Raw genomic sequence first — 71835 nt, forward strand, 5'->3', positions numbered from 1 at the left:
GATAAGCTAAGCAGCTTAAAAAGGAAAATGTTATGTTAGGTTTTGAAATATTGTATAATAGTGAGGTATGATCTAGTTCTCTCTCTCTCTCTGTCTGTCTCTCAGTTCAATGTCTCAAAGTGTGCTGAAATAAATGCACGGGACAAATAAACAACTGAAGATAAATAAAGAAATCATGAAATCCATCCAGAAACCAAAATATATTCTAAAATTTTGACTCATCAAAGTACCATCTTTGGCAGATATGACAGCTGAACAGACTCGTGGCATTCTTCCTGCATCCGAAACCAAATATTCTTCAGAAAGTTCTTCCCAATTCTGCTGCAGAAGTTCCCATATGTATGTGGCCAGGGGCGTAAGAATGAGTTTACTATTGGGGGGGACACATATCAGAAACCTGACAGATGCACGAATACTCTGAGCAAAGCATAAAAAAAAATGCTATTTGATCTTTAACTTTTATCTTTTTCAAATGTTTCTTGGAAAAATAGTGTTGTGTACACCTATATTATTGCATGTATAATTTACATATGTATATGTTTTATAATCGTAAGACTTAGGCAAACTGGCTTGAGCACAAATAATTGTTACCAATTATGTAATTGTTACCGGTGCATAGATAAATGTTACCAGAACATAGATAAATGTTACCAATACATAGATAATTGTTACAAATGCACACATAAATGTTGCCAGTGCACACACAAATGTTACCAATACATAGATAATTGTTACTAATGCCTAGATAATTGTTAGTAATGTATTGATATTTGTTACCAGTGCATTGTCACCAGTGCACAGATAAATGTTACCAGTGCATAAACAAATGTTGCTAGTGCACTAGCATGTTAAAAAAAAAAAGTTTCATTACAAATGTATGTGAGCTTGGGGGCCCCCTGGTGGTCAGGGGGCCCTAGGCAGCAACATATGTTGCCTATGCTTCAGGCGGCTCTGTTCATGGCAACGTTCCGACAGTCCGTTTACCTCATTTGAAAGTTTCTCACTCCTGCCGCTGTCTCCGCCTCCCAAAGCTCAGAGCCTTTCAGAGGGATGTGGGGGGAGCGCAATGACATGACTCTTTGTTGCTCCTTCAAAATAAAAGCACGCGAGTTAAAGATTTCAAAATCAAGTATTTTTCTCCTCCGAGGTGTAATATTTGGGTGGGACAAACGTGCCTGTCTCCAATATTGGGGGGGACACGTCCCCTCCGTCCCCCCGGTTCCTACGCCTATGTATGTGGCACTCGTTGCTTTCACTCTTCTGTCCAGTTCATCCCAAACCAGCTCACTGGAGACTGAGCTGGCTGCTCCATGTTTTCAGGCTGACCATCTTTTCGTTTTTTCCCGAGGTAGTGCTGGTTCAGGGTTGTCTCTGTGCAAGACACCAACCCTGGATTCATCAAAACAGGCCCAGCCCATCATGCGTCCTCCTCCATGTTTGACAGTTGATGTCACACACTGAGGAACTGATTTTTCAGTGCATAGGACTAACAGTATTCCATTGTCAGGCTTTTATGGCCCAGGCAAGCCTCTTTTTCTTATTTTGATGTCTTAGCAATGGATTTCTTGATGCAGCTCAGTCTGTCAAATCTGCAATTCAATGTTTTCTCTTTACTGGTGAAACTGAGACTTGCTTACTACGACCGCTGTTAAACTGTACTTAAACTGTGATCCTGTGAGCTGCCTGTCACACAAGCTGTTGACTCAGAAACTTGTCTTCTGATTCCATTATGACTTTGGGCCTATGAGATCTCTTCCTGTCAGTTTCCCCCAGTTTCTGAGTACATTTTGATGGTGAAGGAGATTGTACTCACTGACACTGACTTTTTTTTTTTTGCAACTTCTCTGTAGAATTGCAGTTTCCCTTTAGAAAGACTTAAATGTTATGATGGTCTCTCTCTTCCATTGTTATTTGCATTTTTCTTGCCATTTCTATAGCAACACACTACCTTCTACAGTGCAGTACTGTGCAAATGATGCTCATGAGGGTGTGCTACCACAGTGTGTTCCAGCACTACTTATATGCAGACAGAGTGGGTTTTAAGTAATCAAGAAAAGTTAAGAAACCTGTAGGAATTGATAGCCCCAACTGTCAAGACTTGAACTGGACAGGCAACTGAGTTTGACACGGGGGCACATAAGAATAATAAGAAATCCCTTTATTATATCATATCAAATCCTTATCTTTATAAGTAACATATGCTAATACACATAAAAATCAAATTCACATGCAATCAGTAACATTTTTTTGTTCAAAAAGGAGGGGGACGAAGTAACTGCTTATTAATTCCTACCCCTAACTTGCTCATCCTTTATAACTGTCTTATATCTTAAGTTTATAAATATTACTGCTGCATACCTGTTTTTGTCTATAGAATTTGAGATTTCTTTAATTAATTCTGGTAATGCCAAAGACATTGATCTGCCTTTTCTGAATCCATATTGGCTGTCATCTACTCAGTCTGTAAAGACTTTTTTCAGTATCTTGGAGACAGGCCTCTAATTTGTAAAATGGTGTCTGTCACCTGTTTTATTCACCATCAGGCATTATGCATCTCTTTTAAATTGTAAATGCTTAGTTTCCTATAATTATAGTAGTAGACAATAAAAACAGGTAGGTGATCACTTATGTCGTTATTTAATAGCCCACTCACTGTGTTATCGTCCATGTTTTTTTTGTTTTTTTTAATATATTGTGCACAATATGAAGTAGTTCGACTGGGTCTGGTGATTTTTGGATATAAGCCCATACTGTACATGCACTTGATAACTCGACTGGCATTCTGTGTCTCTACTTATATTAGTTTAACGATGGGGAAATTCAGTATAGCAACGGCGAAGGTATAACGAAGATCATTTTGCTCAAATCGCTTTTTTTTCTATTAAACAGGAGGAAAAATGCTATGCTTGCCTGCATAGCCTCATCTGTCCTCCTCCATCATTCTGGTCATTGATTGGTTAATTTCTGCAAAAGCACAAAACTACTGTGAACTGAATAATTAAATTGAGCTTGCACAACAGTAACATTGGTGATGTGGGTTTTTATGTTTCTCAGCCATGCCACATTAAAAGTGACTTTGAAGTGACTCAACTGTTGTGCAAAAATGTGAAAAATAATTTGTTCAAAAAGTGTAAGAGATGTAAAATGATCTGTTAAACATAGTACAGATTTGGTGATTAGTACAAATGTGATTCATTTAAAAATGTGAAAGTAGTTTTTTTGTTTCTTAAATATTACATGGGGCTGTTATGTTATCCTGACTTCATTATTTTAGACTTCCAGTAATCATGGGAGGATATCCCCATCGATGATGGGTCTTGTTTTACTTTCCAACCAGTCATGGCAGATGGCCGCCTCTTACTGAGCCTGGTTCTGTTGGAGGTTTCTTCCTGTTACCAAGTGCTTTCTTATAAGGGGTTGTCTGATTGTTGGGGTTTTCTCTGTCTTAAGCACTTTGAGGCAACTGTTGTTGTGATTATACTTAGATAACTGACAACTACTTAAAAGCTTGTATAGTAAAAAGTAAAATAAATAATGTAATAATACTGATTCATTTGTGTCACTTTTTACCCTTCAAGTGTCCCTTTGTGACCTGTGAGGCCAGACCTTCTGTGAGCCCTGACCTCCTGTTCACTGAAGAGTTCACTCCAGTCAGAGTCAGCAGGATGGAGGAGGAGGAGGCCCGTCGGTTCCTGGGGACATTTGTAGAGGAGTTCTCAGCTCCTCTGGAGGAAGGCACTTCACTTCCTGTTAGCCCTCTTAGTCGCAAAGTCTCCCTGGAGGAGCTGCATGGAGAGAGCCTGGAGCTGGGCCTGAGGCTGTTGGCAGCCAGGTATGACTGGGAGGGAGAAGTAGAGAAAAATTGAATAGACGTTGGTTAGGATGCACAAACTCACTTTTCAAAGTCCAATACCGATGACTTGGCTGTAGGTTTCTGCCAATAGGTCTTAATGCATGATCAATCATCCAGGTAAGGAAATCCCAGAAAGTTGATTCTCTTCTTCTGGGCAACTTGTTTTTCTCCAAGTAAATACAAATACAAATTTCTCTGCCAGGTAAGCAGGTGGAATACGTGTGCTGGGTATCAGATGCAGAGTATCAGATGAGCAATAATTTTAAAAAAATGAGGTTATTACACTGAGAAATGTGTTTTTAAGTAAACAGTGGGGAGAAGGGGTTGAATTCTCATTTGTTTTTGAATCAGTGACATTTTAATTGTAATTGATTTTTAAAAATGTCTCAATCAAATCCTAGCCAGGGGATGCATCCGTGCTAGTAATTATGACCAAGAGACATATAATTCATATATGTCTATATGTAAAACATATATAATGGTATGGCTTACACCAGCTCAGACATTGCCCGGATTAACAGGGTCCTTGTCAGGTGTTGTCTGATGACAAATGGGCTACTGGAACAAGGATACCGCACAAGTGGACATAAGGAGGAGGGAATCGGGAACTGTTGGAATGCTCCTATGCATGTAACCCTAGTGAAAGGGGTTACATGAAGAGGAGGTGGGACCTATGGATTCTTTGACCCCCAACATCTAGACTAATACTGAAACAACTAGTAGCTCAGTGTTCCAACATCCGCAAGAAGCAGCTGCTATAGCAGTTAGAGATTGACGAGGTATAACACAAATGCTACGGCAAGGGGGAGACAGGACGTCAGGTCAGGAGGAGAGATCATCATCCCCACACTCCAAGATTGGTATGTTGAATTCCAGAGCAGCTGAACTGAAAGAGAAGATCATGGCTGAGCAGAAAACCTGCACCCTCCGTGGCCGATTACCTAGAAAATGTGTAGTACCCTTTGAAAGTCTACTAGAAGATATGAATCCAGCGGATGGCAACAGTGATCCTTGAGATGCTTTGAGACTAGAAGCTAAATCAAGTGAAGAAAGGAGTGCCTAAGAAGTACAACAAGATGTCCTAAGGCACGCCAAGCAAAGACACACAGCCTTGACTAACCGCTTAAAGAGGCTATACCAGAGCTATAGAAGCCAGGCTGCAGACACACCCAGGCTGGAGCTGGAGCAGTGCTGGAAGAGCATATGGGAGAATGTTGCAAGACACAACATAATCAATGGCTAGTGGATCTAACTGCAGACCACAGCAACCTCTCTAAACAGAACCCAGAAACCATCGCATTGGCAGACATCCAAAAAAAAGTATCAATATTAAAGAGCTGAACAGCATCAGGCCCCAGATAAGCGGGAAAGGATGGATGGATGGATGGATGGATGGATGGATGGATGGATGGATGGATGGATGGATGGATGGATGGATGTTAATGTAATTTAGCTTGAAATGCAACAAAATAAATGAGAGTAATCATTCTATAATGATTCTCAATGAGAGAAATGCAATGATGTCATAAACAGGAAGTCTTTCTCTACAGTGGTGCACCACTTTTTCCTAGAAGTGACACTGCATTGCAGCTCTTTCAGAAACTTTTCTCATAAATACATTTACAGAACAGCCAGGTGTGTCTGAAATACCACTAGCCCTTACTTTGACAAATAAGTAAAAACCTCAAATAAAATTCCCCTCGTGTTTTATTAAACACCAATTTTTAATGTGTGGAAAACAGTTTCCACACATTAACTTGCTGCTGAGTTTCCTTAGTTTGTCCATGTACAAGTCTATCCAGCCATCTCATGTGTGGGCGTGTATGTGTGTGTATGAGTGAATGAGTGACTATGTGCTTTTGTGCATTGTGGTAACATTCCACACATTTCTGACAGCTCTGCTCTTGCCCTGCTTGTTCAGGATGCTTTTCTAACTTAGCTGTTTGAATCAAGTGAAAGCACAAAATGAGCTATGGATATATTTCAATAACATTTTACCTTAATCATTAAATTAGTGGACTTCAGAGCCTTAATTATTATTTTAAATGCAAAGGACACGCACCTTGAACCAGACTGATTAATTCACAGATTTTTTTACATTTATTGTATAATTCTCCTTCCAGAAGCAGACATGAAGTAAAAATTCTTATTTATTCCTGTTTTATACAAACTGTATGGGAAGTGTTTCCTTACTGCAGTTTACACAAACTAAACTTGAAAATGTGGGTAGGAGGTGGAATATTATTGTATAGGCTCTTTGGGCATACACAGCAGGGGAAAGAGGTGCAATCCCACAGTGTTCGGTTCAATATTGTACCTTCAGAAATCTTACTTGCAGACCACCAATTTGTGGCAAGATCTGAAAACTGCTGTTCACAAACGCTCTCCATCTAATCTGACTGAGCTTGAGCTGTTTTTCAAAGAAGAATGGGCAAAAATTTCAATCACTAGATGTGCAAAGCTGGTGGAGACATACCCTAAAAGACTTGCAGCTGTAATTGCAGCAAAAGGTGGTTCCACAAAGTATTGACTCAGGGGGGCTGGATACTTTTGCACACTGCACTTTTCAGTTTTTTATTTGTAAAAGATGTTTTGAATCATGTATAATTTTCTTTCCACTTTGTGTTGGTCTTTCACTTTAAATTCCAGTGAAATATATTTATGTTTGTGGTTGTAATGTGACAAAATATGGAAAAGTTCAAGGGGTATGAATACTTTTGCAAGCCACTGTAAGTTGCCTATATATAGGGTGCAAAACTTAAATCCAGAATAGAATTTTAAATTCTTCTTCTCACATACAAGGTCTTGAATAATCAGGCCCCATCTTATCTTGAAGACCTTATAGTACCATATCACCCCAATAGAGCACTTCACTCTCAGACTGCTGGCTTACTTGTGGTTCCCAGGATACTTAAGAGTAGAATGGGAGGCAGAGCCTTCAGCTTTCAGGCCCCTCTTCTGTGGAACCAGCTCCCAGTTTGGATTCAGGAGACAGACACCCTCTCTATTTTTAAGATTAGGCTTAAAACTTTCCTTTTTGATCAAGCTTATAGTTAGGGCTGGATCAGGTGACCCTGAACCACCTCTTAGTTATGTTGCTATAGGCCTAGGCTGCTGGGGGGTTCCTATGATGCACTGAGTGTTTCTTTTCATTCACCTCTTTTTACTCCACTCTGCATTTAAACATTTGTTATTATTAATCTCTTCCACAGCATTTCTTTTGTCTTGTCTCTCTCCTTAGCCCCAACTGGTCACAGCAGATGACTGCCCCTCCCTGAGCCTGGTTCTGCTGGAGGTTTCTTCCTGTTAAAAGGGAGTTTTTCCTTCCCACTGTCTCCAAATGCTTGCTCGTAGGGGTCGTTGTGACTGTTGGGTTTTCTCTGTATTATTGTAGGGTCTTTACCTTACAATATAATGCACCTTGAGGTGACTGTTTGTTGTGATTTGGCGCTATATAAATAAAATGGAATTGAAAATTGAATTGAATTAATATGTAGAAACTGTGTCTGGCTTGCTGTTCTGCTCACATTTTTCTTCAGAAGTATGCCCTGTCAGGAAGGCTTAATTTCCTGTCTGAAGAAACACAATTGTTCACGCCACTTCCTGTTTCCTAAACACAATCTTCTCTGCCACAAAAATATCATTCTGTAGAGGAAAAGAAGCTACATATGAAATGGTTAATCTCACACTTAGACGTGCATTTGCAGGCTGCTACCTACAAATGATCTTTTTTTTTTCTATCCACACTAACATCACTTTTTGACTGCAAAGTCCAGTGAGAGAAATTACTCAAATCTTGAGAAAGCACACAACATGTATATCCCTGTGTGTTTGTTCAGGGGTGCTCCTCCGAGACTCAGCGCCCTCCTGTGCCAGGCAGCATACTCCCAGCTGCAGCAGACTGACCTTTCACCTTTCCACTGCCCCCAGGAAGCTGAGGCTGACCAGGAAGAAAAAAATGAAGAAAAGAAAGTAGTCTGTGAGTTTGTTGTGCTTTGAATTGTTTTGTGTGATACTGAGGGATGTCTCTTAACCTATTTGCACATTAAGCAGTTTGTTTGGAGTTATCTGCCCAGGCGATAAATCTTACATCAAATATTCAGTTAACTTGATACTAACTCCTAAGACAAATATCATTAACAGCACTAACACAGGAAGACAGAGCTGTTCACGCTTACATTCACATCTCAAGTATGTGGGTCTTATCTGCATGTACACAGGTTAAAATGTAGCTTTTTCAATGCATTTGGGAGGCTGTAAAATGCAGAACAAACAAAAAAGTGTCATTTAAACTCTGAGTAGTCTTCTCTATCCTTTATCAGGAATTGCTGTACACTTGCATAGTGGTTGGTAATGCTGCATTGCACAGCATTATATTAAAAAGTGTTACTTGACTCCCATTGTACATATTCATTATGTGAATAAAATGCCTTTGTATGGGTATCCTTTGTGCATGATGTTGTAAGAAAGCAAAGATGTAACAGTCTTTTTACTTGTGTTGTAATTTATTGTCAGTACTTCAATCCGAGGCAGTCCAACGCGTCTTCCTGAATAAACTGATAGAAGTAGCGCTGGCATGGCACAGAAACCTCCCCAGGCTGCCCCCTTGTCCCTCTCACAAACTCCAGTGCTCTGTTCATGCCATCAGAAACACCCGGAGGAAGATGGAGGACAAACACTTGGTCTTAGCTGAGTTCAATCAGCTCTTTGGAATCCAGGTATGAAAATTTTCACAGACACAGAAATAAAAACTGAAATCCCAATCCCAATTAATTATTAAACATACAGCCAACAACTTCATGCAGTCCTGTGAAAAACTAAGTACACCCTTAATTGTTGTATAGGAATTAAGAGAGTGCTGATAATCAAATGCACTTGATAAGCTGATCAAGTATGACCAACAATATAAAAGCAGGAGGTTTGGCAGTTTGCTGGTCTGGAGCATTCAGATGTGTGTTAACAAGAAGCAACAATCTTACCAAGAGTGGATGTCCCAGCAAATTACCTCAAGGTCAGACTGTAATGCTCAGTGAAACTGCAAAAAAGCAAGAGTTACATTTCAGATGCTACAGGTAGCATGTTAAATGTTGAAGTTTGTGAACATTGCATCACGGCTTAGGTTTGCAAAGTTACATTTGAACAAACCACGAGACTTCAGGAACAGTGCCCTTTGGACAGAGACCAAAAGGAAGAGGTTTGCCCATAATGCACAGTGACATGTTTGGAAAAAAACCAAACATACACAAACACTTTATACCAACTGTCAGCACAGTGATGGAGGGGTGATGACCTGGGCTTGTTTTAAAGCCAGAGGACCTGGGAGCCTTGCAGTCACTGAGTTGACCATGAACTCCTTTAAATCCCAAATTATCCTACAGTCACTTGTGAGGTCATCTGTCCAACTGCTAAAGCTTGGTCATACAACAGGACAGTGTTCCCAAGCACAGCAGGAAATGTACAACAGAACGGCTGAAAAAAAAGAAGCTGTTACACGGGCTCAGTCAAAGTCCAGACTTCAACCCAGTTGAAATGCTATGGTGGAACCTTAAGAGAGTTGTCCACAAACAAATTCCCACAAACCTCAATGAACTGAAACGTTGTAAAGAAAAATAAGCTGAAATTCCTCCACAAACGTGAGAGACCGCTAAAGTCGTAACTTGACATAATCATTTTCTTTATTGCTGGTAAAGGTGGCCCCACAAGCTATTGAATCATGTGATACACTTAGCTTTTCACATAGAGTCCTATGAAATTTTTCTCTCTCCCATGGTCCAGGATGGAGTGGATCGTGCCTACTACGCTGTATTTGATGGCCATGGAGGGGTGGATGCAGCAACCTACGCTGCCACTCACCTCCATGTTGCTCTAAGTAAACAGGAGATGCTGCAGAGTGATGCAGCCACAGCCTTTAAAACAGCCTTCAGACACACAGATGACATGTTCAGAGAAAAGGCCAAGAGAGAGGTACTGAGACAGCAGCAGTGCAGCATCTTGAGCACACTGTTTTCAGCTGGCATTTTCATGTACTAGTTTTCACACTGGTATGCTTTGTTGCTCTGTATTTTTGTCTTTAAATTATAATTTGTGTGTGTGTGTGTGTGTGTGTGTGTGTGTGTGTGTGTGGGCAGCGTCTGCGGAGTGGCAGTACAGGAGTGGCGGTACTGATCCAAGGTCAGGAGCTTACTGTTGCTTGGCTGGGAGACTCTCAGGCACTACTGGTTAGAGATGAGCAGGTTGTTACACTCATGGATCCTCATAAACCAGAGAGAGAGGTAAGAATCTCACTCACAAACACAGAACCTCTGCTGCCTCAAATTTCATACTCTTGTTGTATTCCAAAATGGGAATGCACATGAAATATTTAGAGCAATTTAGAGTGACCAGTTAACCTAACCCCAGTAAGTGCATGTCTTTGGACTGTGGGAGGAAACCGACACAGACATGGGGAGAACATGCAAACTCCACACAGCCTCATCTCCTGGTCTGAGGTCAGGCCCGGGCCAAGGTGGAATCAAACCCAGGCCTTCTATATGTCATTTTAGCTGTGAGGCAGTAGTGCTAACCACGCCACGCCACTGTGCTGGCACATTTTAAATGTAAAAAAACCCCAAAAAACAAAGTAGATTCTGCCAGGCCCAGGAGCCACCACTAATTGAAGCCTTCCCCTAAACACGGTCTCTGTACTAGCTTGTAGATTTATTATAAATAAATGCTTTTATTCATATTTTGGGTTGGAGTCCCTGCAAGTGAAATGGTGATTATGTGAATGTGAGCATGAATGGTTGCTCTGGGTCATCCTTTCAGCCTGTCAGAGCTGGGATTGGCTCTGGCCCCCATGACCCTAAAATGGATTATAGGTGAAGAAAATACATCATCAGGGCCAAATGGTGCTCTGTATACAGAGGGGGGCCATCTCTTTTTTTGCTGACCTCTGACCTTTTCTTTAACACCAGTCAGCACTCAGGGTTTGATTTTTTAAATTTACAAATTGCTTGAATTTATAATTGGATAAAGCCTTTCCAAGTTCCCTTTAGTACCACCCACTGGTAACCTTAACAGTTGCTAACCAACGTAGTTACTGCATTAAGGTTGACAGTTACGAGACACATGGAGTCAAATTATCCAGCAGTTCTGCAGGTTATTGTACGTACTCATTTACATTGGTGAGAAGGTGCTAAACTCCATCTCTGTTGTGCTCCACTGTCCAGGATGAGAAACAGAGAATTGAGGATCTTGGTGGCTGCATTACCTTCATGGGTTGCTGGCGTGTTAATGGCACCTATGCTGTATCCAGAGCCATAGGTAAGTCAGTCCCAGGTGCTCACAAGAACACAGGAAACCACAGTCAAACCACAGTGTGCTTATCATACAATAATACTTATAATGTGAACTTAATTTACCTCCACTGCTATATAAACTAAGGTTACTAGTTAACTAAGTAAACTACAAACCCAGTTCCAAAAAAAAAATGGGTGACTGTGTAAATTAAAAATGAATGTAATGATTTACTCTAGAACACAAAAAACATCAAATGTTTAAACTGAGAAAGCATACCATTTTAATAATATCATTTTGAATTGGAGGTGAAAAAATATTTCACTTAACTGAAATAAAAATAAAAACTGAACTGAAAACTGTTATTGTGGTATTTTTGAAAGTGTGTTTTTAACTATTTATTATTGATAGCCAGTGAAATAGTAAAATACCTCAGTCTATGTCCAGGTATCATTATAAACTGGATACTCTGAACTCTTTGGAAAGTATGAAAAAAGATTCCAGTTAAGCCAGTTGCCTGTAAATTGTAATTTCCATCTAGTTGCAGCTCAATGCCTGTTATGAAAAGCCATCATCAACTGAGAATGTGAGCCTAGCCTCCTGGTTTCCTTGAAACTTTCTTTGGGTTCAGATCGTTGCGCTTGCCTGTGAAGACTGTATATCTCTTGATTTAATGAAGCGTTTCAGGCCTGGACTGCATCAGTCTGACGAGGTACTGCGGTGTTCAGTTGCAGCTGTTAACCACCCACCCACCCATCCCTTCCCCAGGTGACTTTGACCAGAAGCCTTTTGTGTCTGGAGATGCTGACTGCCTAACAGTCCAACTGCAGGGTGATGAAGACTATGTGCTGCTGGCGTGTGATGGCTTCTTTGATGCGATCAAGGCATCAGCGGTCCCACATCTGGTTATGGATGCACTAAAGCTGGCTGATAAACCTGAAGGAGGAGATGCTCCACTGGAACAGCCTGAGGATAACGTGGGGGCAAGAGTTGCCCAACAGTTAGTAGGCAATGCTAAGACAGCTGGTTCTACTGATAACATTACAGTGATGGTAGTGTTCCTGCGTCCACTGGAGCAACTGCTGACTCAACAGTCCACCACAGGAAGTGCACAAGCTGTTCAGCACTCTGCTTCCCAAGATTCACCACAACAGTAAAAGAGGAGAAGAGGTGTGCTGCCCAGACACCACTGTGGCAGACTGTTGTCTGGCTCAGCATCTGATGGCCTGCTTTTGTCCTCATGTGCATTAAGACATGCTTCAGGCCAGTGCTTGCACATAGCAGCGTCTAGTCTCACTATGGCTGCTTTGAAGTAAAAGCTTATGCTGCTATGTTAAGGCAACATTGTTTGAAAAGTTTTAATAGATCAAGCGGGGGCCACACCACCACACCAACCAAGGGCATCAAGCTATACATCCCAAATGTGCCTGCTCCCCAAAATAGCTGCTTCACTTTTTTCACTTGTTTAACTGTTACTGAATTTAAGGATGGCATGTCCTGCTTTTGTTCTCAGTATTAATCTAATATGGCACTGACTGTTAAAGAACTGCTTTGTGTCTTGGTGCAAAGTGGATTTTTATTTCTTTAAAAAATAAAAATCATAATAATTTCAGAGATTTCATATTTGTTTCTGTTATGTTCCATTGTGACTGATGGGGAAACAGCTGTGTGATTATGACATAAAAGTCTTACTGAGCAGTTCTCTGTGGAAGGTGAAGAAAGCCACAAGGAGACCTGTTTGTGAGATTAAATCACTGCACAATAATGCTCAATAATGAAAGCTCAGTTAAACCCACATAAATGGAGACTGTTTTTAAGATATTCAGTTTTAATTTAGCTTCAAGATTAAATATCCAGTAGTGGTGACATAGAAAGCTCTGCTTGTTACTAACATATCACATCCTGACACGTTTCTTTCTGTTTCAGAAAGACAAGCTTGCCTTCTCTTGGCCTCCATACTGCCAGGACGTTCTGTTACCTTTTTAATCCTTGTATTAGCATGTTGTTAGCCTTTAGTTCTTGTCCTCCACATCTCATCAATATGTTCTCATTGCAATAATATTTGCTTGAGCTCACTGATGCAAAAAGTCTAACACAGGTTTTGCATTTGGCTGACATTGCCATTATTAATGTGCTTCATTATTGTGCAGATGATACCTTCAGTGTTACACAGGGAAAGTTTAATCCTTCAAGAACTGTGTTAAACAGTGTCAGTGTTAAAGTATTCAAAGTGACTTGAATTAAGTTTTTTTTAATCTGCTGGTAATGAGCTTTGTGTGTGTGTGTGTGTGTGTGTGTGTGTGTGTGTGTGTGTGTGTGTGTGTGTGTGTGTGTGTGTGTGTGTGTGTGTGTGTGTGTGTGTTGGGGGGGGCTGTATTTCTGCTCTGATGGCTAGCTTAACTAACTATGCTGAAGTGAGGGAGCATTGATGTGAACACTGATCATAAAGTGATATGATCAGATCATGGTATTCTTATTTTTGTTTAAGTAACGGTTCTTGTCTTATTGGAAACATTACTGTCAAGATTTCATCTCTTTCATCTATCATATTTTGCATTGCAGACATGATGGTTTTATACTGACTCAATAAACAGCTGTGTGAACAGAATGTGCTCAGGGTGTGAGAATGTGTTATCCTTTATAGACAAGATAATGAGGTGATACCCAATATTATGTGACTAACTAGAGCACTTCTACTCACGGACCCCTGGCTTACCTGTGGTTCCTATCATATCTGTGTAAAAACAAAGTGAAAAAAGGTGAACAAAAATAAATACTCAGTGCATAATGGGAGCTACCCCCAGCAACCTAGGCCTATTGCAGAGCAACTAAAGGGTGGTTCAGGGAAAGGGTATCTGTGTCCCGAATCCCAACTGGGAGCCGGTTCCACAGAAGACGGGTCTGAACGCTGAAGGCCTCTCTATTTTTAAGATTAGGCTTAAAGCTTTTCTTTTTGATTAAACTTATAGTTAGGGCTGGATCAGGTGACCCTGACCTATCCCTTAGTTACAGGCCTAGGCTGCTGGGGGGTTCCCATGATGCACTGAGTATTTCTTTTCATTCACCCCTTTTCATACACCACACTGCATTTAATCATTAGTTATTATCCATCTCTGGCTCTTTTCCACTGCATGTCTTTTGTTCTGTCTCCCTCCCCTCACCCCAAACAAGTCGCAGCTTGACTTTGAATTAAAAACAATACATCAATACAGAAACAATGAGGCCTTGCAGTGATTAAAACAGCCAGTTTAAAGAGTCTTCCATTTTTGGCTCACCAAGCAAGAGTGTTTGTCAGTCCAAATCACACTGCCAACACAGCACAGTCCGTGACAAATATCAAAGTCTAGTTGACCTAACACAATCTGTCATTTTAAAGAGCTCGACAAATTCTGCAGCATACATCTAGCACACCCAGTCCCATCTTCCCATTTACCTGGAGGTACTTTACTTCACCAACACTAAACTTTGTGGACAAAAGTCACACTGAACCAACAAGTAATAGAAAAGGAATATTTAAATCTTCAACAGGATTTGTGCCACTTTTTTTTTTTTTAAATTAAAACAAGTTTAAGAAAGAAGTTGAAATAATAAGTATGATGTGTATATGAACAAAGGGAAGACAAAAAAAAGTGCTTTGTTAATCAGAGAGTGTTGTTGCATTAGTAGCAGGCAGAAATGACACACACCTGGCTGGCAACAATCATCTGAAAAAGTGCAAAGTTCACTTAATAAGTCCCTTATTCTCCTTTTTGCAACCCAGCAATTACATTTAAAGACTCATGGAAAAGACTCATGTATTCTAGCTCAACTGTCCTGAATTGTATGAAATACTGTGTCTGTTCTTTTTTTTCACCTGTTTTGCAGACACGGGGCATTTTTTATAGTTACTGTGTTGGACATCCTGTATCTTACACATATTTTAGGCTGTACGAGGGTACAGCTGTACGAAGGTGCAACAGCTTACTCTTCCTTTGGCTCGGTGAATGGCACCACCTTCTTGCCAGCTACAAACACCTCCGCTATGTTACGATCATCACCTGCCACAGAACAAGGAAGGGAGATCAGCATCAAGTAAATGGGTCAGAGTCACACTCTACTGAAATATTTTGGGAACCAAAAAAGTGTCACTCACCCAAATTCAAGAATTTTTCCAAAAGAATCTGAAATTCGAGAGATTATAATTATTTCAATTGGACTTCAATCTGAGTTTTTTTGTTTTGTCTTAATTTATTTCAACAGATTTATAGTGTCCCACTACCAACCTTTGGTTTCTCAGGCTGGATGAGGTCAATAGGCCCATCCTCAGCAGCTACATTAATCCTCAGGGCATCAAAGTCTTTGCCCACTTCAAAGTTCCCCGTTTGGTCATTCAGGGACAAGGCTACAGAAAAATAGACTTCATAAAATAAACTGTTCAACATAGGGACTGAACACTTGATATATTAATCATAATAATAATCATAATCATAATGCCTACTGCAGAACTACTCGTTTTGAATGGCATGTGTATCTTACCTTGGCTGCCTCCCAGTGTGGCTAGTTTGAACACCTCCTCAAAACTGAGTGTTACGTCATGTGCTGGGTCCTGGATGGTCAAGACTTTAGATGCATCCAGAGTTCTCCTCACGGCATCGAGCACAGAGGCAGAATAGCCTCCAGCCACATCTGATGCAGCGCCACAGACACAGACAGGATGGGGCATTGAAATATAAAATATGAAAAGCAAGCACTTCCTTTGTATAGCTTTCTGACATGTGAAATCAAAGCGCCTATCAAATTAAACTTTTTAACCAACTTTGAGCTTGATTTTAAACTTTTACGCTGACCTGCGTGCCAAACCTCTCAGCTGACTGTCCTAAATGAACCATAAAAATGAGTGGTGCAATGTTTCAGTGTAACAGTGTGCACTAGTATGGGGAGTTTACAAAAGCTTAATCACCAAACATCATTACTTCTTTATAGTGTAAAGAAATGGTCTGTTTGCAGAAGTTTGCAGAATATTTAGAATTACACTTGCTCTGCTCCCACCTGTTCCCAGCCCCAACTTCACATTGTGCTTCAGGACATTGCGGACATTTAACACTCCACTGCACAACCTGAAAAGAAAGTGAGAGAGTGAGAGATGGCAATCAAACTGTAAATAAATATTACAGGGAATATTGTTTTACTGCCAGGTGATTATTATTTCAGGACTATTACTACTGACCTATTTAAGGTTTAAATTGAAATCCTTTTAATGCTCGTACAACCTAATTCTACATATATATACACACACACACACACACACACACACACACTCAGTCAGATATAGTTCAAGAAACTATCAGGTACTTACGAAAAGTTGGAATTGGGACAGTGGGACAAAGATGCTCCTGTCTCTCTGAATAGAGCCAACTCTTCATCACTGAGGTAGCACCCATGGGCCATCACTGTCTGTGAAGCATCAGTGGTTATCAGTATTTATATCATTTTTGGTGCAAAAAAGTCTGTGCGGAGGCAGGGGCGTGCTGACCTTGTCAGTGAGCAGGTTGTATTTGTGATAGACATCTGTGTAAGACTCTGAATCAGGAAACAGCTCCTTCACAAGCTTCACTTCCTCCACATTTTCACTGATATGACTCTGACAACAAAAAGCGCACATCAGACAGAGCAGCAGCACAGTTATTGCATTATGCCATATGTTAGTCTGTAATATTTGTATGTGTGTATTTATTTTATTATCTAAATGCCTAAAGGTCCAACTGTTGTCACCAGTTCTGATGTGTATTATATTGTCTGTTAAGGTCTAGATGTTTTTGTAGTAGTGTCACTTGGGCACCAGGGGGCAGAGGTTGTAGACTGGTTGTTTACCCTGTTTGAGGAAGGCCTTAGGGGCACAGGTGTAGGGAATCAGAGCCAGGAGGATGCAGTACAATTTTTCAGCCATGTGTGGTTGTTGGTTCTGAAGGTTATGCCATGTTTTTAATCCTTTTTTTGCACTTTTGAAGCTTTTTTTTTTTTTTTTATCTCTTAATCATGCACTCAAGATTTTGTGGTTTTAAGTTTTAGACGATAAAGTGTTCAAATTATTGGACATCTCAGACCTCAGTTTTTTTCCACCACAAAGCACTGGGAATGGATTCAGATTCCCTCAAGTGGCCTTTTGGTGGTTTAATTGCCACCATACCAACATTAGATTGTCTCTGTGGAAAAAGTCGCCTGTAGACACAGCCTAGTTTGGTTGCTACAGCGAACTCACCTGAATGTGCAGGTTGTTATTTTTAGCAATTTCTCCCAGCTGTTTAAGCAAAGCTCCTGTGCAGGATGGAGCGAAACGGGGAGTCACCACAGGCTTCACTAAAGGGTACTACCCCAGAGGAGGTAAGAAGAAACAGACAGTCAGAAAACTTGTTTTTTCTTTCTTCTTACATCTTTGAATAGTCCAATTTATTCCTGTTCATGCTTATTATAGAATCTTACCTTTTTGTTCAGGAGTTCTTTAATGAACCTTCAGAGAGCAAAATAACAATTTAGCTTATTTATTGGTGGCAGCCACATTCACAAATATGAAAATTCATCCATTTTTGCAACTGAAACTTCTACTCATAACAGATCTGCTGGTATTTGTGGTTAATAAGTTACCAACATATTTATGGGGTTTTAATTAGATGTGTTTAGCATATTTTAATGTGTAATTCTGTTAGACTGGGACCTTAAATTTTAGACTGTGAGAAATCCTAAGTGGAATTAGATTCCAAGTTATGCCACAAGGGAGCAGCCCCTTGCTAGTGAGAAGGGTTTTGGGGGGCACCAGTTCTCGTCTTAAGACTGGCAAAAACGAGAGATCGAAACACTTAGTAAGAAATAAAATCTGCTACTAATAAAAACTGCCATACCAAGTACAGGTTAAACCCTTCCTGTAGTTTGCTTTGTTAGGATGTTTTTTTTTGTTTTTGTGCTTTGAAACTGAGCATCTAGATGCTACTGCTAACTGAGGGATTTATGATTCTGTTGATCATGTACAGCAACTTTCACTACTACTGATATTTATTTAGACTCTTTCCCTCCAAGTAATCTTTGAATTAACTAAAATAATCACTTCCTCCAAACCGTCATTGTGTCTTTTAGGCCCCATTCCAAGAACACTGCTCAAAGAAATCCTACAATGCTTCGCGCTTAAATATGATCAATCTATCTTTATTAATGGGTTACATATCACAAGCCCTAAAATGCCATCACTTGACCCAGCTGTCTTAACTAATTATAGGCTGATCTCCAACCTTCCTTTTTATCTAAAAAATGATTGAAAGAGTAGTTGTAAAACAGTCAACTGATCGTCTGCAGAGGAATGGTTAATTTGAAGAGTTTCAGTACGGAATCAGAGGAGTGGACAAATATCCAACCAGAATTATGTCAGAAGCTGGTTGATGGTTAACAAAAGAATCTGGGCAAGGTGCAACAAGCAAAGGGAAATTTAACCAAATATTATTGGTGACTGACCACAACTGTAGTTAAACAGATGATGTCTTCATTGCAGGTTGCAATGAAGACATCATCTGTAACCAGTTAAGCTAATTTTTTAAAAGCTTATCATTACATTGTCCATATGGCGCTAATATTACTGTCAATGATATCATCAGATTATTTCCCCAATTTTTTTTTTTATATGGCTTTAATCTGTGACACATTTGACTTCTATCTGGAAAAAATCTGTAGCAATGTATCAGACATAATAGCTTGAAGTCCTGAAACTGGCTCCTCTCTGTTGCAGACTGAATAAATACAGTGTAATTAAACTTGTTCTCTCATGAACTTTCCTCACAGTGGAAGAACTGCCTTGTTCTTATTTGGACAACACCCAACACTCAGCATTATGGTGTTGAATAAATGCTACAATTAAACATATGAAATAGTCAGCACCCACCGGCAAGTCTCGTCTTGAGACTCCTGCAAGGTCTCTTTGTAATGTTCCACCGAATTGTTCCTGTCCATGCACACCTTGCCAACCAAGGCACGCTGTCCAAAGTCATCTGCAAGAAAAGCATCAGTGAGTAAACAGGAACAGAAGTAAACATTAATCCATTTCATTTCCTTGATATCAAAGCTGTAACTGGGTTCATATTTAAGGAAAAAAAAGTATGCCCACAAAAGATCACAAGGGGTCTAAGTGTTGTGGATGTTGCTTGTGACCATGAAGATATACAATAACTGAAATGAGAACGAGAATACTGTTTTACCATCCGTCTGACTTTTGCTATCAGTTACATATAAAAATGTTAACATTTTCCTAATTAGTTTATGGGCTCGATCACAAGTTTCAAGCTTATATAATACAACATGATGTTCCTTTCATGAATGATGACACACCATGGAATGTTTTAGGGTGTTGCTTGCCACTGACAAGTTGTTAATCTCTATGAGTCTGAGATTAACCTCTCTGCTGTCATATCTGTTTTTGAAAACTAAGATTTTGTGGTGCAACTACGATCAAACATTTTATGTCTGATCTGTCAAAACAGTTTTAAACTTCTTCAAGCTAATGAATTAAACATACTCAGAGCATTATGCAGCATGAATGTTAGATACATGGTTTGGAAATACTGCAACATGCCTCTGTTCAACAGTTGCTGACAAACAGGAACAGCTACCCAGAGCAGGACAAAGTTAAGGGTTCAACGCCCCTGTTTGCGCAAAATGACTCTAAAGCTTACAACAGCAGGTTTTGATGCATTAGTGTTACATCATTGCAAATTCATGCGAGCATGCGTTCAGTATTACATAATATGCAGGAAGAAGATAAGCTTAAGGTATAAAGGTGAAGGATCATTTCTGTACAGTGTGCACGATACATTTCATTTGAGTGAAGAAAGACAGCTTATTACACACACACACACACACACACACACACACACACACACACACACACACACACGCGCACGCGCACGCGCACGCGCACTAAACTCCCAGTCAATGACAATGTGACAGATAGCAAACAATGAAGCGGGCTAATGATTAAATATCAATATTTAGCTCAAAGCATATGCTTATTAAAAAAAATAAAAGCATGTGCTTATTAAAAAAAATAAAAGCATATGCTTGCGCGTGTGCTTTAGTATGAGAGATCTTACTAGCAATCTGGCCCAACAAGAGAGAGGCTTCAGTATGGATTGTAGCAAAGTAACATGCGGTGGTTGTTCCATTTCTCAGGGTTCTTCTCTGTAAAACACAAGGATCATATCGTGGGATTAAGACCAAATTCAACATTGCTGAGTTCCTCAAATTACAGGCTCACAAATGGACCTAAAATGGACATGATTGGAATCTGGGCCTATTCAACTGGTGCTGGCATAACTGTCGTTTCTGAGACTTGACTTTCTAAATCTGTACTGGACAAAGATGTGACAATTCAGGGATTTAACATTTATCGCTCAGACCGTCCCAGGAAAGGAAGTGTTGTGGCAGTTTATGTGAAGGCGTGTCTGGCTGTTCAGGTCTTGTTTTCTAGATCTGTACCTAAGCAATTTGAAATTGTGGCCTTAAGTATTAATCTGTTTGGAAACCAGTCTTTAATTGTTGTTGGCTCTTATCGGCCCCCATCTGCTTCTCCTGAAGCACTATCTTTTTTAGTTCAACTTTTGTCTCATGTGCATTTTAATGAAATCATTCTGGTAGGTGATTTTAACTGGGACTGGCTCTCTTCTGTGTCTGATGATGTTAAAGTGCATTGTTTGTTTTTTAATCTAACCCAAATTATTAAAAGTCAGACACGGCTGAATCCCAAATCCCCAGATAAATCATCTCTTATTGATCTTTTTTTTTAACCAATATGCCACATAAATTTTCCACATCAGCAGTTTTTGTCAATGATTTGAGTGATCACTGCATGGTGGCCGGTGCTGTGAGGAACATGAAACTTTCACGCTCTAAGCTCCGCATTATCACAAAAAGAAACTTAAAGCTTTTTTAGTGAGCAAGCTTTTCTTTATGATTTGATGGATTTTAACTGGGGTTGTATTACACTGATCGACAATGTCGCTTTAGCTTAGGAATATTTTTATAAGAGTTTTATCTACTTTGTGGACAAATACACTCCCGATCACCAGGTCAGAGTTAAAGGTCGGGACAGCCCCTGGTTCAATTCTGAACTGGCGGGTCTCCTACATGAGAGGAACCAGGCCCGGGCAGCCCGAGGAACTCTGATGCTGACTGGCTACATTTTCGTCAGCTGCGTAATAGATTCACTGCCTCCATTAGGAAGGCGAAACGCGATTACTTTTTGGCCTCAACTACAGACAGTCTGAAAGACCCTAGGAGGTTTTGGCAAACTATAAATTCTCTTTCTGCCAGCTCTCATCCCTCAGAGCTACGCCTCATTTGATTATTGACTCTACTCCTGTGACAGACAAAACCGAAATGTTCAATTGTCTTAACAAAAATTTTGTTTTTGACTTTGTTTTTGAAAATTTGCAGTTAGCTTTCATTCAGTCACAACTCTTTCAGCTTAGGTTGGTTTTAAACACGGAGAAAACCAAGTTCAAGTTGTTTTCAAACAGAAAGAGTGCCAGCAGTACTTTTCTCTCTCGTATCATTTCAGGGTACTATTATTGAAACCGTGACCTCATATAAATACTTAGGTATTGTGATTGATAACAGTCTTTGCTTCAAGTCACACATTGACCACCTGTTAAAGAAACTGAGGCTGAAACTGGGGTTCTTGTTCAGAAACAGATCATGTTTCCCTTTTGCTGCCTTGTTGCTGCCACTTTTTTACCCCACCTGGGCTATGCTGATATCATTTATATGAATGCCCCTGCTCATTCTCTCTGCCAGCTGGACTCAATTTATCATGGGGCATTAAGATTTATAACTGGTTGTAAGCCCCTAACACACCACCACACTGGTTAACTGGTCCTCAGTGACCTCACGCAGGATGGTTTCATTTTATCTATAAATCTGTTTCTGGTTTAGTCCGTTTGTATTTATCAAACTACATGCTATGTAAACAAAGTAGTCACAAATTGCATTCTCAGAAAATTATTACCTTCGTTGTTCCATCAGCTCATACTGAGCTTGGAAAAAAGGCTTTCTCCCTTTCTGCTCCATCTTCATGGGACACACTACAGAAGGACTTACAGCTCTCCCATTTTGCCCATTGACTTTAAAATACATATAAACAGTTTTGTCACATCATCACTGGGACCTTGTCCTGGTTTTAATATCACTGTGTAAACATTTGGCATTTTACTTACTATTTATTGTATTATTTTATTGTTGTAAATTTATTATATTTTTGGAAACAGGTCTCTCTTGCAAATGAGATGCTGATTCTCAATGGGGCTACTTGTATAAATAAAGGTTAAGTAAAAAAAAAGAAAAAGAAAACAACAACTTGTAACTGATGAAATTTTGATCAAAATGTTGGCCACTTATTTTTCCATGTCAGTAAACTCACCACAATTTGAGTGTAGACCTTGCGGGCAAACTCCAAGTCCTTAAAGCGTGACTCCACAGGGAAGGTGTAGGTTTTAAGCCATTGCAGCAAAGGCATGTCCAAGGCTGTGCCAGCATAGCTATACTGTGATGCATGGATGTAAGTGTCTACCAGACCCAGCATGAAGAACTTTATATAATCATTTATAATCATATGTGTGGAGCTATATCACAAGCTTTAATGTGACTTATTGAAGTCACATCACATGCTATAACTATGATTAAAAATTTCAACATATCCAGTAACTTATTGATATAATAAACTTACTGTTGTGCCAGTTGAGTGACATCAGATGGCTTGAATCCAAAGGTCTGAGACACTTTTTCTAACTCCTTGCCTTCCCTGATAAAAGCAATCTGATATGTAGCAGAATAGAAATCAGGAGTTAATGGTATACCTGCAGAAAAGTGCTTACAAATAAGTAAAAGAGCTGAGAACTCTGGAAGAAAGGAAAACATCATCAAACTGTTGTATAATTTTAATATGTTTAGCCGATGATGTACTGGAAAAGAATGTGTGTTTTAGTCTGATGTTTTGTGTCTACAGGACCCAGATGAGGTCGTTAACAGGCGACAGTGAAGGGCACAGAAGAAGGAACTGATAAGCTGCTACATGCTTGCATATTTCAATAACTGTGTAACTGTGTCTAAGTCTGTGTATAAAAGTTGAACTAAGATAGAGAGCCGTGTCAGACTTGTGTGAAGCTGCACTGACTGCATCAGACAGCTCCGACAACTCTGAACCAGATTAATCTGTAAACTGTTTGAAATGGCTTTATTAAATTTAATAATTGGACTCCTTATTCTGATTGTCTTATGTCATTCCTGTTCGATGAAACGAACACGCAGAAACCTAAAGGCTTAAACAGCAGCACACACACACTCTTATTATTTAAATTCCTTCAAGAACTAGACCCTAAAGCTAATGGGAGCAAATAAAATGGAAACCTAAATACAACACTCCAGAAAACAAGAAGAGAAGCTAAACACAAAACATGGAACAAGGGCCAAGACACAGGGAGACAGATACACAAAGGAAAAATCTTTGTGTATCTGGCCCAAACTGAAAACCCAAACAGTGAGAAAAACTAAGAAACATAACAAAAACAGAACTTCACAAAAAGAACTCAAAACTCTGGGCCACTGGCCCAGGACTATGACAGCTGGAGGTCATTTTGGAGGGCTCTGGCAGTGCTCATCCTGTTCCTCCTTGCACAAAGGAATAGATGCTGGTCCTACTGATGGGTTAAGGACCTTCCACGGCCCTTTCCAACTCTCCTAGAGTAACTTCCTGTCTCCTGGAATCTCCTCCATGCTCTTAAGACTGTGCTGGGAGACACAGCAAACCTTCCACCAATAGCTTGTATTGATGTGCCTTCTTAGAGGAGTTGGACTACCCGAGCAACCTCTGTAGGGTCCAGGTATGACCTCATGCTATCAAATGCTAAACTAATGGAAAAAAAAAAAAAAAAAAAAAAAGGTGCCAGAAAAGATGAGGAGGGAAAAAATGTCAGTGGCCTGCACCTGTAAAACCATTCCTGTTTTGGGGGCTGTCTCATTGTTGCCCCTCCGCTACTTAACTGACCAGAACAATATCCCAGAAGTTTAATTGACTTGATGCTGTACTTTGATTAAAAAGTGTTCCTTTAATTATTCTGAACAGTGTATAAAGGTGTTAGCACATTTTTTAAAATGTCATGAGTTTGGAAATCTAGTGAAAATAGGAATAGGTGCAAAATTGTGAGATATTTATATTATTATGAGATTTTTGCATCTGTGTGGTTAAATTAAATTGAGGGTAGGTGTCAGCTAAGGGAATATCGATTAGATTAGGACAGAATTTAGGGTAGATGGGATTAAATAAGAATAGCAAAGGGAAATAGAGGAAAACAGGTTAAAGGACAAAATCAGGACTAAATTGACAGACTTGGATAGAATTAGGAACAAAAATGGACCCCATAATGGTCAGGGAAATAAACTTCCTGAGACATAATATCTGTTCTACAGGCTCTACTTCCAGGGCCTGGTTTTTATTAAGAAGATGTAAAAAATTACATAAATAAAGGCAATATGTCTGTGTAGATTCTCAGCCATCCAGGTCATAGTAGGCTCTGGAGTTTGAAAAAAGGCGACCGGACTTCTTTTTGTTTCTTGAAGACGTTTCACCTCTTGGTTTGAAAGAGGAGTGAAAGAAGCCATCTATGTCTACTGTGAACAACCATCATTGAACAGAGGAGGTGGATTACGTCACCAACTTTCCCCCGCTTACAGTGCTATCCTGAGCTCCCTTCCCAGACGTCTCAACCCCCATTCACACCTTTGTTCCAGTGACCTCAATAGGCCACATGAAACAATAGAGCGAAGTCCTAAATTGGTTTCAACTGAAACCACTGATTGAAATGACCCACGCCTCCTTCACACCTTGGCACATGTGTTTACACACATGAACAATAGAGGGTCATAACCACCTCCAAGGGACTACGCCCACAGGGGTTCAAATACCTGGGTCTTTCCACCATTTGGTTGAGAACTGAAGAAGCCTTTCGGATGAGAGGTGAAACGTCTTCAAGAAACAAAAAGAACTCAAGTCGCCTTTTTTCAAGCTCCAGAGAATAAATAAAGGCAAGTAGTAAATGTTATCCTTACAAACTATACTTTGAGTAGATTTAGACTACTAACAGGTTGTGCTGATCAGATGGGCAGCTACACTATGCCACAGTCATAAACAGGGTGCTCATGTTGCTAAAGATGTTACATCCCCCAAAAGAGGCAAACTAGGTATTTGTAAGTTTCCATTCCAGTGAGCATGGAGACCACTGTGACATGGAGAAATATCATAATATCATAACACAAGTGCAGATGCAGTTGTGTTATGATATTACTGGCTCAGCATGGAAAGTGGGTGTGGTTTATTTAAATTTGCAAGTTATCTCAGTGTATGGTGATTAGAGTTCACAACACAAGCATGTTTATTCATATTCACTTTTGACTTCTTTCAAAGTATCAGTGTCCTGAATGCAGAGTGAGAATGAATGCTCTGAAAATGAAGGTCTACATCCCAGTTGAGGTGAAGTTATGTCAGAATATGAGGTGAAGGAATTATAAATATTAAGAGTGTGTGTATATTGCTGTTTAAGCCTTTAGGTTTCTGCGTGTTCGTTTCTCGAACAGTGAAGGAACCTGAAAAACCAGCCTATCCCCCCAGGTTCCGGCGTGTTCGTTTATTAAACAGAAATTAAACAATACAACGGAATAAGGAGTCCAATTATTAAATTTAATAAAACCATGTCAAACAGTTTTACAGATTAATCTGGGTCAGACTGCATACCATACTCTTGTGAGATGGCATGAAGTACTGGCCCTTTCTCATTCAACTTACAGTTGTCATATAGTCAGCTCATATCGGTCTTGATTACATCATTTACAAAACAGAATGTGGAAAACAGAGAAATTCAACAACAGGGTGACCTCGAAGTCTCCATTTCTATCATTGTTTAGTCTTCATCAGTGTGGTTTATTGTACAGTCCGAACACAAAGTTCATCATGACACGGAACATTATAAGCTTCTGTATTTTAATCAGTTAAGTTATTTTCCAGACAAATTTCTCAGGGAAGTAAATGTATGTAAGATATATGTGGCATAATATTCCTTCAACAGGAATGACATACACAACGGAATAAGGAGTCCAATTATTAAATTTAATAAAGCCATTTCAAACAGTTTACAGATTAATCTGGTTCAGAGTTGTCGGAGCTGTCTGATGCAGTCAGTGCAGCTTCACACAAGTCTGACACGGCTCTCTATCTTAGTTCAACTTTTATACACAGACTTAGACACAGTTACACAGTTATTGAAATATGCAAGCATGTAGCAGCTTATCAGTTCCTTCTTCTGTGCCCTTTACTATCGCCTGTTAACGACCTCATCTGGGTCCTGTAGACACAAAACATCAGACCAAAACACACATTCTTTTCCAGTACATCATCGGCATGTGATTTTGTTGTCTCTCTACTATGCAGTCTTATTTCTGTCTCCTGTACAGAGTTATTTCAACACTTTCACCTTGTTGTGAAGATTAATGCTGCAACATGCTACTTGATGCTATATTTCTATTTGAATTGTTATATTTATGGTATGTCTAGTGTGCAGCTTATTTACACTCCTTCCTTCAGAGGTGAGCAAAGAAAAGAGGAGGAAAGATGGAAACCATCAATGATGGGATTATTTACAATATTGAAGTATCAACCTCAAGTATAAGGAGTCAACTCAACAAATCCCAACAAATGGCTACATGGGACTCCATCCATTTCTCTTATCAAAGAGAAGCATCCACCCCTGCCTGCACCACCACCACAAACTGTTACTGCTTCACCCCAGTCTGCCCATGCAAGTGAAGCGTTGTCATGTCTTTAAGCAGCAATATCAAATGTGAAACCTGAAGATTTAGAAACTGGTAACTAAAAAATACATTTTCTGCATTTCCTTCTGCAGTCCTGCAGTCCTGATTTTCTGGACCACTGCAGGACATGATAAATGTATATCTGTTCATTTCACTCAGATATGTCAGACTGGACAAAAAGGGTCTCTAATAGATCCTTATTTTGTATGGGAGAGACAAAAGCACAAAGAAGGTAAGTTAGAGAATAGAATAGAATAGAATGCCTTTATTGTCATTATACAGGATGTACAATGAGATTGGAGTTACAATAAATATTCATTGTAACATACTGCATAGTTGCAAATGGACTGTAACATTGTGGGAGTTGATTACAATTGTTCCTTCTGCATCTGTCACTCTGCTAGATTGTATACATCAACAACAAAAAAAACCTCCCTGTCTCTTCATCCATTTGGGTCTTCCACTGAGGCCTCAAAGTGCAGGGATGTGACAAGGTACACGAGGGCCATGGCATGGGGATGCTTCATTTGCTGCATTGTGTTTAGTTTTTGGTGGTGTTGTTGGAGGGAAGGAGATGCATGTTTAATGAACCACGGGCTCTCTATTAAACAGGGCTTTCATGAGGCACCGAGGAGTCCTGCTGGTCATGTGACACCTTAAAGTCACCCATGCTAAGAAGATATAACATCATGTGGCGTAACAGTGTGTGAAGTAAGTGAATGCTTTACATCTTTTATCAGTTCAGCTAAATGCATTATTTTTTTTCTGGTTACTTCATAAAAAATGCTTCTGTCTTTCAGCTAGTGTCTTGTTAAAGTTGGCAGACTTGATTTTTAAAGGAGGAGGTGGTGGATGTCTCCTTTAATGAGCATGTTAACTCTGCTCATTAAATTAACTCTGAATGTAAACAACCCAAACACTCACGAAAGAAACAGGTTGGCTTAAAATGCTCAGTAGTTGCCAAATGAAGGTGTTATTTGTTTTAGGAAACAACATATTTATCTGTAACCAGCACATCTGTCTGAACTGTCTCAGGTGTGTGGCCAATATGAGAGATGGGTAAGGGAAGTTGGGACACAAGTTATCATGCTACTCGATTCATTTTCTACCAGATCGAGTGCACACTTGGTGGGAACTGGTTTTTATTCTATCCTTTCATTACTGCTGGGTTAATCCCAGGCTGATGTATTTAGTTAATAATAACTAATATTAGTACTGATAACAGGACAAGATGAGAGTCCCAGAAAGGTCCAGGATGAGACTTGTTATATTTCAAACACATCAAGTTAAAACCTTTATCTCTACAGAGCGTGTTTAACAGTAAAGATTGCATTAAACTCTCACATGCTCAGTGGAGAACAGACTGCTTTAAAATATAAAAATAATTCTATTTGGCAGGCCAAATTAAAACAGTTTCTTTAAAAGTGGAATGAGGGGCTGCAAAATTGGTAGTAAAACAAAACAGGTTCATTAAAGATATTTGTTACTGTTGGAAGAAATGTGAAAATGTAAGCCTTTTCTTAATTGTTGAAGGTGCAGAGTAAATACAAAGAAAGTTAAATAAATACATAGTAAAAGCATTACAATGTATTTCTAATACAGTTAACCCCAAATCTTCTGAATCCTTTTAGAAAAGGAAATGATTTAATAAATAAATAAATAGGCGGAGAGCTTAACCCCCCCAATGTTGGACCCAAAGTTACACCCTTGATTCATACAGTATAGTGAAAGCAGTACAGCCAAATGGGGTTGCAACTATCGATTACTCCATCGATTGAGTGATCGGATTAGAAATACTTTTCTCGTATTAACAATTCATCTGTATTTTTTAAACTGTGTGAAACAAACAGTGGTGGGTGCAGCAGCTACAAAGTTCTCTGTTCTTCACTTACTGATCAGGTGATTGATGAAGGACCTCCAGCTGTTTCAAAGTAAAGGTTTTAACGGTGGTTACAGGAAAAAGCGCTGCTGCTTTGAACGCCAGAAAAACGTTTCCTTTCGCTCCATCCCAGCTCATCGGTAACGGCTCTGCCTTTTTTGCGCTTGCTGCGTGTGCACAGACTGCAAGTAAAACAGCTGCTGCTGCTGTTGTTGAAAAACTGTGAACATAATTTTGTAATGCTTTTTGTCTTGACGCTTCTGTCTTGAGGCTGTTGGATATATTCCGAAACAAATAAGGCGCGTGTGCGATGTAATCACGCAAATGCGTCCTCATCGATGAGCGGAATCATTAAGCAAGCAGACTAACGATTCCAAGCAGGGCCGGTTTTTGCTCTGGGCAATGTGGGCGACTGCCCAGGGCGCAATCTATTTGAGGGCGCACGAGCGCCGTCAAAAAAAAAAAAAAAAAATCAAAACCAAACTCACCAGTTTTGGGGGTTAGGTAGAGGGTTAGGGTGAGAGTCATACAGGTTGCGTGTGCAAGAGGAGGCAAGGGGGAGGGGGGCGAGGCGAGGGGATAGACTGATCCCAGGCCACGTAACACAAACTGCTTTAAAATAAATTGTATTTCATTCCTAAAATTAACATAGACCCACATACCTTCATGTAATTAATTGGGTTAGCTATGTGAAAAATGTAAAAAAAATAAAAATAAATTTAAATAAAAGTCATAGGCTACGTGAATTTGTTTACGTCACGTGACTCTGGTTGATTGACGGGTGAGGGGACTGTTGTCGAAAGGTAATATGGATCAAGGTAAAAGACCAAAGGAGCCATCAGGTGCACAGTTTAGAAAAAGAAGAAAAGAAGAAGAGGAGAAACCGGCAAAGCATAAAGGTATGTGTAATGTACTTATATTGCGTACTAAATAGACAGGAACGAGCTTGTTCTCAACTGGCGCATTCTTTTATTATTCCACAAACATGGCCGGGCCGCTTTCCTGACTGCCCCAACTGCTAGGTACGGATACCCATTAGGGACATACAGAACGCGTACCACACACGCACTTTCCAACAATACATTACATCCCCCTTTCTCAACAGTAAAACAAATGCAGTGCTACATGTAACAAACTGAAAGAAGCATTCCCCTAAACACTACCCCAACTGAAATTATCATTTAGCTTCACAACAGTGTAACCATAACCGAACAATACTTTCACTGATACAATACTTACTTTCACTGATACCTGTAATCTTAATACAGTGAATATTAAGCTTATTACTGAACAAGTAGTCAAACTAAACTAGGAAGGAGAGGTTACTAGCACATCACTTCCAACAGACGTCTTACCACGCCTGTCCCTGACTAAGACAGTTCATAAGTTGAGCCTCTCAGGTGGTCTTACTGTTCTGCCCAGCCTAGTGCGAAAGAGTCCACCTGTTTGGGCCTGCGTGAGCCGGGGTACCTCTGAGGGTGACAGAGGGGACGCTGGCGGGCCTGCCGATGACTGCGGCTCCTCAGCTGCTGGTTCGTGCCAGGGCTCATCAGGCAGATCATGCCGGGACTGATTGGCAGTTTGAGTGGCTCTGCGGAGATGTTGCATATTGCGCCGAAACAGCTTGCCCTTGCTGTCCACAATGTACGACCGAGGTGAACTGTGCTGCTGAGTGATAACTCCAGGGGCCCATCTCTGATTGCCTGGGTACGGTGCCATCCTGACCTCGTCCCCAGGACGTAGGTCTGGACGCGAGCGGCTTGCTCTTCTGTCGTAATAGAACTTCTGGGTGTCTTTAGTCTTGTCTAGTAGGTGCTTTACTTTGAGGGGGTCATAGGTCATCGGTCTAAGTAATGCACGAGCAGTTGGCAGTTTATTGCGGGGTCTCCTGCCCATGAGCAGCTGTGCTGGCGACAGGCCGACTGACTCAAGAGGAGTTGTCCTGTAGTCCAGTAGAGCTAGATGTTTGTCAGTTGCTTTGCTCCACAATTTCTTAACTGTTTGTACTGCCCGCTCTGCTTCGCCATTGGAGTGTGGCAAATGAGGTGAAGATGTTTTGTGCAGAATGCTGTAGCTTTCGCAGAACTCTTTGAATTCCTCTGAAGCATACTGCGGGCCGTTATCTGTCCGCAGAATGGCAGGGATTCCATGTCTGCTGAACTGAGATTTCAGGGCTTCAATAGCAGTGCGGCTGCGCTGGTCTCTTAACAGTTCAACCTCAATGTATTTAGAATGATAGTCCACTAGTATGATGTACTGTTTGTCCTCAAACTCAAACAGATCAGAGGCCACAACTTCAAACGGTAGCTCAGGTGTTTCTGTTGGAATGAGTGGCTGCTTAGGAAGTCTGTTCTGAATCTCAGCACACTTACAACAATTTCTGATCGCGTTTTCAATTTCGGCACTCATACCTGGCCAATATAACACTTCACGTGCTCGTTGTTTGCTCTTCACCATGCCCAGGTGAGACTGGTGTATTAGCTCCAGCATGTGTCTTCGCATGGTGGGGGGGACAACGATGCGCATTCCTTTGTACACTACGCCGTCGGTTATAGTCAGCTGACTTCTTGAGTCCCAGTACGGCTGGACGGGGATGGGTAGTTCCCTCCTGTTGTCTGGCCAACCTTGCTGGATGATTTGCTGGAGAGGACTTAATTCCTCTTTGGTGTATTGCTGCAGTTCGGCGTACTTATCGCTACTTACAGACAGAAAGCTGAGCATTGAGACACATTCCAGGCTGCCTGCCTCTGGGGTCTTATCAGGCAGCTGTGCCCTGGACAGTGTATCAGGGAGCTCCATGTCTTTCCCTCTTCTGTACTTAACCGTGATGTCATACCACTGCAGTCGCAAGCGCATCCTCTGTATGCGCATCGGAGTTGACAGTAACGGTTTCTTATAGATGTCCTCCAGTGGCTTGTGGTCATTGTATATTGTGACATGTTTCCCAAATATGTAGTGGTGAAACTTGGTGCAGGCATGAACAATGGAGAGCATCTCCTTCTCAATCTGTGCGTAGCGCGTCTCGGCATCCGTCATAGACCTAGATGAGAAGGCGACTGGTTGATCATCCTGTATCAGAACAGCTCCCAGTCCTGTGCTGCTTGCATCACAATATATCTCCACAGGTTTTGTCACATCATAAAACTTCAGCACGGGGTGACGAGTGCATAAGTGCTTAAGTTTGTCAAATGCCTGCTGCTGTGCTGGATCCCATGAGAACTCCACATCGCTTTTTGTAAGTTGTCGTAAGGGAGCATCAATCTCACTAAGGTTTGGAATGAACTTTGACAAATATGTCACAAATCCCAAGAAGCGGCGAACACCGTCTTTGTCAGTTGGTGGTGGCATGCGTCGCACAGCTTCTGTTTTAGCAGGATCTGGTTTCAATCCGTCAGCTGTTATTAAATGTCCCACATATGGCACTTCTAGCTGCCGGATGTGGCATTTGCTGAAGTTTAGCCTCAGATTGTAGCTCGTGGCTCTCTCTACAACTTTTCTGAGTATTTTGTCGTGCTCTTCCACTGTGTGTGCTGCGATGAGAATGTCATCCATTATGGCAGTTGCCCCACTGACGCCTTCCAGCATCTGGTCCATGATGCGCTGGAATATTTCCGGTGCACACTTTATGCCGAAGGGTAGCCTCAGCCATCTGAACCTCCCAATAGGGGTGTTGAATGTTGTCAAGAAAGATGATGCTTCGTCTAACTCAATCTGCAAGAAGCCTGACTTTGCATCTAGTACAGAGAACACCTTTGCATTGGGCATAGTAGCTACAACCTCTTCGATTGTGCGCATTGGGTAATGCTCCCGTTTGATAGCGTGGTTCAGGTCACTTGGATCTATGCATATTCGGAGTTTGTCTTTGTTTGTGACCACAACCATAGAGCTCACCCACTCAGTTGGTCGGTTAACTTTGGTGATGTAGCCGTCATTTACCATCTCATTGAGCTTATTCTCTATCTTTGCTCTGAGGGCTACTGGTTGTCGGCGCACAGGATGCACCACTGGTTTTGCTTCAGGGTCGATCTTTATTGTATATTTGCCTGGCAATGTTCCTGTAGTACGTGTTAGTTCAGGAAAGTTTTCTAGACCAGCAGGTGGGCTCGGGTTCGTGGCGGTGTTGTTAACTGTGCTCACATCGTTTGCCACTCTGCCGACATTTAGAGAGTCCAGTCTAGCAATTAGGCCAAAGGCCTCGGCTGTTGTGCCACTGAGCACATTCTCTTGTGCAATGTCCACTATTTCGAACTCCGCTGTGCATTTACAGTCCTTATACTTTAGTGGAAGGTCGACTGCAGCTACTGGCTTTATTTTGTGATTGGAGTAGGTTCTCAGCACTCTTTTGGAACTCTTTAGCTCCCCCATGTGGTTCAGCAACTGATAACAGTTCAGAGTCAGCGTATTGCATTTAGCACCTGTATCTATTCTAAACTGCACTTTGTGAGCCAGAACAAAAATGTCCACCAACCACTTATCGTCTGTAAGCATTGCTATGGGAACATCCTCTGTTGTCAGGTTTATGTCCAGAATGTCCTCGTCACTCTGGAAGGAGGGTGACTCTGCATTAAGTGCACTTACTAATCGGCTTCGGCAGACTGATGCCCAGTGGTTTGGTTTTTGACAGCATGAGCATAAAGAGCCTTTTGCTGGGCATTTTCCTCCATTCCACTTGTGTTTGTTATCTTTACCACATCTTGAACAATTGTTTGTTTTATTTGGTGCAGTTTGCATTGGTTGTGTGGGCTTATGCTGCTTGTGACTGTAAGTTTTTTTGTTTTGGTTATAGTGCTTCGGTCTGGTTGACACATGCGCCACCTGTGCATCTTCCTCTCTAACAAGTCGCATCTGAATTTGAGACATTTCGTATTGCTGGGGAATTTCAACTGCTTTAGCCAGTGTCAAATCCTCACCTTTATCCAGCAGTCTCTCCTGGACACGTTTCTCTCTGACTCCTGCTATTATTGCATCGATCAACATGTCATCTGCGTTTGGATACTCACAGTCCATTAGAAGCAGCTTCAGGTCCTTCACAAAGTGGTCAAAACTTTCTGTTGCGCCTTGCTTTCTCTGCTTGAAGCGGTGTCTGGCGATCCGTTTATTTTTCCTCGGTCTGATGTACCCGGCGAACTTATCCAGCACTTTCGCGGGGTCGTCTTTTTCGCCATCCGCCCACTGAAGCGTCTTGTAAATCTCTCTCCCTTGCTCGCCTATCCACGTACCCAGCCAGCCGGCTTTCTGTTTTGCTTCCAGCGCGGCGAGGGGTCCTGCGAACACGAAGCTAACGTGGCAGCTGAACCGCTGAAACTCCTGATATAAATCCGCGGCATCCCAGTCAATCTTCGGGTGTTCAAACTGCGTAGTCATGGCGGCGTGGTTGCCGTTCTTACTAGACTTCTGACACCGTGTAATGTACTTATATTGCGTACTAAATAGACAGGAACGAGCTTGTTCTCAACTGGCGCATTCTTTTATTATTCCACAAACATGGCCGGGCCGCTTTCCTGACTGCCCCAACTGCTAGGTACGGATACCCATTAGGGACATACAGAACGCGTACCACACACGCACTTTCCAACAATACATTACAGTATGCAGATTTCTGTGAGTGACGTGATTGACATTAGGCGATAGGCTATTTATTAGCCTCTTGCTAATATGTTGCTAATTAGTCACAGAGGGCGACTGTATTTGGTTTTTAGTTTTGCTGAATTAGAATTAGAATTGAGGCATCATGTCATGCAACTAATTTCACCCAGACAACTTAGTCTGGTTTGTGTTTGCAACACAGCAAGTGCAAATCCACACATATGTCCAGACTGGATTTGTTTTTATTGCTTATAATATACATTGACATAGCATTTTGTAAGCTACATGTCATATATCTTTTAAAATAATTGTTGTGTGTTGTGCTTAGTTAATAGGATGTTAACAAATGTTAATAAAGTGCATCATGGTCATTTTAATAGGGTAACTGATGCATGTGTGATGTAAGTGTCATCTAACTTATAATATTATCTTAATTGTAAATTCAGGGGCACTTCTGAAATATTTTGGAGCTGGATCAGCCACTGTCCAAAATGAGGAGTCAGATACTTCCACAGCAGCCACAGACATGGTCCTGGAGTCTGATGAGGGGCCATCTACCTCAGCAGCCACACAGGCCTCTTCAGGGATGGTCCTGGAGCCATCTACCGTCTCAGCCGCGTGTTCCTTGCAGTACTCCTTTTATGTGTGTTTGTTTTTGCATAAATTTTTACTTTTATAAACACTATAAATGCTGTAAATAACATGTACTAATGACAATACCATTTTCTCTTTATTAGAAATGCCTCAGCCTGAAATCCCACCAAATCCTGTCCCTGAGGATGAGCTTCTGTCTATTGACCCTGCTAATTGGCCTTCAGTTCTGACTGACAGAATTCGGACACAGCTGGTTTGCAGAGGACCAAGTGAGGTACCTGCTGACTTTGTTTTCCCCAGGAATGAGTTGAATGGAAGAAGTTGCCATCACCAGTATTTCAAGAAGACATTGGTTAATGGTGAAAAGACTCCCAGAAGCTGGTTGGTCTATTCAGAGAAAAATGACAGCCGTTTCTGCTTCTGCTGCAAAGTCTTTTCTAAGAGGACAATTAAACTTAACAAGCTCAGGCCTGACAGATTGGAAACACGCAAGTTCTTTGCTCACCTCTCAGAGCACCTCAACTCCATGAAAATGTAGAAAAGAACTGGCAGTCAGGATTGGTTTGACCCTTCCAGTGACAGTAGCTGAAGCAGAGAGGAGGTTTTCCAAGCTGAAGCTTATTAAAACATACTTGAGGTCCACTATGTCACAGGAGCGTCTCTCTGGACTTGCCATCATCAGCATCAATCATACAGTTGCACAACAGATTTCATATGATGATGTAATTGATGATTTTGCAGCAAAGAAGGCTCGAAAAGTCAAGTTTTAGATTGCACTTCCCATGCATGGTTATTAGTACCTGAAGGATTTGTGCAATTTATATTGGTATTAAATGCACTAAAACAATCACTCGAAAAAAGGGAAAGTGAAGACAGAGAAAAAGTCAATCAATTGAAGAGGAAAGAAAAAAGAAGTTTGTTCCTTTTCATGCAGACTGGAAAGCATTTTTTTTGTGGCTGGATGAAGCAAAACTCACGGAGAGAAAGTGTGGACAGGCAGGGTCAAGAAATGTTGCTAATCAAGTGTCTCAGTGTGTCAAAAGCAGGGTAGGCCCGGACCTGGATCAACCTCCTCCCCGAACTCAGAGGCCGAAGCAACACAACAGACCATCACAATCAACACCATGTTATCCAGTATCAGACCCGGGGAGAATCCTCCGCAGCTTCACCTCCACCTTACTCTGACCCTGGAAAACGAGCATCGCTGCTAACCAACCTCCCCCAGCCTACACGAGAGATTGCTGGAGCAACTGCACCACCTCTGTCCTCTCATGTCACCAGAGCGGACGTTATCAACACAAGGAGAGTCCCAGGACTCGCCTGTGGCCATCATTCCGCACAATCTCCTGGGCTCTCCACGCCTTTCCCACAGAACCACTGCACCTTCCCATCCTATGCCCCACCCACTACACTCACAGACCCACCCTCTTTACCCATCAACGTATCCCCCAAACCACCCTCAGCCCCAGGTGCAGCCTCTGCCTCTGCCTCGACCCCAGCCCCACACACTGCCCCACGCGCAGCCGCACTCGCAGCCCATCCGCCCCCCTCCTCCCCATTCGCAGCCTCATTTTCAACGCCACTCCATGCCCAAGTCCAAACCATTAGTAAGTGCCAGAGAGCCAGAAACCAAAGAGCACGAGGTAGGCCTGCGGCCACCCCAGCCCTGGGAACACTCCCCATCTCTGCTGCCTCCCATGCGAGGTCCCAACCTGGAGCCACCGCCCTTCCAGCCACAGTGATCTCCTTCTCCTCAGAGGATCCTGCCGCAGCCTCAGGGAGTCCCCATCCCCAACACTATCGCTAAGGCCATGGCCAGGGAAGCTGCCCAGAGAGTGTTTGCTGAGGGTAACCGGGTGTGTGAGGATTTCATTCTAAAACAGTATCACATGAGAGCTCTCAGCCAAGAAAGCTGTCGTTTTCATTAAGTTAATGTTAATATCTTTTAGGATGATCTGATATGCTTTATAAACCAACAAAACAGGCAGTGCTTTCAAGAAAATTGTTAGATTTGTGCAAATATTTTCAAGCTACATTATTCTGAAAATGAAGTGATAGTAAGTATCTTGTTCATCATTTTCATCCCCTTGGTTATTCTTCTCTCTTTTTCAATCTGAAAACTGGACATTTCTCCTGTCAGGTTGAGAAAAGGAATATCTTCAGTGAGCGAGGTAATGTCTTGCATCCTGTCAACTCTGATGAGGAGGAGGATGGCTATGACTCACCCCATGCAAGGAGGAGAGGTGCCTCGGTGGATGAATTCCGCAGAGGCTCAGAGTTAGGCAGACAGGTACTTTACAGAAAACACAAGCTGTGCTCAGCCTGTCAGGAGAATCAGTTAACTGGATCAAATCAATTATGGGTCAAAATGTGTCTTATCTTAATGTGTATATTATGATCTGTACTGCAGATTTACAGTTTGTAGAATTGTATATACACTCACTCGACCCTTTATTAGGTACATTTTTTCAGTATCAGGTTGGACCCCCTTTAATTCCTTCGTAGTATAGATTCAGCAAGTTGCTGGAAACATTCCTCAGATATTTTGCTTCATATTGACTGATAGCAGATTTGCATCTTCATGGTGTGAATCTCCCATTCCACCACATCCCAAAATATTCAAACCAGCCTCCCCCCTGGCACCAAAAACCATGTTGCATTGAAAGACACTTAAATCACCTTTCTTCCTCATTCTGATGCTCGATTTGAACTTCAACAGGTCATCTTGACCATGCCTAAATGCATCGAGTTGCTCCAGTGTGGCTGGCTGATTAAATACAGTGAGTGTGTTAACAAGCTTTTGAACAGGTGTAACTAATTAAGTGGTCTGTGAGTGTACTTCCTTTTTTTTTTTTTAATTAAAAGTTCTTAAGCGAAGAAGAAAAAGTGTTACCCCATTAAGTGTAAAATGTAATTTTCTGTAGGTTAGTACATGTGGTGTAGGCATAGACAAATTTTCACCAAGTTGCAAAACTTTGAGTACCACATGATTGGAAATAATGGGCAGAATTTGCAGCCTGCACATTTTTTAGAATAAATATATTGAAAATTGGTTAGATAATAGAGATGAAAAGGGTCACTGTTGCCACATATTGCAACACAAAAAAAGTGTTGTTAAAAATTATATAAATACAGAATTTTTTAAATATATTAATCTCCTGGTAGCGCCTCCAGCCTCTGGACACTACGCTGACAGGCACAGCAAACCTTCTTGCCACAGCTCGCATTGATGTGCCATCCTGGATGAGCTGCACTACCTGAGCCACTTGTGTGGGTTGCAGAGTCCGTCTCATGTTACCACGAGTGTGAAAGCACCACCAACCTTCTGTGACCAAAACATCAGCCAGAAAGCGCTACCTGTACTGTAGCAGCTCATCTGTTCTTTGTATTATAGTGAAACTGCAAATGGAATTTAGTAGAGAACCACTACAAGTTTGGTACCGCTGATTTTGTCCAGTTAAACCTACACAGTAATGTGGTGTTGATGAGGGGTGTATGCTGGTGTATTACCTCTGTACATACACCAATGCTTCATCTCCTTTTTGTCATCACATCTATTTGTAAATCACTGTTGCGCATTTTTCATTCTCTTTACACGTCTCTATAAACATCTTGATTGGATAGTGTAAAGGGAACAGTTACAGTAAAGGCAAATCATCAGATATTCTTCCGATTGTTTTCCATGAACACGCAGGAGGAGTGCGCGTATGTTTTCGTATGTTCAAAGTGGTTGATTTTTCTACTCACTCAGCTTCACATTGTTCATTTTTTTTGGCTTTTTGAAACATTCATGAACATTCGTCCAGGCAGATGTTTCCATCACCCTCACCTGTATCACTGACAATGTCTAATACTTTCTTTTTTTTGGTTAAATGTTTTCCATATTAAATCTCTGTGTCCACTTTACAAGCTATTGCTCCATCTTAAAGCTGTGACAGATTCCTGTTCAGAGCATGCCATTTCCTCCTCACGGAATGAGACTGCATGTCTTACCACACAGCCACAAATAACTAATTCTGTCTTTATTTTGTCTTCCCCCCCCATTTGTTCTATTCACACACTGTGTTGTTTCCTGCCTGTTCTAAAACCTTCAGGTGCACATTCATTACTTCAGACCGTTGAAGCACATTTTACACCTCCCAAATGGCATATTTCAGTTGCTTAGTGGGAAGTTGTTGCAACATCTCCGAGCCATTATTTAGACTTACAATCTGCCATTGTAACATTTAACACGGTGATCCATGAGAAGCATGAGGAACTGATATCAGGTTCATCCTTTCCCTCTCACTGTCCCTGATATCTATGTTGCCAGGAGCTGCTGGGGCATTTCATGTGTTATCTCCCATGTGAACATGCCCGTGTGTTTGTGGCTCTATTTGACTATGACCCCCTGTCCATGGCTCCTAATCCTGACGCTGCTGACGAGGAGCTGCCATTCAAGGAAGGCCAGATCATCAAGGTGGTACACTGACTCTTCAAATACCTACACAGATATGTTTCATATAGACCTCAACCTTTTTACTGGTGAGACAATATTATCAGTCATTATTAGTTATTTCCAGTCTATCGGGATCTGTATTTATAACAGCTGATAAATGAAAATTTAAAAAGTAATAAAGAAATAGGAGAAAACCCCTTCAGCCATGTTTGGAAGCCATGTTTGAAAGCCATGTTTGGAAGCCATGTTTTAGAGGTTGTGCTAGTTGGTGCCTTTAAATAGTAATAACTTGCTGTCTCTTCCTAATCTGTCACTTTCACGGTATCCGTCCTTTAATTCCGATTCTTGGGAACAAAGACGCGGATGGCTTCTACAGGGCAGAGATCCGAGACCGAGTGGGTCTGATCCCGTGTAACATGGTCTCTGAGATCCAAACAGAAGATGATGAAATGATGGACCAGCTCCTTAAACAGGGCTTCCTGCCACTTAACACTCCTGTGGAGAAGTTAGGTGAGATATGTTTTCTTCCCCCCAAAGGACCATCTGACTTTTTTCCCTTTTGCCCTGATAACCTTTGTGTCTATCTAGCCAACTTTATGGTGCGCTGGACTGACTTTTACTGACTCACTTCTCCTTTCCTCTACTCTCCCTACTTAATTATGTTTCTCTGCTTTCCTGTGAAGTGAACTGTGACCATTTCAAAGATGGCCGCTCAATAAATCGCAGATCCAGAAAGTCCAAAAGAGGTCTGTGTGCAGCGAGATGCTCTTAAGCTCTCGGCTTCATCTTTATTGCCTTGTTTTTCACTCCTCACCATCCTTATTCATCTGTGGGCGTTTGGCTAATGTTTTGTACCCCTCTTGAAAATGAGATGGTATATCTCAAGGGGTTTTCCAGATATAATAAATTTGAATATATATTATATTTTCTGTCGTTAAGCTTTCCCTCACATCGAACATGGACACGGTTTAGACTGAAAGCATGTGGTCTTATAAGAGCATTATGTGTGGTCATTGGCCATCACACCGAGTTATGTTTTTACATTCTTACCGGGGATTGTTCTTGTCTTTCTATCTGTATTCTGCATTTCTTCTTCACAGAAAGAAACAGGCGAAGTTGGCGTCAGCATCTGATGTCGACGCGAAGAATGGTGGCTCTGTACGACTACGACCCTCGAGAGAGCTCCCCAAATGTTGATGTTGAGGTACCGTCCTCCCACAGCTCCAGCTTTCCACTTTGTCTCAATCATTGTGTGTCACAACCAGATTGTTTACAGAGGCGTAAAAGCAGATGAAGGACAAAATATTTTGGCCTGTGCAGGCAGTGAGAGAGGATATTCTACTTGTAATTTTTTTTTTTAAAGTTTTTTTTAAGAATTTAAAGCAGAGTTTGAGACTTTCACTCGGTTGAAGAGTTGCATGAGAAGATTGATTCCACCGTCACGTCTGTCTGTTAAAAGCAAACAGACATGACACTGCAGGGAGGTATGCAAATCTTTCTAATGTTAGAAAAAAAAAAACATCAGTGTCACTTTTTAATACATTATATCAGGTCATGTTTGGCATACATGCCATGTAATTAGTGCCATATTACTGGAATATTAACTACTATACTTTTACTAAAAAGCAAATCTGGAGCACAGATTTCTTAGACATTCTGGTCACTACAGGCTGTGTTATTTGTCTGGTAATTACATCAAAAAGCATTAACACCATAAACGGGTCAATAGGTCCTTTTCAATGACTCCAGTTAGCTTATGCGATGCCTAGCGGACAGCTGTGTTGGCATGTACCTCTCATTAAGAGCAGCCAAGCCCTTAATCATGCTTAATTGTAACACTTAATAGAGTGGGTTTAAAATGAGGTTTCTTCCTGTTAAAAGGGTTTTTTTTTCCCGCTGTCACCAAGTGCTTGATCATAGGGGATTGTCTGATTGTCGGGTTTTCTCGCTATTATTGTGGGTTCTTTACCTTACAATTTAAAGCACTTTGAGGCAACTGGCTGTGTAAATAAAATTGAATTCAATTTGAGTTTATGGCTCATGAGGAAGAATCTGTGGTTGCCTTGTGATTGCATTGATTTTTTTTTTTTTTTTTAATGCTGGAAGTAGTTGGGGCAACCAACTGGCTGCCCAGAGGTTAAGCGTGCAACACCCTCAACCTCTGGGTGACCACTTTCAATTGCAGGGCAGTTGTGTAGCTAATGTGTATTTCTTTTTAATGATGGCAACAGATTTACAGTTAATTGCTGGATTATCACAACCAGATTGCATGTATTTGCCAACTTCACCCCCATTTAGTTGTAAATTGATAGCAGACTGACTCGGTCTCGTTGGCATTTTATCGCCATCTGAAGCACCAAAGTTGCTTTGAAGATGTCAGCTGACTGCAAGTGGTCGCAGGCCTGTTCCCTGCCTTCGAAGCAGCCCTTTAAATGGCAACAAGATTGCAAGTTCATTGTGCAGTGTCGCAAATAGTCGCAAAAATTTCAGTCATGCCGTAGTCTTCAACCAATGTTTTCCCTCGTGTGACTATAGCATTAAAAAAACACCCAATAGATGGAGAACTTGAGGGTTTGGGTAACAGGTGGAAAACATGCTTATTTATGCTGTAAATTTGGGATTTTTTTTTTTTTTTACATGGGATTATTGGGAGATCATGTTTTGAAGCCACTGTCAAGTGACATTCAAGGAGCTGCAGTTTTTTTGCAGTTGTGCACTGGATTCAGTTTTCAGCCCTGGTGCCTGCTGTTTGCCTGCTGCTCCCTCCTTATTTAACAGACAGATGAAGTTGTATTTAATCTCCTTGTTTAACTCTTGACAAGACAATGTAGAATGATTCCTTTATATTGGATGAAGGATAATATGTGCACAGGTGAGGTTAAATGAGGAGTTACAGTTAACACTGTGTTAGCCAGAGGATTCAAAGTACTTTCTCATTTTTTTTTTTTGGCCATTCCCCCCATTTCACTTATTCTTACCTTTCTATTGGCACTGCCGCCGACACAGTACGAAGGCAACAGACTGAATGAGGAGGTGAGTGAGGGTTAGGAGGGTACGGTATTGTCTGCTCTGTGTGTGTTTCCTCCCCCCGTTCGTTGGAGTGCAAAGGAGGAGGTGGGCCTGGGATGACAGGCCACGGCCCTCTGTCCTTGGTGATCATGCATTGCCTGAGCCAGCATCTCCCCTCCTTGGTTTGGTCTTTTGTGTCGACCTCTCTCCTACATATTGTGCACATACACTCTGTTTGGTTCGTGTGTTCTCTAGAATCCCATAAAAGAGATGTGCCCAGTGTGTTGCAGTCCTGCCTTCAAAGTTACAATATTTGATGCATTTACAGTTGCAACAGTCTGTCTGCTGAGACTGAATTGACACTCGTGTTTAAGATGCATCACAGTGATTTGGAGAAGGAAGCAAAAACATTTCAAGCTCATGACTCTGCCCTAGAACTGGATGTTTTGGAGAGTGTTTATTTGCTGTGAAGGACTATGGCAGGTTAAACACAGTCTTAATGCGTTTTCTTCTTTGACAGGCTGAACTGACTTTCTGTGCCGGTGATGTCATCACAGTTTTTGGTGAAATAGATGAAGATGGCTTTTACTATGGAAGTACACAGAACTCGCATGACCTGATTGGTAGACAAAGCAATACGAAGGTTATGGAAAAGAAACTCAGCTAATGGATTTGGGGCACTTAAAGTGAACGTGCTTTCAGAAAAACATGCCATGAATAAGCTTTATAGAAATTTATAGAACATGTTGTAGTCTGGTAGACCACCTTTTGTCTACAGCACCAGTTTGTTAGATTTAGGCTGTCTCTGTTGCTTGTGCTGTATGTAATCCTGGACTGAGACCAGGCATTGAGCTCTTGGCCAAACTTCTTATGTTCTTTGTCTTATAGCTGAAGGTGGTTCATTAGGGGTTGGTGATCAGATTTCTCCCTGATACACAGCTATGCACATGATCAAATAATACCCTATGTTACATTTATTGTTTGATAGTTCAAAATACCATGTTTCTTTGTGAAAGAACATATATGATTACCAAGATGTTGTCTCATACTGTATGGGATGGTTCTCTGGAAGTCAAAGGACAAAAATATTCTTTAGAACAGCTAAAGATGCATATTTTTGAATGAAATAATATCATATGTATCAGAAATATAATAGAGCATTAACAAGCCTAAAACTGCAACACAAGAAGAATGATGTGCCTTTATTCTCATTCCATGGATTATCAACTCTGAGGATGATGAATTTTAACACGGGACATGCAGCTTTGAGCTTCAGCCATTCAAAAATACTACAGATGTAGCATCTAGTGCACAGTTAAGACTTGTTTCTCAATATAAAAGTAACATGGGAACATTAAAAGGCAGCCTGAGACAAATTCACAAAACCTGTCTCTGAATGTTTTATATTACATGACCAGAAAGCTCCACAGCTTCTGGAGTTAAAAAGCTTGGGGACGGTTGTATTAGGTACATCCTCCTAGTAACAGGTTGGACCCCCTTTTCCTTCAGAACTACTTTAATGCTTCATGGCATGGATTCAGCAAGGTGCTGGAAACATTTCTCAGAAAGTTTGATCCATACTGACATGATAGCATCACACATTTGTTGCAGATTTGCAACTCCATGATGTGAATCTCTCATTCCACCACATCCCAAAGGTGCTCACTGTGGAGGCCATTTGAATCCAGTAACCTCACTGTCATGTTTGAGAAACCAGATTTGAGATGAGGGATTGAACTTTGTGACATGATGCATTATCTTGCTGGAAGAAGCTAGAAATTGAGACTCAATCAGAGGCAACATTTTTCCAATCTTCTGTTGTCCAGTGCAAACTGTATCCTCAGCTTCCTGTCCTGTTCTTGGTCTTCTGCTGTTGTAGCCCATCTGCTTCAAGGGTTGACATGTTGTGCTTTCAGAGATGGTCACCTGCATACCGTGATTATAGCGATTATAGAGATGCTGTTGTCTTCCTGTCAGCTCAAAGCAGTCTGGCCATTCTGTGTGTGTGTGTGTGTGTGTGTGTGTGTGTGTGTGTGTGTGTGTGTGTGTGTGTGTGTGTGTGTGTGTGTGTGTCATTGATCAAAGCGATTTCTGACTTTATAGCATTACACTGTAAATAAATAGATGTCTAAGATCTATGAAAAAAAATTACATTTTAAGACTAATACTTGACAGATGTATTTTATTTTTCATGTTTACTGCTGTGGGTGTGGGTGGGAGTTCTGCACCGTATAATACATGGATATATTGTATTCATAAAGCATTCTCAATGAGAGTAAAATTAAAGGGCAAGAAGCTCCTGTGAATTTTTACTTGTCATGTCTTGTCTTGGAAAAGATCAGTTAACACTTTTTTGAAATGCCATCACCATATATATATATATATTTTTTTTTTACTTCTTTTCCTCACATGCTTGGCAAAACAGAAGAAGAGTGTTCGTTTCACACCTTAAAGGCTCTGTTTCCATAATGTAAGTGAGCAACTGAGGATACCAAGATTACGCGCCTCTTGTCTAATGCACATGTCATGGGTACCCTTAGTTTCTGGTATGCAACATGTATACTTTGTATGACATTCCTGTAGGTAGTTTTAGGAAACCTCTCTGTGTCACCAAAACACTTGATGCTGTTTGTTGGTAGGACATAGCAACCCTAGCCAATGCATTAGACAAAAAATAAAAGTGTGGTATCTTCAGTTGTTTCTCTGAGTGTTGTACATGACAATGTCCGTCTCCTGAAGCAAGTCTCCTGCTGTAAGTCATGGTAAGCTAAAAGGCCATTGTTGCACAATAACCCTCAATTGCGGAAAATTAATATTTGCTATACTAAAAGGAAATGCAGAAAATCTACTAATTCTATGCAAAACTACACACACACACATGCAAAAAAAACAAAAATTAAAACAAGCTTCAAGTTGTGGCTTTTTAAATTATTATTATTATTGCTTTTTTTTTTGTTTGTTGTTTTGTTTTTTTGCTATAGCCAAAATTTGGACCCTTTTTTGCTTTTTTCTCATTTGTGATCTGGTTTTCAAATCAGTCCTAATTCTGTAAACAAAGATTAGCTAGTTGATGACCAACAAATGGTTGTTAATTTCAAGTGAGACTATGCAACTTTTGCTGTGCAGCAACCACTGCGGCTGCAGCTGGCACTTAAGGTACAGTGCTAAACAGCTGCACTAGTGTTTAGCTAAAATGCCAAGGCAGAAGCCTGACTCTGAGCAGTGCGGTGTTTTTGCTTTATTTGATTTGTAATCAAAGAAATAGTTTTCTCTCAAAGGTTACGTAGTCTAGCTTTCAAATCGCACACTGCTTTTTCTTTTTTTCCTGGGGTGTAAATTGCTGTGTATTGACACATGTATATAGAAATGCAACTTTGTACAAATGTGATCTTTTGTCGTGTGTCTTCCCAACGTGCAATTTAAAGGAGCCTTTTAGCTCCTGATTAGAGAAAAGGAATAGTGGCTGGTAGTTTCTCTGTAACCCAGTTGTATCAGTAAACATCTATTTATATGTAAGAGGAAGGAAGGTGAATGTGATGTAGATCTGTCCCATTTGTCCCAAAATGCAAATGTATCATTTTGTGTGAGAGGACCATTGTTGGGAAATGTTGTCACCTTACACTGAAGTGGAAGTTAGTCAATGTCAGCTCTAAAATTCTGTGTTCCTGTAGTTTATTCATACCAGCTTCATTAAGTGAAAACAGATATCTTTAGTTGAAAAGTAAATAAGAAGATAATAAAATAAGAATTCTGCAAAACATTTTAGCACCTAAAATGTGGGAATGAGCTCTGTTACACCAGCCGTTTATTGTTAGTTACTGCCTTCTTGTTAATTCGCTATGTAATAACTAATGGTAAATGGCATTTAATGAAAAGTCATAAGAACCTTGTATTTATGTTGTGAATGCTACTAAATGTAAAAAAACAAACAAAAAAAAACAAGCATACTTTCCTTGAAAAATAAATTTTGTTCCTATCACACGGAGGCAGATTTGGGACAGATTTTAAATTCTGATTGGCAGAGTACACGGCTATTACCACTCCAGAGTTGTCCTCAGTGAGAGGCAGGGGCATAGAGGGGCATACTTGCATACTGTTCTCTGCATCACAGTTTGGGGTGCTCATTAATTTACTGGGCACTCGGTGAGGTCGCAGATCAATGAATGATTTTGCAATTGTATCATCAGATCTGCAGCCATATGTCTTAGCCAAGCGCTCCTGTAGACCTCCCAGGAATGTGAGGAGATGTCCCGTGTCGTGTGGCCCCAGGTTAGCATGACGGTGGAGGACACCCCCCCCTCCAGTTACCAAAGGCTGCACAGAGGGTGACACTGCCATCCCGCTGGCCAGGGACTTGCACATGTTGCGTGAAGAGGGCGCTCCTGCCACCCACAAGTGGTTTTTCTTCAATTCTGAAAAGGGAGAGTGCACTTACCAATTGCCAGTGGACATTACGTTGTAACGCTAAATAGAAACTCATCTTAGAGACACCAGACTTTTCTATTTGTTTCCAAGACTTGCAAAACTGAAGCCGACTGAGCCCAAAGAGCCATCTGTGGTTATCACAATAAACACAGCATATTTTCACACATTTGTTTATTTTATAAATTGGTTTATTGGGTGTTACAGTGAATTACTAAGCAATTGTGATTGTAACAGGCTCACAAATGTTAACAGAGCAAAAACTGTCACAGCTTGCTGTCTTTAACAGTCTCCTTGTTTCTCCAAAACATGTGTTGATCATAATTATTGATAGTCAGGTATAATCAGTAGCTTTATTTGGCCTTGTGCGGGCGTGTCTCTGTCAATGTTTCATTAAACAGCATCATAGAGATGTGGTGATAACCAAATATGCCAGCAGGCGTCACTGTGGAGATGGGTTTCAGGTTGTTTCAAAGCTTCGATTCAATTCAGTACACTTCAGTGTTTCACAAATCCTCGTTTTGCCCATCACTAGTAATAAGACTATCAGTCTGATATCTGAGTCTGATTACACACTGATTATGTCTGGGCTACTTAAGGCGGAAACTTTCCCACAGTCGACACCAGATCATTGCACTGCGTGTGGTGTCAATTTTGGCTCCTTGCGGTGTTTGTGAGTACAACAAAGAAATTATTTGGACTTACCTTGGTGTTCTGTGTGCAGAGGCCCACTGCCTTTAGGAAAATTGTGCCAGAGAGAGTGTTAATGACAATGATTCATATAAATACTGATTTAAGTTTGATTTTCTTATGGTTCTGTTCAGTCTGATATAAGCAGAGAAAATCCCCCAATTTGCTGGGAAACTGAATCATTGAATTTCTGAGTGAAACCTTTAACAAAGACACACAATAAATACATTTCAACAGACTCACTCAGTTTACGCAAACTCTGAAGCCTCCCCAGCTCTTTGGTCTTTTTGGTGATGCTGGCATTTAGAGAGTGTGTTATTCATGGATGACGCTGTGATCTTGTCATCTTAAAAAGGTCAAACATTTTTATTTTGTGAGTAAAAATGTTAACATGAACATTGCCGATATTCTCAAACTTTAATTAGAAAAACGCCGGCACTATTCACAAAAAGACAATCAAACAAACCAAAAAAAGAAGCAGTTTTACTCATTGATGTGGGGGCTGGTGATCCTTAAAACAATGAGTGATAAATCCTCAGAAGGTGTTTAGTTAAGGTGAAGATGTTTCTTACCTGATAATAAAGGTTGGAAGGGGGGTTGGAATGAGACCACTGTCTCTTCACTCTAAGCTTTCCATTTAAGGTGAAATCACATTCAACATTAGTCAAAGAAGGCTACATATTACATCATAGTACTATGCAAGGTTTAGTACTGAAATTTGGTTAAACATATGGTTAACATAAAAGATTAATATGTATCTAAATTTTCCTATCATGTCCCCACATCATTTGATCACACTAAAAAAACAAAGGAGGGCTGATGATCCCTCCTGAGGGCGCAGTAAAGGTGATCAGCTGAGCGTTTTATATGCCAGTCAGCATCAGGGCAAACTGAGAAAGAGTCCTTGATTTCTTTCTTGTGATTTGGTGCAATACCAATAAAGACTGACTGATGTAATCATAATAATATTTCTACATTTAATTTATAAAGCACTTGACAAAAGTTGGAAATAGCTCTTTTTTTGTTTTACCTTTTTAACCCTATCAATTTTATTGTATGCAATAAAACATGGAGCTATAATTTTACTGTAGTTTCATGAATGAAGTGTCTGCTGCAGTCTGATTTGCAATTTGCAAACTTTGTTCATTTTTTTCTTAAAGACTGCCATTAATAATACCTAAAAAATGAACAGCTTTTAATCAATTTAACAAACCTGCAAATGTTATTTCTACATGTCAGGATCTGATTATTTTAGACCTCTATTTATTTATCTATCCATCTATAGCACAGTAACAGTGTTGTTAAAACTCAAAAGCAGAACATGCAGGTTTGATGCCTGTACCCTAAACATACATGAAGTATTTAACATTTATAATTATCAGAGAAAGTTATTATTATTTTTGGTGCCTATCGGTTTTCCAATATGTTTTAATGAATGTGTGAAAAAGACACATTAACATACTGTAAAGAACATTGTAGAAAGGTGCTTTATGAAGTTCAGTACATTTATTTGCATTAGTTTACGGCGCAGATCTGCCACATCCAATATGGCGCTGACCTGCAATGCAGCCTCTACTTTTATATGTCTGTGCACAGAAACAGTACTATTTCAAACTTTATTGCCAATTTCTGAGGACTTTTTTGTTTCTGTGCTTATAATTTGTTTTTTTCTTTTTTAAATATTATATATAACTATATAGATAATATATATATTATATAATAATATAAAGAATTTGGTTTCTTTAAGGATTTTGATATGTACTGTAGGCTCAAGAATATCCGGGTTTTTCCAAATAGAAAGCCATGGATGAATGGAAAGGTGCAGAGCTTACTCAGAGAAAGGAACATCGCCTTCAGAGCTGGTGATGGGGCGCTTTACAGCGCTGCCAGAGCCAACCTGAAGAGGGGCATCAGGGAGGCCAAGGCTGTGTATAAGAGGAGGATTGAGGACTGTTTCCAGAGCCACGACTTCAGGCAGGTGTGGCAAGGGGTTCGGCATATTTTGAACTACAAACCCAGCCTGTTAGTTGATCAGCGTAACATCAATCTGGCAGAGGAGCTGAACAGCTTCTTTGCACGCTTTGAGGTACAGCAATCAGAGACAGCCATCCAACATCCCTCAGCAGGCAGCAGCAGCATCCTCAGGCTGCAAGAGCAAGAGGTGAGGCGTATGCTGGAAACTGTGAACCCCAGGAAAGCTGTGGGGCCCGATGGTGTCTCTGGACGGATACTGAAGGTCTGTGCGGCTCAGCTGGCTCGTATTTTTACCAGCATTTTTAACCAGTCCCTGAGCCAGGCTGCTGTCCCTTCCTGCCTGAAGTCCTCCATTATCGTCCCCATCCCCAAGAAGAACACTATCAGAGGTTTGAATGACTACAGGCCAGTAGCACTCACACCAATTGTTATGAAGTGCTTTGAAAAGCTTGTCCGGGCTCACGTCATCTCCAGTCTCTCCCCCAGACTAGACCCCCACCAGTTTGCCTACAGAGCCAACCGGTCCACAGAGGACGCCATTGCCACGGCCCTCCACTCTGCCTTCTCTCACCTGGAGCAGGGGGGGAACTACGCTCGGCTGCTCTTTGTGGACTTCAGCTCGGCGTTTAACACCATCCTTCCTGGCAGACTGGTGACTAAACTGTCAGATCTGGGGATACCACGCTCCACCTGTCTTTGGATCAAGGACTTCCTGACAGACCGTTCCCAGAGGGTAAGAGTAGGTCCCCACCTCTCTTCAGCCATCAGCCTCAGCACCGGCTCTCCACAGGGCTGTGTGCTGAGTCCCCTACTCTTCACCCTCTACACACATGACTGCACCTCCATACATGCCAGTAACTGCATCATTAAGTTTGCGGATGACACCACTGTGGTGGGGCTCATATCAGGCGGGGATGAGTCAGCATACCGGGACGAGGTGCAGCGGCTGTCAAGGTGGTGCAGTGAGAATAACTTGATCCTGAACACCACTAAGACAAAGGAGATGGTAGTAGACTTTAGGAGGACAACACATGTCATTCAACCTCTGTTCGTCGAGGGGGATGAAGTGGAGCTGGTTTCAGATTTTAGGTTCCTGGGAGTACATCTGCAGGATGATTTGACCTGGAGTATCAATACGACCAGCATTGTCAGGAAGGCCCAACAGAGACTGCATTTCCTGAGGGTTCTTAGGAGCAACTATCTGACCCAGAATCTGCTGGTGTCCTTCTACCGTTGCTGTGTAGAGAGCATCCTGACCTACTGTCTGTGCGTGTGGTTCAACAGCTGCACAGCAGCAGACAGGAAAACACTCCAGCGAATCATCAACACGGCTCAAAAGATCATAGGCTGTCCCCTGCCCTCCCTCCAGGAACTGTTCAATGCCCGCTGCCAGAGGAGGGCACAGAACATCCTCCAGGACCCCTCACACCCTGGACACTCCTTGTTTCAGCTACTGCCATCAGGCAGACGTTTCAGGACAATGAAGGCCAGAACAAACAGACTGAGGAACAGCTTTTATGCCAGGGCTATCATTGAACTGAACTCTGTGTGGTTTGGACAGTGATGTGGGGTGGTAGTGCTGACTGTGTGCGTGCGTTGGTGTGTGTATTGGGGCTAGATTCGTCTTAATTTACTATTGTGCACTGTATTTTAGTAATCATTTTTATCACTCATATTTTTATTATTTTATTATTTATTGTCTGAGGCACCTACAAAGGAATGCATTTTAAATTTCGTTGTGCAACTTCTGTGTACAATGACAATAAAGATTCTGATTCTGATTCTGATTCTGATTCAACGGAGGCCCACCAACTGCCCTGGGGCCCCTGGGGAGGTTGATCCAGCCATGATGAAGACTGTGGATGAGGAGATGCTGGAAACAGACTGGAGTGGAATGGAATGTTCAGAAGTGATGTTACCATGTAACCACTCTGCAACATTCTATAGCAACTAAAGAGAGATTCACGTCGCCTATGAAATTCAGCGTGTGAAGACGTACTCTCCAGAGCTCGAGGCTTTCCAAGCAGTTTTGTAAAAACATTTTACAATATAGACCAGAAGCACCTCTGAACATCATTGGTAAGTACTTATATAGGCAGTCTTAAGGTAATTTAGGTTTATACAGTGGAATTCTTCATCCACAATTTGAGTTTCTACATAAATATTTTCTCTAAATCTCGTCATTGGCTGTTGAACACAACCCTTGAACACAAATTGTCAAAAGTTCAGTTTGAATTACTGAGATGTTGTGTTATAGAGCAGTGAATGATTTCATTTGAAGACTTTTAAGAGAAGAAAAAAAATGAAAATACAAGAATTTAATTTAAAATTGAACAGAATGTGCACCAGTATTATCAGGAAAAAATATACGTAAAGGAGCAGCTTCTGTCACACGGTACACTGTTGGTACAAATTAATGAACTTTTGGGATGATTTAATTTCTAACAATGCATCAAAACAGTATTAGTTTGTCACAGGAATGCCTGTAAAACTTTAATCTTCAGAGTAACTTGTTACTACAGCTGTTAAATAAATGTACTATATTTCCCTCTGCAATCTAGTTCAGTTTAATCAGTTACCAAATCATAGATGTCAGTATTTGTATTAATGTTGTAAACTGGTTGAGCTGAAGCTGAACTAAAAAGAAAGGAATTTTTTGAATCAAATCAAAATACAGATACAAATGTACCTTCTTAGTATTATTAAATTAATAAAGATTATATATATAAAAAAGAAGGGTGACTATGTATATCTAAAACAACTGAACTGAACATACATATATGTAAAAAACAAACTGAAAAGAAATCACTATATTATGTATACCTGGGTAACGGCATGTGTCACAGTGCGTTATACTTGGCTCTGATTGTGTTACAAAGTACAGAGTAAGAACTATAGCTTGGTTTCAGTTCATTCATAAATACAACACTTTTACAGGTATTTTACTTCTTTATATAAAGTTAAATTCTCAAATAAAAGTTTTTGCTTAATACTCTAAAACTAACTGATTTAACTGGTAAGTTGTAGCTTGTTCCCACAAAATACTTGGCCGTAGTTTAACTCTGTAGGATGTTTAAGATGTATTCAGCCTTCTTTGATGGAGCTTTGATTCAGCTATACAGCTTCACTCGTGTTTTTTAAATCCTTTCCTCAGAGTTGTACACAGTGGTAACATGTGCTCTTACTCTGTGTTATTCCTATAGAAAGAGGAAGCGTCAGGACGAGCAGGAAGAGCAGCACATCAAGAAGCCACCAAACGCATTCATGATCTTTGTGAAGGAGCAGAGGGCAAAGGTTAAAGCAGAAATGAACATCAGTGGGAATGCCACCCTTAATGCAGTCATGGGAGAGAGGGTAAGTGCATGCATCTGTTTATGTTTTATGCTCATGTTTGTGCCTGTGTACCAGCTGTCCTGTAGTTATGTGTAGTAGCAGTGTGGATGCTGACAGTGTGTTCTTCTGTCCACAGTGGAAATCGCTGTCGTGGGACCAGCAGGCAAAGTATTACGAGCAGGCTGATCAAGAGAGAAGGCTCCATGCCCAAAAATACCCAAACTGGTCTGCCAAAGTTAACTATGCTATGCTGCCCATAGCAGCATAAGTAAGGGATGGTTCAGGGTCACCTGATCCAGCCCTAACTATAAGCTTGATCAAAAAGGAAAGTTTTAATCCTAAGCTTAAAAATAGAGAGGGTGTCTGTCTCCCGATTCCAAACTGGGAGCTGGTTCCACAGAAGAGGGGCCTGAAACCTGAAGGCTCTGCCTCCCATTCTACTCCTAATTATCCTAGGAATCACAAGTAAGCCAGCAGCCTGAGAGCGAAGCGCTCTATTGGGGTGATACAGTACTATAAGGTCTTTATGATAAGCTGGGGCCTGATTATTCAAGACCTTGTATGTGAGGAGAAGGATTATAAATTCTATTCCTGATTTAACAGGGAGCCGATGAAGAGAAGAAAGAAAGTCCGCACACCAGAGAAGCTCCTGGAAGAAAATGTATTAACAAAGCCTCGAGGAAGCAACGTTTCGGGCACAGCTGCCCTTCTTCAGACTTGAGTAAATCTGTCTGAAGAAGGGCAGCTGTGCCCGAAACGTTGGACCTTTTGTCCTGCTTTCATCGTTGTCATCCCGCGGACGAGGACCTGGTGTACAATGGTTGCCCGAATCTCATCGGTGATGACGGTTCTCCGTCGTCCTTGTCCTCTTCCTCCTCGTCCGCCACCTCTCACACGCACTTTTCCTCCTCTGCCTCTCTGTAGGTGTCTGCATGCACATGTAGATGCACATGCGCCACCTGCACAATAAACTGACTTTTATCCTGCCCAGCTGGTCTGGACACTTCATTTGACAAATGTGTGTTCAATTGGGAGTTGCTGTGTGTAACAGCTGACAGCAATGTTGGAGTTTTGTTCTGATTCTCCTGCCATTGTCAATGATTTTTCAACACGCGTGTGAAATGACTGAGACTGTTTAAGGTTCAGCAACACATGTGTGAAGTGTGTTTAGTGACTGAGAATGTGTTTGCTGTTGCGCAAAAGAGAGTGATTGACTTGCACCGGATGTGTCCAAGTGTCTGAACTGTGTTTGTGGTTTGGCAAAAAGAGTGTGTGATTCGAGAAATTCATTTAGGCTTCTGTGAATTTGCTTTAGGGAATGGGGTTTAGTGTTTTGGCGATTGAGAAACGCTGTTAAGTGTTTGATGGACACAGAAGTAGCTTTTAAAACTAATAACATCAGTTTTTTCTGATTTCTCATAGTTACTGTAACACTTTGCGGTGGTTTGTTTATTTTCAAGTTATGAATTTATTGCACTAAACTTTTTGCTGTCTAAAAAGATATCAGCTCTTTTACTTACAATGTAGCAAAAGTGTAAAATTAATGAATTAAAAGCAAAATACGTAGATTGCACTTTTATAAAGTATAAAATTACTTTCAGGCTCAGTTCACAGTTTTTTAATTCTGTCAAATAACAATTGTCAGATGTCCAAATCAGAAGTAAAATAAAATAAAATCCTCGTGTTCACAAAAGACACTAAAAATGCAAATTTTGTTTCTCAATAACCACCGTGCCTCTGTAAAAAGAAATCTACTTTCAGTGGATTTAATGTGGAATTTCTGTTGTCAAAACAAGTCATTTTTTTTTGTTAAATCCTCCTGCCACAACTCAACAGTGCTAACACTGCAAACAAACTTTAAAAAAAAAAAAAGAAAATCCAAATATCATACAGTGGACAGATGGCATTTGTGAGCTTAGCAAATGCTTTATTCTTGTACATCTGTTGTACACTAGAATATTTGTATTTTGTCAAACAGTATCAACTACATACTTTCAAAAACACATTTCATATTACGGTCCCAAGACCTCATGGTGTCGGACGATGTAGTAATGAGCATCTCACCTCCAGTTCTCTGGCTGATGAAATTTAGCAGTAGAAAGGAAGGGCAGGGCCTGCAGCAATTTCCAGTTTCCACTTGGTCGAGGGTGACACGTAAGAGACAGCCTGGGTCAAAAGTGTTGCTGTATACAGAAACCAGAATGTCATTCAAATAGCGAGGGCTCAGTTAAACCTTGGAGTCCATTTTGAATCTGACGTGAGCAAAATAATTTGAGTTTCTTTACTTGAGCTTGTTCAAAACAGCCAGTCATAAATCGTACGCAAGGTTTGCATGCTTTACTTCAGCACATTCCCTCCTGGCCCCTTCAGAATACATACAATGCTCAGTGTGGAACCTACAGCATGCAGTACTTTAACAGTGTAGCTGACATACTGTGCAGTATAGTCAGACCAGTCAGCAGGATTAACTCCTTCTCTTCTGCCCTACTTCAACAGCTGTGATACAGGAATATTTCCCTCCCCAGAGACATGTCGGCAACAAGCACATACTGTATGTACTACAGGGTCTTTGCAGTGAAGTCAGCCTAAATGACAATGCCCGGTATGTCCAACCTCCATGTATTTGCCTTATAATTGCACAATATGTAGTACGTTGTCCAGTAGAGCATGCAGCTTCATGCCTAGCATAGACCTGTGATCTCCCCCACCCACCCAAGTGGCATCTGGGTGGCACTGAGGCTAAGATCAGGTGCTCAGTGTCAATAACAGCCTGTGAGCGAATACTGAAAGCCCACCTAATCAGATGCTCATTTAAAAGTTACCAGCAGCACTTAGATAAGATCAAATGCAGTCACAGAGACACATGTAAGCAAGCATGTTACATCCTTGACCCCGTATCAGTTAAAAGAAACAAAGGATCTTTGACATCCTTCCAGGTTTTACATTGACTAGTTTCAAAATACAACCTCAACAAGACTCAGACTAGATTACAATTACAAACCTGTAGATTGTTTTCTTTGCATTAAAAAAAAAAAAAACATCTAATTGAGGGACAGATTAAACTCTATATAAGCAGTGACCCCTATTTTTGAGAAAAGACACTCATTGAAAGCTCCCCCACTATTATTGATATTACTTATCTGCTACTACCGTACTACAGTAAGACCATGGAAACACATGAGAGGGTGCTGGCCCAGTGTTTAGTACAAGAATTGGATTCTGGTGTCATCTGGTTGCTGGCTGGTTTTTGGTCTACTGACGTAACAGGATAAACACCCATAAGTTGGTTTCAGCCATAGTCACAATTGGGAAGCAAGTCAGTGAGATTCAACCTCCGCCGCCTGAAGAGGATGCTGCAACACCATGAGGACTGAATGACTGTGTGAAGGATGCTGACACTTATGAAATTTGTCTTACCTTGAATATGCCTTAGCTAAAGTTGCGTTTATATTATGTGTTTATTTACCTCAAGTCCTTTGCTTTTGTGTCTGAGTGCAGGGGACTCAGACCCATGTGGTGTGCTCTGTGGATGAGGATGCTTTGTTTGGTAACATCAGATTGTTTAATGGTGACAGAGGTTTCTGGAGTGGGGAGATTAATGTTGCATCCTACGTTGGCAGGCACACCATGTGCGTGTGAGAGTTTCATGTTAAATTCATATGATTTGAGAAGCGTTTGGTGCCTGCTATAAAATATGTTCACAAAAAAACAGCTCCCATGTAGATTACACATTCACCTTGGTCAATATTGGTGCCAGGCTGAAAAAAATTTCTGGCTAGAACCCTGCCTGTCAAGTCTCCCGTTTTGGCCAGGAAACTCTCGTATTTTACCCCTCTTTTATTCCAGGTTTATACAGTCAAACACTGCCATAGTCAGAGTGATATGACAATGCTGAATGTAGACAAAAAAGAAATAAAAATAAAAAACACATGAAAAGCACAGCACTGCACAACAGATTCATTCTGGACCATCATGTTTGTGTGTGTGGTCTGGCCAGAGGACCTCACCCAAATCACAGGCAATGCAATCTCATGCCACGCAATGGGGGGAAAACCCCCATTGTGTGCCAAATCCAGCCTTGACAGGACTCTGCAGTAACATTATCCCATGCGTGTTCCATTGCCTCCAGCATATTCTCCCTCGCGTAGGGCTGGTGGTCAAACACCTTCCACCTCCATGTAGAGAAAAACTTCTCTATTGGACTGAGGAAGGAGCTGTTTGTGAGAGAGACAGGACAAAAGACATGCTGTGGAAGACAGCCAGAGATTAATGACAACCAATGATTAAATGCAGAGTGGGGTATAAACAGAGTGAAAAGAGGTGAATGAAAAGAAACACTCAGTGCAGCACAGGAAACCACCAACAGTCTAGGCCTGTTATAACGTAACTAAGGGATGGTTCAGGGTCACCTGATCCAGCCCTAACTATAAGCTTGATCATAAAGGAAAGGTTTAAGCCTAATCTTAAAAATAGAGAATCCAAATTGGGAGCTGGTTCCACAGAAGAAAGGCCTGAAAGCTGAAGGCTCTGCCTCCCATTCTACTCTTAATTATCCTAGGAACCACAAGTAAGCCAGCAGTCTGAGAGCGAAGTGCTCTATTGGGATGATACGTTACTATGAGGTCTTTAAGGTAAGCCTGATTATTCAAGATTAAGAAGAATTTTAAATTCATTTCTGGATTTAACAGAGAGCCAATGAAGAGAAGCCAATATGGGAGAAATATGCTCTCTTTTTCTAGTCCCTGTCAGCATTCTAGCTGCAGCATTTTGAATCAGCTGAAGGCTTTTCGGGGAGCTTTGATGACAGCCTGATAATAATGAATTACAATAGTCCAGTCTAGAAGTATTAAATGTATTAATTAGCTTTTCAGCATCACTCTGAGATGTTTCTAATTTTAGAAATATTAAGCAAATACAGAAAATCAATCCTATATATTTGCTTAATATGTGCATTGAAGGACATATACTGCTCAGAAATTACTCCAAAATTTCTCACAGTGTTACTGGACGCCAAAGTAATGCCATCCAGAGTAAGTATCTGGTTAAACACCATGTTTCTAAGATTTGTGGGGCTGAGTACCATAACTCCAGTTTTATCTGAATTTAGAAGCAGGAAATTAGAGGTCATCCTGGTCTTTATGTCTTTAAGATATTCTTTAAGGGGTAGCTGTAGCTCAGTAGAGCAGGTCACCTACTGATCGGAAGGTCAGCAGTTCGATTCCTGGCTACTCCAGGCTGGGCAAGATACTTAACCCCAAGTTGCTCTCTGACGCAACCGTCAGAGTGTGAATGTGTGTGAATGTTAGATAATTAAAGCACTTAGCTTAGTTAATATTGGAAGTGCTTGTATGAATGGGTGTGCGTGGGTAAATGTTGTATAAGTGCTTTGATATAAGTGCTTTGAGTGCTCAGACTGAGTAGAAAAGTGCTATATAAGAACTAGTCCATTTACCATTTCCTGCAGTTTAACTAATTGATGTGTCATCTGGCTTCATGGATAGATAAAGCTGTATTTGAGTATGATACGCATTGTAAAACTATGTCATATCCATGATACTGAGGAGGGTGGGGCAAGTATCCAATCTAGAGGGCATAGGCTTTTATGTGATTTGACCTGCTTTTGGACTGTTTTAATATAATATTGAACACAAATGGTCAGTAATTGGGTCCAGGGCTACAAGAAGTGCAGGAAATATGTTATTCTGCTGTCTTGCTACAAAATGGCATGGTGGCAGTACCCCAAGAGCACAAAACTGATCTGGGATCCAACAGCATCTCAACAGCCTTGCAGGTATTTATGTGAAGTTAATGCTTATCACACCAGGCCACGACTCTAGCAGCAGCTCTGTGGGGGGATTCACTGGAATCCTTGGTGAGCAGACTGAGAATGACAGTGTCATTGGAAAACTTCACAATGTGCTGATTTGGCTCAGAACCCACGGTCATTTGTATACAAGGTGAACAAGAATGGCGAACTGACGCACCCCTGGAGGGGCACCAGTGCTGCCCTCCAATGTATCTGAAAGAGTGGAGTTGAATTTGACTTGCTGCGGCCTAATGGTAAGGAAAGAGTGATACCACCTAATTAAAAACAGGTTTACATTCATCTGCACCAACTTTTTAAGGAGAATGTGTGGCTGAACTGAGTTAAAAGCTGAGCTAAAAATCAAAAAACAAGATGCTGCGCAGTAATTCCACCCTGGAAAAAGAACAGTTCAAAGAAATCATTCAACGCCCAAAATGGCCATGACATTGATGCCTCTGATGAGTATATGGACGAGCACAACTGTAGACTGGTTGATGGTTCTCTTTCTCAGGTCATGATATGTTTCTGATTAATAATATTTTTGCATTCGTCTGAAATTATATGTTGTATTTTTTAAAAATAAAAGACGCCAAGACTGATTGCTTTTCTTCTCTGGAGTACTTATTATCAAATGTTGTCTCAATTTCATTAACTTAAATATTATAATTATGAAACCATAAAACTCATGGAACTCAAACACCCTTAATCGGAGAGACTTTTACAGGTCTCAGATCAGATATTTAAGCCATCTGAGCCGCTAAACTCTTGGTTTCATTTAAATATTTTAACTCAGTGACAATAAAACACGTTGCTGCCATTCTCTAAGATGAACTGATGCTGAATAAGGTTTTTATTTTATGTCTTTTTGAAAAGAACTGATTATGTCCGACTTTGCGCAAGAGAAATGAGGGATCGTGTAAGTTGCGGCGCTGCTTCGGGATCGATTTTATTCCCTGAACTTGGGTAACCTACTTTGACGCACCGCACCTCGGTTTGAGGCACGTGTGAGTAAAATAAACGTAAAACAGCTAATTCCTCATTAAGTTCATACGCTGTCGTGTCTGAAGACAACGTGACATTCCCAACAAGCACCTACACCCTGTCCTCTCATTGGCTGCTCAAGACCTCTGCTGTCAGGTGGTGTTTGGCACTGCCAGTGGACATAACCCTGGGTCGCTCCCGCTGCAGGCGGTATCTCACTGCTGCAGCGCGACTTACCTGGAGAAGATATGGCAACCTCTGACCGACCCGACACCCCAATAGCGTTTGTGTACAGGGGCACATTTGTCCACTCGACTCAACAAACTGCGCTACAAACGCTGGAAGATGCGCTCCTGGGAGTAGATACACAGGGAAAGGTTTGCGGTACTCCAGAATATCAAAAATACACTTTTGCATTTTACATTTGATAGATATTCTGATGATTTTCAATGGAAAATAATTAAATCGGGTACGTTTTATGGCGTAAGTCTGTTTTAGTATGCTATGCTGTTTTATTTTTTTCTTGTGTGCTGTTGCTGAGCAACTTTGACAGTGTGGCCAACAGTAAATCCCCTGATACAAAACACTTACCATTATACTCCTCCAGTAGGTCTACCTATCTGATTACAGCGTGTGATATATATATGTGTATATATATATATATATATTTTTTAAAAAGGATATATAACTTTTAATATACATTTTCTTTATGCCCAGAGAAGAACAGACTCGGTTGTTCTGTATGAATAAATACATTATTAAATGGCTGATCAAAATACAGTAGAAGCTAAACATATTAAAATTATACAACAGTTTGATGATGTTTTCCTTTCTTCCAGAGTTCTCAGCTCTTTTACTTATTTGTAAGCACTTTTCTGCAGGTATACCATTAACTCCTGATTTCTATTCTGCTACATATCAGATTGCTTTTATCAGGGAAGGCAAGGAGTTAGAAAAAGTGTCTCAGACCTTTGGATTCAAGCCATCTGATGTCACTCAACTGGCACAACAGTAAGTTTATTATATCAATAAGTTACTGGATATGTTGAAATTTTTAATCATAGTTATAGCATGTGATGTGACTTCAATAAGTCACATTAAAGCTTGTGATATAGCTCCACACATATGATTATAAAGATGTGCATCTCTGCACTGAAAGAAGGTGATTTCTTGCATAGGGTATAATAACCATATATTTAAAGCACTTTTATGGCTTGCTGTATTCCAGTGAGTTCTTCATGCCGGGTCTGGTAGACACTCACATCCATCTGTGGAGTCACGCTTTAAGGACTTGGAGTTTGCCCGCAAGGTCTACACTCAAATTGTGGTGAGTTTACTGACATGGAAAAATAAGTGGCCATCAAAATGTCATCAGTTACAAGTTGTTGTTTTCTTTTTCTTTTTTTTTACTTAACCTTTATTTATACAAGTAGCCCCATTGAGAATCAGCATCTCATTTGCAAGAGAGACCTGTTTCCAAAAATATAATAAATTTACAACAATAAAATAATACAATAAATAGTAAGTAAAATGCCAAATGTTTACACAGTGATATTAAAACCAGGACAAGGTCCCAGTGATGATGTGACAAAACTGTTTATATGTATTTTAAAGTCAATGGGCAAAATGGGAGAGCTGTAAGTCCTTCTGTAGTGTGTCCCATGAAGATGGAGCAGAAAGGGAGAAAGCCTTTTTTCCAAGCTCAGTATGAGCTGATGGAACAACGAAGGTAATAATTTTCTGAGAATGCAATTTGTGACTACTTTGTTTACATAGCATGTAGTTTGATAAATACAAACGGACTAAACCAGAAACAGATTTATAGATAAAATGAAACCATCCTGCGTGAGGTCACTGAGGACCAGTTAACCAGTGTGGTGGTGTGTTAGGGGCTTACAACCAGTTATAAATCTTAATGCCCCATGATAAATTGAGTCCAGCTGGCAGAGAGAATGAGCAGGGGCATTCATATAAATGATATCAGCATAGCCCAGGTGGGGTAAAAAAGTGGCAGCAACAAGGCAGCAAAAGGGAAACATGATCTGTTTCTGAACAAGAACCCCAGTTTCAGCCTCAGTTTCTTTAACAGGTGGTCAATGTGTGACTTGAGGCCAAAAAGTAATCGCGTTTCGCCTTCCTAATGGAGGCAGTGAATCTATTACGCAGCTGACGAAAATGTAGCCAGTCAGCATCAGAGTTCCTCGGGCTGCCCGGGCCTGGTTCCTCTCATGTAGGAGACCCGCCAGTTCAGAATTGAACCAGGGGCTGTCCCGACCTTTAAGTCTGACCCGGTGATAAGGAGCGTATTTGTCCACAAAGTAGATAAAACTCTTATAAAAATATTCCTAAGCTAAAGCGACATTGTCGATCAGTGTAATACGACCCCAGTTAAAATCCATCAAATCATAAAGAAAAGCTTGCTCACTAAAAAAGCTTTAAGTTTCTTTTTGTGATAATGCGGAGCTTAGAGCGTGAAAGTTTCATGTTCCTCACAGCACCGGCCACCATGCAGTGATCACTCAAATCATTGACAAAAACTGCTGATGTGGAAAATTTATGTGGCATATTGGTTAAAAAAAAAGATCAATAAGAGATGATTTATCTGGGGATTTGGGATTCAGCCGTGTCTGACTTTTAATAATTTGGGTTAGATTAAAAAACAAACAATGCACTTTAACATCATCAGACACAGAGGAGAGCCAGTCCCAGTTAAAATCACCTACCAGAATGATTTCATTAAAATGCACATGAGACAAAAGTTGAACTAAAAAAGATAGTGCTTCAGGAGAAGCAGATGGGGGCCGATAACAGCCAACAACAATTAAAGACTGGTTTCCAAACAGATTAATACTGTAACGTTGTAAACACACTTCCACAGTCGGCGATATTCACAACAAAGGTCGTCTTTATTAGCAGAAAAACGGCTGCTGTAGGCCACAGCCACGCCAACCACAACAACAACAGCGGAACAGCAACAACACACACACAGGCAAGCTCTCGGTCTCTCTCTCTCTCCATGCTGCCTTCACGAACCTCCCGAACAGTCCGAAATCCCACAACATCAACACGCTCTCTAACTAAGAGAATCGCTACATTGCCCCCCCTCACTAAATCCCTCGCCCCGAGGGATCCCGTACAAAGTCTCTGAGGTGACCTGGGGGTCTTCTCTGCCTCTGCAGCCCCCTTGTAGACGACACTTGGGGCTGTGTCTGCTGTCCTGCAGCACCCTGCTTTTGATCTGGGATGGGGTGCAAAAGTGGAGGAAGCTGTGGGGCAGTAGAAGGGGGCACAGTCAGTGAGCCTGGGGCTGTGGCTGTTTCATTTCTCAGGGGGGTTGACTGGACTGGGCGCACATCACCCTTATATGGAGCCAGCCTGTCTCTATGAAGGGCCACTCGTCTCCCCCTAGTCGGCAGCTGAACCCTGTACACCACTTCCCCCAGCTTCTCTACCACTACACAAGGCCCCACCCAGTGGCAGTCCAGCTTAGGGCACCGGCCTTTCTTCCTCCTCGGGCTGTACACCCACACAAGGTCACCGGCCCTGAAGTCTTTCCCTTTTACCCTCAAGTCATAATTCCTTTTCTGTCTCATTCCCGCTTTCTCCAGCTGATCACGGGCAAAAGCATGGGCCGACTCCAGCCGGTCCTGCAGTCTCCTGGCGTATTCCGGACCCGGTACGACTACCGGAGCGTCCGGAGGCCTCCCCAGTGCCATCTCCGCTGGCGTCCGTAGCTCTCGCCCCAGCATGAGCAGGGCAGGCGTACACAAGGTGGAATCCTGCACAGCGGACCTATACGCCAACAAAACAAGGGGGAGATGCATGTCCCAATCACGCTGGTGCTCTGCAGTGAGGATGGCCAGCTGTTTCGCCAGGGTCCTGTTGAAGCGCTCGACGAGCCCATCACTCTGCGGGTGTAACGGTGTCGTCCGGGTCTTTCGCATCCCTAAGCGCTCACACATGACAGAGAAAACAGCCGACTCAAAGTTCCTTCCCTGGTCACTGTGAATGGTTTCTGCCATCCCGAACCTGGCAAACATGCCCTCCACCAGCCTGTCGACCACCGTCTCCGCCTCCTGGTCGGGTATGGCATATGCCTCCGGCCATTTTGTGAAGTAGTCCATGGCAACTAAGACATAACGGTTTCCTCTGTCTGTGCGTGGAAAAGGCCCCATCACGTCCACTGCTACTCTCTCCATCGGGGCTCCCACTGCTAACTGCTGTAGCTGGGCCCGGGACTGGTCTGAGGGACCCTTGTGCGCTGCACAGAGGTCACACCGGCGGCAAAAGTCCTCAACATCCCTCCTGAGCTGCCCCCAGTAGAAACTCTGCCGGAGCCGCCGAAGGGTTTTGGAAACTCCAAAATGCCCCACCCCGGCGGTTCCGTGGGAGGCCTTCAAAACTGCCTCCCTCAGGGCCCTGGGGACCACCACCTGCCACCTCTCCTCCCCCGTAGCTGGCTCCTTCCAGGCTCTCTGCAGCACTCCGTCCTTTACTCGGAGAGCTGAAAATTTCACAAACAGTCCTTTAGTTGCAGGTGAGTATCCAGCCACTCCGCTCCACTGCGGTCTTTGACCAGACTCCACCCATTGTAGCACTGGCCGGAGGTCAACATCCTGCTCCTGTTGCGCTCTCCACTCGAGCGGGTCAATCACCTGTGCCACTCTGCAGGCCAGCTCACCTCCGCTACACCCGGAATCATGCTCTCCCCCAGCCCGGAGCTCCTCCTCCCGGGCTTCCCGCTTTTCGCAGTACCGGCAACCAGCTGGAGCACAGGGGCGGCGGGACATGGCATCTGCGTTGGCGTGGTGAGCCCCCGCTCGGTACTTCACTTCGAAGACGTATGGCGCTAATTCCTCCAGCAAGCGTGCAATCTGCCCCTCTGGCTCCTTAAACGCCATTAGCCACTGCAAGGCTGAATGGTCTGACCGGACAGTGAAGGGCAGGCCACAAAGGTAGTACCTGAAGTGACTTATTGCCCGTACTATGGCCAGGAGCTCCCTTCGCGTCACACAGTAGCGTCGTTCAGCCTTATTAAAGGTTCTGCTGAAGTACGCCACCACTCTCTCCCCCGCTGGCCCCACCTGGCTCAACACTGCCCCCATTCCGACATCGCTGGCATCTGTGTCTAGAATAAACGGCAGACTGGGGTCCGGGGTGGCGAGGGTGGGAGATTCTGTTAGGGCGTTTTTCAGCCGCTCAAAAGCCTGTTCACATCCTGCTGACCAGTCAAAGTCACTATCCTTTTTCTGCAGGCGGAACAGGGGCGCAGCAATACAGGAGAACCCCCTTACAAACCGCCTGTAGTAGGACGCCAGACCAAGGAAGCTCTTTAAGTCCTTCAAGTTTGTGGGGGTTGGCCAGTCCTTCACCGCCTGCACTTTCTCCTCCAGCGTACTGATATCCTCACCCCTGATTTTGTGTCCCAGGAACTCCAGCTCTTTCCTCATAAAGCAGCACTTATCAGGGTGGAGTTTCAGGCCCGCTGCCGCTATCCGCTGTAGAATCTGCCGCAGGGATGCCAGAGCTGCCTCGAAGGAACTTCCGTGGACCAGGATGTCGTCCAAGTAGACCAAACATTCCTGTCGGGGAATATCGGCCAGCACCTTTTCCATCAACCTTTCAAACGTGGCCGGCGCATTGCATAGGCCGAAGCAGAGAACACGGAATTGCCACAGCCCCCTGCCTGTGCTGAAAGCAGTCTTTGGTCTGGCTGCGGGGCTGAGGGGCACTTGCCAATACCCGCTACGCAGGTCCAGCGAGGAGAACCAGGAAGAGCCGGAAACCAAATCCAGGCACTCATCGATGCGGGGCAGCGGGTATGAGTCTTTCTTAGTCACACTGTTCAACGGCCTAAAATCGACACAGAATCTCATTTTGGGGCTCTTCTTCTTTTTAACCATCACAACCCCCGAGGCCCAGGGGCTGTCGGAGGGTTCAATGACGCCAGCCCTGAGCATCTCCCCGATCGCACTATCAGCCGCAGCCTGATGCGCCAGGGGGAGGCGGCGAGGGCGTGACTTCACAGGCCGTGCATCTCCCGTGTCAATGTCGTGCTGCAGGAGGTGAGTTAAGCCTACCTCGTCTTCTGACAGAGCAAAAATGTCCTTGAACTCCAGCAGCACCTGCCACAGCTCCTCCCGCTGTGGATGATCTAAATCTTGGCAGCTACGTGTCCATATGTCCCTCACTACTGCCAGTCTATCCCCCTCCCCCATTACAGTGTGCTGGTCTGAGGCAGGAGAACCCACCACGGTGGCTAAATCAGGGTCAGGGGACAGGGGTGCAGGGGGGTAGATCGGGGCGGAAGGTGTGCCTCATGGTGCACCCCCGCTGCTCTCGACTTTGGCGGGTGTAGGTTCGGGGCCTGTGCGGGGCGCACCAGGTCAACCATGGGGCCCCCTGGAAAGGTCAGCGTGTTATTCCCCAGGTCTAAGACACTCTGTGAGGCCCGCAGAAAGTCCAGGCCTAATATGCAAACGTCCTGCACCGCTGCCACCCACACCTCCAAGTTCACTCCCAGGCCCCCCACCTGAATAGGGACCAGTCCTTTTCCCAACATCGGGGCTAACTCACCAGTCACTGTACGCAGTTTTACTGTAGTTGGTTCCAACTGGGTTCCTACCGGCACCACGTCAGGTCTCATCAAGGTCGCAGTGGAGCCAGTGTCAACCAGAGCTGTGCACGGAGCCCCTGCCAGGGTGATGGGGATGTGACAAAAATCCCCTGCACGCGTCCAGCCCACCACCCTCGCGGACTCTGTGCTGTCGTCTGCTTCTGGGGGGAGCTGAGCCCCGCACCCCCAGCTGTACCGTTGGGCTCTGTCCACCGGCGCCCCGGCGGATTGGGACACAGAAGAGGGGGCCTGCGCCGTCCCGCCTACGCAGGCCCTGAGGCGTTTCCCTGAACACCGGCACGGTCTGGGCATCGCACGCTGATGTGGCCCAGCTGTCCGCACGTCCAGCAAACAGGAGGGTCTCGGCGAGGACGAGCACCGCGGCGTGAAGATTGTAGAGACACGCCTCGAACCAGTTCGGTCAATTCGGCCGCCCAAGCTGGCACCCCCTGGCCCGGGGCCTCCGGCACCTCAGCCCTCACCACCGGGTCATACTCGCTATGGTCGCACCCCGCAGAAGCCACCACGGCCTCCCTCTCCAAGGCCATCTCCAGGGCCTCGTGCAGATTGCGGGGGTGGGAAAGTTGAGTCTGGATGCGCAGCTCACCAGGGATAATGGCGCGGATGAACTGGTCTCTGGCCAGCTCGTTCTGCACGTCGATGGGCATGTGGGCATATGCTTTCTTCGCTAGCATCTCAATGTCATTAGCCAAAGCGCGAAGCGGCTCACCCGGTTGTCTCCGTCTACTCGTCAGTTCGGACCGCAGGACAGCAGGCTGGCCACACTGCCCAAACCGCCGCTGCAGAGCACCAACCAGAGCCCTGTAGTCACCCCTCTCCGCTGGGCTAAGCAGCAGCAGGCATGCCAAAGCGTCGTCAGTGAGGCACAAGGCTAGCTGGAGTGCTTTAGTGTCTTTGGACCAGGCCCCAGCATGCGCTAACAGTTCAAATTGAGCATGGAAGGCCTCCCAGTCAGCCTTACCGGAGTACTTGGGGGTTTTCACATTTGCCTGGCAGGGCCGGGCGCCACTATCGCCAAGCACGGGCCCCGCGCTGTTCGGGGCGGGCGTCTCCGCGCCCGCGTATATTCCTGCAGTCGATGGGCTAAAGCCAGCGGCGGCCGCCAGGCCTCTGGCAGTCCGTCTGAGGCGGGCCAAACGCTCTCCGGCACTGTCCGCTCCCTCAGGACCCAGCGTGCCCCCAAAGTCACTGTCCATAGCCTCTCTCTTGATCTTCGGGCGGGCCCCGGCCACATCTCGCTGCGCTGCCATAGTTAGCGCAGGCTGTCAACTGAGGTAGCCGAAGCAGGGCTAGCCGACGGTTAGCAGTTTGACTTCTGACACCAACGTAACGTTGTAAACACACTTCCACAGTCGGCGATATTCACAACAAAGGTCGTCTTTATTAGCAGAAAAACGGCTGCTGTAGGCCACAGCCACGCCAACCACAACAACAACAGCGGAACAGCAACAACACACACACAGGCAAGCTCTCGGTCTCTCTCTCTCTCCATGCTGCCTTCACGAACCTCCCGAACAGTCCGAAATCCCACAACATCAACACGCTCTCTAACTAAGAGAATCGCTACAATACTTAAGGCCACAATTTCAAATTGCTTAGGTACAGATCTAGAAAACAAGCCAGACACGCCTTCACATAAACTGCCACACCACTGCCTTTCCTGGGACGGTCTGAGCGATAAATGTTAAATCCCTGAATTGTCACATCTTTGTCCAGTACAGATTTGGAAAGTCAAGTCTCAGAAACGACAGTTATGTCAGCACCAGTTGAATAGGCCCAGATTCCAATCATGTCCATTTTAGGTCCATTTGTGAGCCTGTAATTTGAGGGACTCAGCAATGTTGAATTTGGTCTTAATCCCACGATATGATCCTTGTGTTTTACAGAGAAGAACCCTGAGAAATGGAACAACCACCGCATGTTACTTTGCTACAATCCATACTGAAGCCTCTCTCTTGTTGGGCCAGATTGCTAGTAAGATCTCTCATACTAAAGCACACGCACAAGCATATGCTTTTATTTTTTTTAATAAGCACATGCTTTTATTTTTTTTAATAAGCATATGCTTTGAGCTAAATATTGATATTTAATCATTAGCCCGCTTCATTGTTTTCTATCTGTCACATTGACATTGACTGGGAGTTTAGTGCGTGTGTGTGTGTGTGTGTGTGTGTGTGTGTGTGTGTGTGTGTGTGTGTGTGTGTGTGTGTGTGTGTGTGTGTGTGTGTGTGTGTAATAAGCTGTCTTTCTTCACTCAAATGAAATGTATCGTGCACACTGTACAGAAATGATCCTTCACCTTTATACCTTAAGCTTATCTTCTTCCTGCATATTATGTAATACTGAACGCATGCTCGCATGAATTTGCAATGATGTAACACTAATGCATCAAAACCTGCTGTTGTAAGCTTTAGAGTCATTTTGCGCAAACAGGGGCACTGAACCCTTAACTTTGTCCTGCTCTGGGTAGCTGTTCCTGTTTGTCAGCAACTGTTGAACAGAGGCATGTTGCAGTATTTCCAAACCAAAGATTAACAACTTGTCAGTGGCAAGCAACACCCTAAAACATTCCATGGTGTGTCATCATTCATGAAAGGAACATCATGTTGTATTATATAAGCTTGAAACTTGTGATCGAGCCCATAAACTAATTAGGAAAATGTTAACATTTTTATATGTAACTGATAGCAAAAGTCAGACGGATGGTAAAGCAGTATTCTCATTCTCATTTAAATTATTGTATATCTTCAGGGTCACAAGCAACATCCACAACACTTAGACCCCTTGTGATCTTGTGTGGGCATAGTTTTTTCTTCCTTAAAAATGAACCCAGTTACAGCTTTGATATCAAGGAAATGAAATGGATTAATGTTTACTTCTGTTCCTGTTTACTCACTGATGCTTTTCTTGCAGATGACTTTGGACAGCGTGCCTTGGTTGGCAAGGTGTGCATGGACAGGAACAATTCGGTGGAACATTACAAAGAGACCTTGCAGGAGTCTCAAGACGAGACTTGCTGGTGGGTGCTGACTATTTCATATGTTTAATTGTAGCATTTATTCAACACCATAATGCTGAGTGTTGGGTGTTGTCCAAATAAGAACAAGGCAGTTCTTCCACTGTGAGGAAAGTTCATGAGAGAACAAGTTTAATTACACTGTATTTATTCAGTCTGCAACAGAGAGGAGCCAGTTTCAGGACTTCAAGCTATTATGTCTGATACATTGCTACAGATTTTTTCCAGATAGAAGTCAAATGTGTCACAGATTAAAGCCATATAAAAAAAAAATTGGGGAAATAATCTGATGATATCATTGACAGTAATATTAGCGCCATATGGACAATGTAATGATAAGCTTTTAAAAAATTAGCTTAACTGGTTACAGATGATGTCTTCATTGCAACCTGCAATGAAGACATCATCTGTTTAACTACAGTTGTGGTCAGTCACCAATAATATTTGGTTAAATTTCCCTTTGCTTGTTGCACCTTGCCCAGATTCTTTTGTTAACCATCAACCAGCTTCTGACATAATTCTGGTTGGATATTTGTCCACTCCTCTGATTCCGTACTGAAACTCTTCAAATTAACCATTCCTCTGCAGACGATCAGTTGACTGTTTTACAACTACTCTTTCAATCATATTTTAGATAAAAAGGAAGGTTGGAGATCAGCCTATAATTAGTTAAGACAGCTGGGTCAAGTGATGGCATTTTAGGGCTTGTGATATGTAACCCATTAATAAAGATAGATTGATCATATTTAAGAGCGAAGCATTGTAGGATTTCTTTGAGCAGTGTTCTTGGAATGGGGCCTAAAAGACACAATGACGGTTTGGAGGAAGTGATTATTTTAGTTAATTCAAAGATTACTTGGAGGGAAAGAGTCTAAATAAATATCAGTAGTAGTGAAAGTTGCTGTACATGATCAACAGAATCATAAATCCCTCAGTTAGCAGTAGCATCTAGATGCTCAGTTTCAAAGCACAAAAACAAAAAAAAACATCCTAACAAAGCAAACTACAGGAAGGGTTTAACCTGTACTTGGTATGGCAGTTTTTATTAGTAGCAGATTTTATTTCTTACTAAGTGTTTTGATCTCTCGTTTTTGCCAGTCTTAAGACGAGAACTGGTGCCCCCCAAAACCCTTCTCACTAGCAAGGGGCTGCTCCCTTGTGGCATAACTTGGAATCAGGAATTAGGATTCCTCACAGTCTAAAATTTAAGGTCCCAGTCTAACAGAATTACACATTAAAATATGCTAAACATATCTAATTAAAACCCCATAAATATGTTGGTAACTTATTAACCACAAATACCAGCAGATCTGTTATGAGTAGAAGTTTCAGTTGCAAAAATGGATGAATTTTCATATTTGTGAATGTGGCTGCCACCAATAAATAAGCTAAATTGTTATTTTGCTCTCTGAAGGTTCATTAAAGAACTCCTGAACAAAAAGGTAAGATTCTATAATAAGCATGAACAGGAATAAATTGGACTATTCAAAGATGTAAGAAGAAAGAAAAAACAAGTTTTCTGACTGTCTGTTTCTTCTTACCTCCTCTGGGGTAGTACCCTTTAGTGAAGCCTGTGGTGACTCCCCGTTTCGCTCCATCCTGCACAGGAGCTTTGCTTAAACAGCTGGGAGAAATTGCTAAAAATAACAACCTGCACATTCAGGTGAGTTTGCTGTAGCAACCAAACTAGGCTGTGTCTACAGGCGACTTTTTCCACAGAGACAATCTAATGTTGGTATGGTGGCAATTAAACCACCAAAAGGCCACTTGAGGGAATCTGAATCCATTCCCAGTGCTTTGTGGTGGAAAAAACTGAGGTCTGAGATGTCCAATAATTTGAACACTTTATCGTCTAAAACTTAAAACCACAAAATCTTGAGTGCATGATTAAGAGATTAAAAAAAAAAAAGCTTTAAAAGTGCAAAAAAAGGATTAAAAACATGGCATAACCTTCAGAACCAACAACCACACATGGCTGAAAAATTGTACTGCATCCTCCTGGCTCTGATTCCCTACACCTGTGCCCCTAAGGCCTTCCTCAAACAGGGTAAACAACCAGTCTACAACCTCTGCCCCCTGGTGCCCAAGTGACACTACTACAAAAACATCTAGACCTTAACAGACAATATAATACACATCAGAACTGGTGACAACAGTTGGACCTTTAGGCATTTAGATAATAAAATAAATACACACATACAAATATTACAGACTAACATATGGCATAATGCAATAACTGTGCTGCTGCTCTGTCTGATGTGCGCTTTTTGTTGTCAGAGTCATATCAGTGAAAATGTGGAGGAAGTGAAGCTTGTGAAGGAGCTGTTTCCTGATTCAGAGTCTTACACAGATGTCTATCACAAATACAACCTGCTCACTGACAAGGTCAGCACGCCCCTGCCTCCGCACAGACTTTTTTGCACCAAAAATGATATAAATACTGATAACCACTGATGCTTCACAGACAGTGAT

General features: G+C 42.1%; 2 protein-coding genes, 1 long non-coding RNA gene and 1 pseudogene across 7 annotated transcripts; 3 read left to right on the plus strand and 1 right to left on the minus strand.

Annotated features, from left to right (window-relative positions):
- Positions 1-2160: 2160 nt before the first annotated feature.
- LOC115775953 (guanine deaminase-like) lies at positions 2161-29323 on the minus strand. 5 transcript variants are annotated; one of them, XM_030723496.1, is made up of 16 exons: positions 28891-29322; positions 22866-22954; positions 22560-22705; positions 20236-20323; positions 19032-19137; positions 17588-17615; positions 17367-17474; positions 16641-16748; positions 16464-16561; positions 16157-16224; positions 15644-15793; positions 15391-15509; positions 15261-15288; positions 15093-15165; positions 8833-8888; positions 2161-3838 (listed from the first exon to the last, which is right to left on the minus strand). In XM_030723496.1, the coding sequence occupies exons 2-15, from the start codon at positions 22885-22887 to the stop codon at positions 8855-8857; spliced, it is 1176 nt and encodes a 391-aa protein (XP_030579356.1). In that variant the 5' UTR covers positions 22888-22954; positions 28891-29322; the 3' UTR covers positions 2161-3838; positions 8833-8854. The 5 variants fall into 5 exon arrangements, with proteins under 5 accessions (XP_030579356.1, XP_030579354.1, XP_030579357.1 ...); XM_030723494.1 differs by lacking the exon at positions 8833-8888 and having other exon boundaries at positions 28891-29323; XM_030723497.1 differs by lacking the exon at positions 8833-8888 and having other exon boundaries at positions 22560-22682.
- A 10049-nt stretch (positions 29324-39372) lies between these two features.
- On the plus strand, positions 39373-44726 carry LOC115776004 (RIMS-binding protein 2-like). Its single transcript, XM_030723575.1, has 4 exons — positions 39373-39516; positions 39853-40005; positions 40596-40699; positions 43025-44726. Exons 2-4 carry the CDS (start codon positions 39912-39914, stop codon positions 43169-43171), a joined length of 345 nt encoding a protein of 114 aa, XP_030579435.1. The 5' UTR covers positions 39373-39516; positions 39853-39911; the 3' UTR covers positions 43172-44726.
- Positions 44727-51390: 6664 nt separating this feature from the next.
- LOC115776091 (uncharacterized) lies at positions 51391-53298 on the plus strand. Its single transcript, XR_004019420.1, has 3 exons — positions 51391-51669; positions 52794-52944; positions 53060-53298. It is a non-coding gene; the product is annotated as an uncharacterized LOC115776091 (long non-coding RNA).
- Positions 53299-59892: 6594 nt separating this feature from the next.
- The window catches only part of LOC115775987 (guanine deaminase-like), a 14287-nt pseudogene continuing 2344 nt past the window's right edge, over positions 59893-71835 (plus strand).

Source organism: Archocentrus centrarchus, unplaced genomic scaffold, assembly GCF_007364275.1.
Source record: "Archocentrus centrarchus isolate MPI-CPG fArcCen1 unplaced genomic scaffold, fArcCen1 scaffold_26_ctg1, whole genome shotgun sequence".
NCBI lineage: Eukaryota > Metazoa > Chordata > Actinopteri > Cichliformes > Cichlidae > Archocentrus > Archocentrus centrarchus.

What these genes read in the sequence shown, in the direction of transcription:
- LOC115775953 (XM_030723494.1), bottom strand. Translation starts at nt 22,887, where the DNA reads ATGTCACTCAACTGGCACAACA. An exon ending in ACAACCTGCTCACTGACAAG is followed by an intron (nt 16,562 to 16,640) that starts GTCAGCACGCCC and finishes GATGCTTCACAG; the next exon opens with ACAGTGATGGCCCATGGGTG. An exon ending in TTCACCGAGCCAAAGGAAGA is followed by an intron (nt 3,839 to 15,092) that starts GTAAGCTGTTGC and finishes TCTCCCTCCCAG; the next exon opens with TCATACCTGGCTGCCAACAG.
- LOC115776004 (XM_030723575.1), top strand. Translation starts at nt 39,912, where the DNA reads ATGGTCTCTGAGATCCAAACAGAAGATGATGAAATGATGGACCAGCTC. An exon ending in CACTCCTGTGGAGAAGTTAG is followed by an intron (nt 40,006 to 40,595) that starts GTGAGATATGTT and finishes TCTTCTTCACAG; the next exon opens with AAAGAAACAGGCGAAGTTGG. An exon ending in CCCCAAATGTTGATGTTGAG is followed by an intron (nt 40,700 to 43,024) that starts GTACCGTCCTCC and finishes CTTCTTTGACAG; the next exon opens with GCTGAACTGACTTTCTGTGC.